We start from the raw sequence: 72,089 nt of genomic DNA, 5'->3' as shown, positions 1-72,089 counted from the left end.
CAATGCATGAATACTGTTTAACTGCCGGATTCGGCTTGTAGTGATCATTACACACGTATAGGCCCTTTGTAGTTTGTTAAGTTTGCCAAAATGAACAAAGATTGTTTTCGCAGGGTTGATTTTTAGATAAAGCTCAGAGATGAACATTTAAAATTCTTTGATGAAGCGTTGGAGGCCCACCTTTGTATTATCCAATAATAAAAAATCATCCGCGTAAGCCAGCCATGCAATACTCATATTGCTGAGTTTGGGAGGGACTAAGGGCCTCATTACACGGATGGCGGTAGGGGATTACCGGCATCGGTAAGGGCACCGATGCCGGTAATCCCCTGCCGCCCTACTACGAGGTCCCTCAGCAGGTCTCGTCCTTAACGTGTGGTCAGACCCGCTAAGGGACCCGCTGAGGGACTTCAGAGCAAGTAACGGTACCACTAATTGCGGTACCGTTATTTGCTCCTTCCCCATTCCCATTGAGCCCTATAGGGGCTCAAATGGGAATGGGGAAGGGCCGTGGTGAATGGGGAATTACCGCCCCCCCACACCTTGGAATAGTGCAGTAATTCCACCATTCACCATGGCGGACACGGTAAAATACCGGCGGCAACCATGGTGCTATGAGCACCATGGTTACCGCCATCCGTGTAATGAGGCCCTAAACCTTTATTAGCCAAAGCTCCTTCAGCTCCGCAAACGTAGAGATTAAATATTGTGGGGGCTAGCATACAGCCTTGGCGTAAACCATTAGTAATTAAAAGCTCTGATGATAGCCGGCTTCAGAGTTTAAACTAACCTTTAACCTCGTGTCAGAGTATAGGGCTATTACAATCTCCAGCAAATGCTTTGGCATACCAAGATCCCTCAACCGTCTCCATAAAGTATGTCTATCAACAAGATCAAAGGCCATACTAAGGTCCATTGATGCAATAAAGGTAGGCCTTGCTCCTTTTTCATTGATTTATCACGAAGGCATCGTAACATTAGACCCCCATAGTCAGTTCCAATATTCTTTCCAAAGCCAAAATTGTTTTAAGACCAAAATTTGATTAATATGAATCCATCTCTGAATATCAACCAACACCATGGATACAAAGATTATTGACTCTGGATCCGTTATTGCTATCAGCCTATAGCTTAAGGGGCTCAAACGAGAACCTTTTTTAAAAATAGGTAAGACAATAGAGACCCTCCATGAATGTGGGATAGTCTTGGCGAGCAAAACGTTATCAAAAAGCATATGCAATATTCTAGCCCAATACCCAGAATTTAGCTTCAAACTTTTATTTGACAGATTGTTAGGCCCCGGGGGTCCAGAATTTTTAGATCTCTTGATTAAGCCCAAAATGTTTTTGACAGAATGGTCCAGTGACCATTTCAATTTACCATCAAAAACTGTCTTGGCCGACAGTGCCCCACCTTTATATACGCTAGAAAAATGACCAAACCAAATCTCTTCTGTAATAGGATTTAAACTCAAATCTTTCTGTGACCGTTCCATTAATGAGGTTAAAAAAATTGGATGAATTGAAGCCCCTCAAAGATTTCAGCATACCTTCACCATCCAATTGAGATCTTCGTCCTCAATGGTTAATCAGCCGATTTTTATAATGTTGTTTGATTTTTTTTTTTTCCTATTCAGTATCATGAGTTCAGAAATCCCTAATTTATATAGATGCCGTATTTCTTTCTGTTTAAGGGCTTTTTGATCATGAACCTCAGTATCCATACAGTGTCTGTTTTACGTGTTGGACGGAGGCCTGTTTCGTGATTTACCTTCCACAACTTGTATATTTTGAGTTATATATTTTGTGAAATTGTTCACAGAATATCTACATAAACGCTGAGATAAAGATGACATATATTCCCTTACCATGATAGATGTAAACTTCACAGTTTTATTAAAGGTCCATTTGATTCTGTTACCTTTAAGGTTTATCACAACCCCTTTGTTATAACAAGTAGCATTTGCTTGAGGGACCACAACAGCAATTTCGAGAGTAAGCATACAATGGTCACTAAGGGAGGAATCTTTAACCTCAAACTTCAAAAGACGTTTACTCATTTCACCTGAAAGGAAAATATAGTCTATTATCTAAACATTGCCCCTAGCTTTCCAGGTATGTTGTTCATTATGAACTAGTTCCAAGCCCCAAAGGTCCCCAAAGTGAATCCATAAGATGCCTCTTAATTTGGAATTCCCACCCACTGTAGTCAAAGTATCCATATTGGAGTAGATCACATCCCCAACAACCCGATCAACAGAACAGTCAGCATTCAGGTCACCAGCTATAATAATTTACCCTCGTGGGTTTTCGTAGAGCCACACATCAGTGTTGACCCTAGGTTGTTTAACTCAATCTCCAGTTGGTGATCCGTATGTTCACTGGGGTTCCAATATACATTCACTATTAGTAGTGGAAAGCCTGCACCATCCTCCCCAACCCTAAAGGTTACGGCCAAAAAATAATGTAAAATACACCATTCCCCAGTTTTAACAAATAATCTAGAATCTTTAGATGCAAGAATCAAAACACCCTTAGGCCTTCCCTTAGGGCCACCAGATGCACACATTTCAGACAAATTGAAGCCTTCCCATCCCAGTTTATCACAGGCCCAGGACTCTTGGATTAAAACTAAATCAAAAGTTGCCAACTCCTCTGTGAGGTTCACATTGTTCAATAAGTGGTAACAACCATGAGAATTCCAGCTTACTAACTCCAAATCATTCGATGTGCTAAAGAGGTTTACCCAGCTGTTTTAGCATACCAATCGACTCTCTTAAAGAAAGGGCAAACAACCTCCAGTCTTGTTTTTCAGGGTTAAAACCTTCGTTAAGATTCATTGCTTCATTATTCACTTTGTTGACCCCCCATTCACCTTTCCTTAACCCACCTACAACTGGGAGGTCCGTTGATATCGATTGATTATGGGGGAAAATATCAAAACCTCTACACTGCAATGCTTCAGCTTCTTTCAACAACAAAGCCCTCACTAAAGGAAATGGTATTACCAAACGTACAAAGTCATATCTATGTTTATGAATAAAATCAACCAAGTATATATCAGCTGTAGTGATCAAACTCAGTTCAGGAATTGTTGCAAATAGAGACATTATGTATGGTCTATTTAATGATACATGCCCGCCTTCATTAAATAAAGATCTAAGTATTAGACCCGGTACGTCAGGGTACGTGGGCTTTCTCAAGTCGTAATCTTGGTTCGTAGCCGCAACATACGACTGTGCGCCCCCTGCATCGTTAACCTCCCCATGCAAGCCTGTAACATTATACATGGAATCCACTTTTTCTTTAGCAGAATGGCTTTCGTTGAGTGTGTTTTGAAGGTCATTGACAGCCACAACTGGCTCATGCACAGAAGATTTTTGACTTTCCGCCAAAACCTTTTGTACGATGCGAAGCAATACTTCTTCACTGTAATGAGACTCAGCTTTGTCCTGTACTTTGGGCTCATTTTTGGCTGTAGTTGAGGTATGAACTAAACCATTGGGATCATGGCTTAATTCAGGTTCAGGCACCGAGCTAAGGTTAATATAAGGAATGAAATTGACCATTTTCCAATCCTTATGCCCTAGACCTGTATTCACTGAATTACTCACCCCTCTCCTATTAAGACTTGTTGATTCAGAGATATTGGAGAGAGTTTGCTTCATTGTAGCTTCAAGTACAGGGACACTCAGAGAAGTTTTAATACCAGATGCCCCTCTATCGTTAGACAAGTCATTTGTATTCGGAGGATTAAGGATTGGTGCCGAATTTTTAAAGATCCCAAAAATGTCATTTTTTTCTTTTTCATGGCATCAATCAGAGCATCGTCCCCCTCCAAAGATTCGCTCTGAGATGCTTGATCAGTAGTGTGTGTTAAAGGTGAAAACATCTCAGACATAGTACTAGCCTTAGAGGGTCTTGAGGGGAGAATTTTCAGCGATGCTGTTTCAGTACAAGTTTCTTCTATTGTAAGTTTGAAATCCGAGTCCCTAAGGAATTTCCTAGATGATTTTCTTTTTAGTCGGATTTTCTTTTCTGTTTGCCATTTTTTTTCTTTGTTTTAAAGAAATTTTAATTTGACAATTTACAGCCAAGACCCCAGGCGTCGGAGTTCCCCCCTCAATCTCCTCATTGGTGGAAACCCCAATAATCCCTTGGTTTTGTAAGACCTCGGGTAAAACTGTGCCACCTTGTGAGTCAGAGATTACAAACACCTCCTCTGCTTCCTTCGTAGCATCAGAGCCGTTGGAGTCACCAGCAATGAACCCAACATCCTTATTGATGGACTGTATCTCCAATTAAGTCTTCTTAAACAAAGACTGAAAAACCTCACCCATTCTGGAGGGTAGTGCCTCGAAATCATTTGTTATTTCGTTAAGCGCAACAGTCTGCTTGCATAATTCAAGCAAAATCAGTGTGTTGAAAATGGTGTATAATGGTGTATGGTGTATAAGTAATTAGAAATGCACATGTTCTCTACGCCTCCTATTCCTATGAACACTTGCATTAAAGTGAGGTTTGAATTTGATGTATTTTTTACATACAAGAGGAATAAAGCAGTTTTACATTTCCTACATGTATGCAGTTTACATCTCTTGTACGTTTCATATACATATAAAAACTAACATCAAAGTCTTTAATGTGAAGTTTTATGCATATACTAGTGCACATGTACAAAGCATACATCTCTATACATTTCCTATACAAATAAAAACACACATCAAACTCTGTCATAATATGCACATGTACGAAATGTGCATGTGCATTTACATTTCATACATCTACACATACCTGTACAGCTCATGTAATAGAGGAGCATGTATTTTTTGCATGAATGAAATATAGATACATCTTAAAACTTGAATATCTCAAAATTGGACCGCTCGATTTTGGGACATTTTTTAGGACACCAGTTCCTCATGAGATCTAAGTGCATGTCAAAAATCTTGAACATTGAAGTTACTGATTTTGAGATATTTGGGGGCAACAAAACTGGTATTTTTCATACTGGAAAAGCCCATGTTAAATAGTGTTTAAAATGAAATTAATTTGACATCTTTTTAAAATATGAAGCAGTTCATGAAAAATTCTGAAAGTTCCTCTGAGGGGGTGGCACATTTTCTGAATTTTCCATGGAAGGCTTTAAATGCTATTGAGAAATGCTTTTGTTCTGAAACCCCCTAAATCATTTGCCTTAACTTTAACTATGCTATGCGCCAGTGTGATACATATATATTATAGGGTGAGGCTATCTCCCTATAGTTGAGGTGAAACCTATCAGCAATAGGAAATGTGGACATGCTTTGTCTTTTAACTTTTGAGCTCTGAGAGGGATCAGCATGAAAACTTCACAATCGTAATTTGAGGCCTGGGCCCCCAAGAGCTGACATTTTGTACAAATCTGTTACGGTTTAAAAGATATAAAGGGTAACAAAAAGGGTGTGGTTTTTCACTTTTCCATTAATTTTCCCATAGGGAAAATGGCACATTTTTGCTCAAGCACACATCCTAAACCGTTGGACGGATTTTCACCAAATAAGAAACAAAGCGCTCAAATGAAATCCTTTGTTGGTGGGCATAAATCTATCCAGTAGTTTTTATTTTAAATTTGGCATAGAGCGGTGTGCCTCTGTACCCAAAATATTTGTCATATCTCCCATGATGCATTGCTGGTGCTAAGGATTCTCATGTCTAAAAATCCTCCATTATGGTAATCTTGATTTGATTTCCGATTTGTTTTTGGAAACTTCTCTAAAATTGTGTAGGGGGTGTAAGCAGAGCAGGTGTGAGGCCAGGGTCCACGTGGGCAGGGTAAGAAAGTATGATTTGTTAAGGGTTTGGGTTTGTGTAGTTTTACTGAGATCTCGATTTCTTTTGAGTGCCAAATAAAACGAGTAAATACTTCAAAGCTATATTAAATATATAGATGCCGCAATCACTGTGATCGCTAGCTATGGGAAGAGAGTATTTTAACTTAATTTAGGAAGTAATCCTTGTTTTTAATATAAATAAATTACAGGGCTTGCTTCCTAAGTTTAATTAAAATGTGTGGATGATGGTATTAGGGACTATTAGTGTTAGCAGCACATAAAAAATGGATGCAGGGAAGTGCACATCACCGTAAAATTAATCATGCCAGATTCACTGTAAATCTATGCACTTCTAATTTTTGTTACAACATGGCATGCATTGCGAATTTTACTACAACATCAAAAGAAACAATAACAAAAAATGTTGTTGTGATGGAGCTCATTTAAGTTATGCAAGGAATAGTTTATTTGTATCTTACATAATCAAAGGCATTTGTAATAGTTTATGTTAATGTTTCAATGTAGGGGCGTACATGTGGTATGCGGCAGTTATTTACCATTTTTAATGTAGGAACTGTAAGCGTCTTCTGTTTATTACATACACATTTGAAGAGGTAGCATATGCAGAGCTTGCGTGTTTAACACGGTCAGTTCCTAGTGTGTCATCAAAGCTTACGTGGTTGGCAAAGTGGCATATGCGCAGCGTTTATTTGTAACACGCAGTTCTTGTTAACCCCTTAAGTAACAAAGAGGAGTATGCTCGTCCTTTTTGCATAGACTTGCATAATAGCCTGCCACTTAATTAAAACATTCGTGTTCCTTCTTTGCACCTTACATGTTATAAAGGTAGGTCCCACACTGTTGAAGCTGCCAGACACTTTTTATTCAGGATACATGTTCAAGCAATGGGTATACAAGCCCTCAGCTTCACTGCCCTCATTTCTCCACCACCCTCCCGCTCCAACTAAACACCCATAACATTCCTCTCCCCAAGGCAAACTTCTATTGCAGAATAGAACTAGGATCAACTATATGCATGTTCCAGGGTCTCTTGGTTGGAGTTGCTTTGAGGCCATAACACATACTGAATGCATAACATAAAACTCTACTACAGTGGCATATAATATTACACTTTCATTGTTAGGACATATGTTGTATTGTAAGAAATAAGTTTGTTACGGCACAAGCGTCATAAATGGATACATCTTAAAACGTTAATATCTTGTTATTGGCCAACTCGATTTCTTTTCAGTCCAGCAATTTATTAGAATAACAAAAATCTTAAAAAATCCAAACAACCAATTTCGAGGTATCTAGGGCCTATGGAAAACAGCCCTTTAAAAGTTGTTCAAAAAGTGATCAAAACAATTTTTCTTTACAAATACGATGTGGTCCATGGACAGTTCTGAAATTCCCCAAGCAGGGGTGGCTGCCTCCACATTTTACTGTGGAATTATTTCTGATTGTTCCATGCAAGGGTTCAAAGGTTATTAAGAAAAAATATGTTTCTTAACTCCACAGACATCGCCCTAGCGCAATAGCCTACTAAATATTTAAAGGCTACAAATAGCCAATCACAATGAAGAAAGGGAAGCAGAAGACGGTACTATTTTTACACTGGCCGAGAAGCACAGCGCCTCGGTGAACAGGAACTGGGGAACATTGAGCGGGAGCATATAGGGCCTGATTCATGCATTTTCCAATGGGATTGCAACATTATAAAACGCTTCTGGGAATCAGGCCCTATGGTGTTGTTTGAATGATGTGTTTAGATAAAAATTAACATAATCAAATGATATCAGGGTTCACAGAAATATTTTTCTCCAAAATACCATAAACATTGTCCAGGCTGTAAATGAGAAGATGTAGCTCAATCGTGTAGCAAAGGGAACTTTCACTTACAATGTTTTAATGAATCTTCGCCCCTTCTTCTGTCTGCAACAACCTAAGTGAACACCATTTGCATGCACTGTTCACAAAGTACATGTTTGTTATATGACTACAGTATCACACCGCTCAAAACACAGTGTAAAAGGACCACTCCCTCCCACCTACATTTACAAACCAATTGAAAAGGTCCAGTCCCTGGCCTGCAACTACCCAGACTGCACATACACTAGGCCTTGCGTCCTCTTGATGCTGCTACTACCAGCATGGCAAAACAAACTAACTCTAGCACCCAGAATGGTGAAACAAACGTACTAACTATTTACAACTCTGCAACTCTGCAGCCACTGAGACCCTGCAGACATTTTGTGGAGATTAGAAAGTCTAATATGGCGCAGGGTATTGAGCATTCCGAATGCTGTTGCCACTTGCCACATCGACTAGACGATATGAGATAGGCCTCAAGTCGCTTCAACTTGGGGCCCACTGGAAGTACTTACAGTTATATTATCGCATGTTAGTACCACCCACTGACCCATTTCACGAAGAACTGGAAAAAATTATTAGGCTGTGAGACAGTTACTATTGTTTGTGAATTTTGTGATAACTTGCTGTCCGAGTTACCGCCGAGTCAAAGTGATTTTAAGAACTTTCCTGGTAAAGTAAAAAATCCACTATATCGTTTTGATTGGTGCCGCACTGGCGACAGCTTTCACAATTACGACTAGCTCAAGCATCTTAAACATGAGCATAAGGGTTTGGGGGTCTTCTTATTTAATAAGGTTCCCCAATATTTGGGCCCGTAATATATTTATGCGCTTCCGGTGGAATATTCACTATACGAAGAGATACAGGACCGATGGAATATTGTCAATACAGTCGTGTTGCCAGTTTTGTAATTTGTTAGGTTGTGTGGGGTCTCTGAAGCGTTCATTATAAGGCCGCCGAAACTCTCAGAACTCAGGATGTGGTATTTTGGCAGTGAAGTGGGAGAATGGAAAAACAGGCTCCCGTCCTTCCCCTCGCGCGCCTGGCCTAAAGGATCACGGCCCAGGCACCCGCCACGAGAAGTTTGCCCATCTACCAGACGACCAAATACCCTGGTACAGGAACATACGGATGTGTCCATCTGCCTGCCCAGCAGCCCGCCCTGCCCATGCCGACACCTGCGGCACGGATCAACTAGACTAAAACCTACACGTCATTAGAGATGCCATGACGACCTAGCCAACGGTCAGCACACCTGTGCCAATATACACACTGGACACTCCCGCACCAATCTACACGAAGAATATACTCAGTGCTATGACGTAGGCGACAGACATGCTCACGGACGTGCATCTTTATTATTTTCCACATAGGCTCTCAAAATGCAGAAACGCAAGACGCATCATGAACTCATCTAAAGAGCTTGCTTACGCTCCTCCTAAACCCAGGTGCCATAATGAGAAATATAACGAAGACACGATACTGGTCATAAGACAATATGATACTATAACCTAAAGCGCCTGTGCACCAAACGGTTCTAGCTATACACCAGGCCTAAGTAGGCCGCAAGCAAGAGCTCCCATGGACGTTAAAAGAACAAGAGTCAGGTTGCTGATCCTGCAGAATGAGCCTGGCGAGAGCAGACAGCCAAGGTCGTAATGTTGCAAACCCACATTCCAAAAGCAGACCATCAAGGGCACGATGTTGCAACCTCGCACGCCGCGCACCAACGTTAAAATCACACCTGCAAATTAAACCAGGCACACAGTGGAAAAACAATATTAATTGTGCAGAATTCTGCCTCAAACACGGTCCCACCTCACGTGACCAAGCCGAACCTGACAGGATGCCAAGCCCAGGAGAAAGAAGGCGTCTGGATCCCTCGTTACAAGACACAGGCAGATACACTTAAAAGGCTCAATGGACATCTGCGACAGAGGGAGTAGTCGGCCTTCCAGCTCATGAATAAGTCCTCACATTGTCTGCACGTACTCATAGTGAAACATTGTTGCAAATGACAGGTACACCGAGAGCTGGGAACAGCGATGGTCCCAGGCTGGGAAGCTCGCGGGCGCACCAATCAGAACATGGGGCTCTTATCACTGACGCCATTAACATTAACCAATCATCAGGAGTCTTCATGTAACAATTCTCATGTATCTAATTGTAGGGACAACCCAGATATATCACCTGACTAACCCTTGTCCACTAATATTGTTCTCTATACGTATGCTATACTAACCCTACCACTCGAGCAACCAATTAAGAGTGGCGATAGGTTTTTTGCTAACTTTCTAAGGTGACGCAAGTAGCGCGTCATACTAAGGTAAAAAGGGCCTGCGAGCCCCACGATTGTGTGTGTGTCAGGACGGACGCATACGATCCTTGACCCATCCCTGCCGTTTTTGTCTAATAAACAGCAGAGTCACCTTGCTTCTTGCGTGTGTCTCATACTCTATCTCTTCTGGGATATACGGGAGGAGTTGGGGCCTCCCTGCCCGGAGGTCAGCGGACGGCCCGGCCGACCCCGGCAGAATTTCCCCCCGACAAGTTGGAGGCACTGCTGAGATCTGTTTAAGATCCGCCTTTTTATTTTTTACTTTTTCCAGGCACTCCAGTTGCGAGGAGGCCCGGCGGCGCGGCCCCCTCTGCCGTCGCCCCCTTCTGAGGACTATGGGACCATCGCGGAGCTGCGAGAAGACCGGACAGCGCAATCTGGATATTGGCCCTCGGGAGCCGGTTGAGAAGTATCCCGCCCGCAGTTGGCGAGTGTCCAGACGTGGTCCAGACGAGGGGAGGTGACGAGCCGCTTGGAGGGGTGCACGCAGTCGAGCGGCCCCGCATCAAGAGAACTTGGTGAGCATGCCACGCACAACAAGCAATGTGAAATTGTGAGGGAGGGGGGAGGAATTAAATACGGGACGGGGAGGTGTTGCACAGGTGCGCGGCGAAGGTTTGACAATTTATTGTTGGAAATTGAATGAATGGTAGCCGAACAAGTGCGAGAGCAGTCGGCTACGTTACGCGAGAGAGGGGGGCGGAGCACGAAAACATCACGTGCGGCCGCTCGTAGACTCTGATTGGCCTAGGTCGCGACTACGTGTAAGGGTGTGTGTGTGGTTTCCTACGATTTGGCATTTATTGATCAATGAGTAGATGAGGATCCCTATTGTTCGAGCAAGACACTCGATAGGTAGATGACGTTTCCCTGTAGGCGGTAGCTAGTTAGCTGCCCAATACGGAAGATAATTGGCTGGTTAGGCCCTCCTGTCGAGGGGCGTATCACACGCGAGGCGACGCAGCGTGCGCAGTCCGATTATATTATTGATTTGATTACCTTGTTCCAGGAGTGACAGGAAGACAGCTGTGGGGTTAACCGGGGTAGATTGCAAGTGTATTTTGGACTTAAAGAATATATGAAGAACTTACCAGTGGCTCGAAGAGATCGGTGACGTCACCAGTAGGGCTTTCATAGGATATCGCGAGCACAAGGCATCTTCGTTTTGAGAGTGGTGGGGAAGAGAAGTGTGGTAAGGGAATGGAAACAGAGATAAGCAGTAAATGAGTTGATCGGGGAAAGGCGAAACAGGGAACGTGGCTGCGCACGGAGAACGCCGGCCACGGCAAGTGTAGAAGGGGGAGGAGAACGTGAAAATAGGACGACTGTATAAGAACGTCATAAGGGGTACGCAGCCGCAGGGGGCTACGTGCGCCTCGGCCGCAGGGGGCCGTAAGGGGTGTTGTATAAAGGAAGAAAGACAGAAGAAAATATACAAATGTAACATACTATATTTTTTATAATTTTCCTTAGCGGACTATCGTAAGTCCCCAAACTTACGGGGCCAGGTAACGATATAAGGCTGTATATTGTAAACTACTAGTGAGATAAACTGCTACCAGATAGGGGAAGGGTAGCAAATGGAGCGCTACTATGTCATACGGGACAGGATCGGGAGGGTGGGGGAACACCCTCACTACCCCACTACAACACATATGCACAACACTGCCACCCCATAAGGAGAAACTGATTAAGTATAGCATAGAATGGACCCAGGGGACGGATAACAAAATGCTAACACCGTGGCCGCCTAACGGTAGCTTCGATCCATATGCCCTACATTCACTATTAAACCATCTGCACAATACATATAAAGGGAAGAAGTTGGCAAACCACGTGGAGGTGTTTAACTTATGGAGGATGTTCCAGGGGTCCCGACCAGGACCAAATGGAATGTTCACTATGGGGGAAATACCGGAAGAAAAAGAGATTAAGGAGGAAGGAGAAGATGGGAAAAAGGGGAGTGAGGACCCAAAGAACACGGGGAACAGAGGAGAAGGAGGAGAAAAGAATAAAACAACAGATGAAATAAAAAAGAAACCGAGCAACGATATACCCCTAGCAAAGGGAGTGAAAACAGAGGAAAGGGGGTTGTACCCTTTAAGAGAATTACGAGAAATAGAAAGAGGACAGTTAAGGGCGGCTGAGGGATACTCGAACCCGGCATACAGCCCTCCACCATATGTAGCTCATAGGAAGGTGCCAGCAGGGGAGGGGAGGACTGGAGAAGACCAGACTGTGGAAATAGGAAATGATGAGTGGGTAGCTGCACAGATATTATTAAAACTACGAGGTTCATTAACAGGAGAAGAGAAGGAGGTAGTAAAGAAAACAGACGAGGATCATACCAGGGAGAGTGAAATGAGGGGGGAAGAGCTGTTAAGACAACAGGAAGAGATTTTGGAGGAACGACTAGCAAAATTAAGGGATGAGCAGAATGAATTGATCAAGCAGCTTGAGAGGGAGGAGAGAGAGAGAGCGAGGAAAAGGAAAGAAGGTAAGAACGAATTGGAAAAAATAAGGGAACGAACTGAGGAGCAAAGGAGAGAAGCTGAAAGGGTAAAAGCAGCAGCGGAAAGGGTATCAAGAGTAGTGCTGCGAGAAAAGAAAAGGGAAGAAGAAGAAAAAGAAAAAGAAATGGCAATGTGGAAGAGGAGGTTACTATCAGAAACAACTAAGAAATACAAAGAAGAAAGGGTGAAATGGGAAAGGAAGAAAGAGGATGAAAGAATATTGGAACAGATGAGAAGTGAAGTGATGGAGGAATTAAAAAGGAAAAGGGAGGAAAATAGTAGGGAGATGGAGGAGAGAAATGAAGGAGAAAGAGAAGATAGGAGAAGGGAGAGTGGAGCATGGGGGGATGTATATAGAAACACAGAAGTAGCAACAACATCAGCACAAAGGGGAGCGGTTGATAAAGGAGAAACAGGAGAACTGGACCTAATAGACTTACAAACAGTAACGAGTGGGGGTTGCCGTTTATGACTGACTTTTGTAGTGAGGAAGAAGAAGGAGTGGAAAAGGAAGGAAGAAACAGTGAAAGGGAAAGCTTAGATAAACTATACATTACCCGGACCAACACAAACTCTCCATGGATCAGTAGGAGAAAGGATGAGCTGGGGAGAAGTGAGGAGGGAGAGCAAGGAATAGCGGAGAGACAGGCACATGAGGCCGCACCATCCCCATCCCCATCACGCCCTCCCCCATCGCACCCTACATGCTCAACCACCTCACGCTCGTTGCGCAAAATAAAACTTGCGCCCTTCACAGACGAACTGACACCCTATGCATGTCGGTTTAGAGACCTCCCTAGTCGCAGGCAGGAAATACGAATACACATGCCCACATTAAATAAAGGAAATGATGGTAGAAGGGGAAAAGATGGAGAAGAAAGAGTTACGAGCAGGGGAAATATGGACAAAGTTGAAGATGTAGAAGAAAGGGAAGAGGAGGAAGGGTGTGAGGACTCGATATTATGGAACACAAAGGGTGAAACGAGACATAACTTAATGCCACTTTTGGAGAGAGGAGGGGTTAGACCACAGTATGTCCCTTGGAAGCATACCGATAAAGAAAATATAAAATGCAGGCTCCCATCATTAAGTGGAGGTGCGGGTAAGTGGATATATGAAATGGAAAAACACACCGCAGGACAGAAACTGGCAGTAGGAGATGTAAAGGGCCTTTTAATATCAATATTAGGGGATAGAGCGGATGACATTTGGAAGAGAGCGGGATTCCATGGGGTAACAATAACAAACACATCACATGATGGGGCACCATTCGCAAACTGCAGATATGCACTATGGCAGGCACTGAGGGTACAGTACCCAGACACATCAGACATAGGAGCAATTACCTCCCGCAAGATGCGTGAGAACGAAGATCCTGTTGATTATATCCAGGAAATCCAAGCGAAATGGCACATGGAAACTAGAGAACAATGGGATAAAACACCAGCAATATTTTACCATATACTGGTACAAGGGCTCCCAGAAGGAGTTCAGAAACAACTAAAGAAAGTAGTGGGAATGGAAGCAAAACCATGGCCAGAAATACAACTGTCTATAGTGCATCATTGCAGGACATGGCAAGGAAAAATGAAACAAAAGGAAGAGGGCAGGAAAACGGAAGAGGCTAAACTAGTACAGAAAAAGCTTACTAAATACACAATGGAAGGGGCACTAATAACTACGCCTACAACAATGACCCAAAGCCCCACACAAGTAGTGGCTGCACAAGATTCCTCCCAAATACCACCTTCACAGACTATAACACAACAGGCGCCGCCAATCCAACCATACACGACAAACATGGGAGGAGGACATACAATGGCAGGAGCTGGGTATTATAATTATAACAGGGGGAGAGGAGGAATTATGAGAGGGAGAGGATACGGATATAACACCCAACAGCAGGTGGGAGGACTTAGAAATTCCTACCCCACAGGGCAACCAGTATACCAGGACAACACAGGGAGCTTTCCATGGCAGAGTAGGGAACCACTGGTGTGTTGGAGTTGTGGACTATTAGGGCACATGTCACGCACGTGTAGAGTTATACCAGGAACACCAGCATGGAGTGAACAGGGACAACCACGGCCCCCACAGGAACAGCAGGGCCTACAACAACAGCAGACGTTGCAACAGGGAAATGAACAACAACAATTAACAGAACAACAGACACAAACATATTCACTGCCGCAACAACAGGTAGCGATGACACAACAACCCCAAGCACAACAAACACAACTGGGCAGGGTGACGGTTTTGGGACACAACCCTTACACCGGAAATGGCCAGTCGTTGTACCCCCAATAGGACAGCCCACAGACGGCCTTGGTGTGTCCCATCCTGTCAGTAACACCTAATAGTGCGGAGGAGCCACGCATAGAGGTAACGATAGGTGACAAAAAATTATCATTCCTTGTTGACACCGGGGCGACCCGGTCTTGCATAAGGGAAGGTAAATTTAAGATGTCAGGCGAAGCCATGAACACCCAAGGATTCTCTGGGGCTAGAGGGTTGGTTCCCTTTACGGATAACATTCCCTTATCTATTGGAGATTATGATCTGTCAGTTCCGCTTCTATATTATAGTGCCTCACCAGTAAATATACTGGGGAGAGACATAATGAACAGGTTGAATATGACGATCTCCTTTACTGAGTACGGCATAATTTGCTCTACTCCAGGGATTAACATGCTCACGGCACGACAGATTATGCAAGCATACTGCGGACAGACAGCGATTAGGGCGGAGCCAGTAGATGGCGAACTATTCCAGTATGGAACAGATATCGCAATTGCATGGATGCCAGGGATAGAAGGAAAAATATGGAGGAGGCCAGCAGCCTATCTGTTCAGACCAGAAACACCTGTTGATGAACCAGAAGGAAAGGTGGTTCTAATGGACATTGAGAGCATTATTGCAACAGCTGATTACATTGCTGTACATGCCCAAGACAGAGAAGAAAGAGCATGGAGGGCCGTGATAGCATTAGCAGAAGGATGTAGGCTCACCCAGGTGTCAGATGAGGAGCTGTTCTCAGATGAAAAGGAGGAAGGTGAAATGGTGTTTATGATGAGTGTGGAAATATGGCTAAGAGTGGCCTACAAACAAGTAGCACAGAAAATTGCAATGGCACTTGAGGCACCCGCATGCACCCCAGTTCCCTTCTTTAAGGAGGATATGTCAAAGGTACCCATATCATTGTGGACTACTGGCCCCTATGACGTGGGGTGCATAAAAAGTATAGGGGGAGTAAGAATAAAATTGAAAAAAGGTGCAATACTCCCCAGAGTAAAACAGTACCCACTATCAAAAGAGGCAGATGAGGGCATATATGAAACCATAACGGCTCTTATAAATAATGGCATATTGGTCCCCTCAGAATCACCATTTAACACGGCTGTGTACCCAGTGCGCAAGGCTAAAGGGGGGTCTTGGCGCTTCATACAGGATCTCAGGCCCTTGAACAACATAGTAGAAGCGGAATATCCCGTAGCAGCAAACCCGGCCACAATATTGTGTGGCATTCCAGCAGAAGCATCACGATTTACAGTAATCGACCTTAAGAATGCTTTTTTCTCAATACCATTACACCCAGACTCACAAGATCTGACGAGCTTCACTTACAGAAACACAAAGTGGAAGCACACCAGATTGCCACAAGGGTATTGCGAATCACCCTCAATTTTCAATAGAGTAATACAGATGGATTTGGGTAACATTGAAGTGGAAAGCACAGTGTTGCAGTATGTGGATGACATAATAATTTGCAGTACAAACGAAAGAACATGCAGAGAGGACTCCTTAAAGATGTTGACAATATTGGCTGATAAAGGTTACAAGGTAGACATGGAAAAGATACAGTACTGTCGACATGGAAAAGATACAGTACTGTCAAGAACAGGTACTTTACATTGGTCAACTTATATCCCAACATGGAAGAAAGATTGCACCACAAAGAGCACAAGCTATTTCAAACACTCCAATGCCACAAACTGTGAGGGAACTGCAGCAGTTCCTGGGGCTGTGCAACTACTGTAGAGCATGGGTATTTGATTACAGTTCATACATAGGACCCCTGCTTGAGGCGTTAAGGGAAGATAATAAGGGGGAGAAAAAGCTGGGGTGGACGATGGAAATGAAAGAAGCTTTTGATGAATTGAAAGATGCGATATCAACTGCTCCGGTACTGGCATCCCCAGACTATGAGCGACAATTTTTTATATTCTCACATTGCGACTCAGCAGTAATGAAAGCAGTGTTGGCTCAAAAAACAAGCATGGGCTACAAACCAGTAGCATTTTACAGCGGCCACTTAGATCCTGTGATGTTAGGTCACTTCCCTTGCGAACAAGGTCTCGCCGCAGCTGCTTTTGCGGTGGAAAAAGCATCAGCAATCACCATGGGGTGCCCAACTACACTGTTTGTGGAACATGCACTATTTGCGATATTGAATAAACCTAAATCCACCCTAACCACGCAAAGAGCGTCAGGTTATGAGATCATTTTATCCAGAGCTGAACTATCAATTGTTAGATGTAGCACGGTCAACCCTGCAAGGTTCCTAGCAGAAGTAATTGAGGAGGGAGATTATGCCCATGACTGTACGCAAATAACTGAAATGTACTCATGTACTAGAAAGGTTGAAGAAAACGCACTAGAGGGAGGTGAGCTCTTGTTTATTGATGGGTCATCAACTATCGATCAAAGGGATGGTATAAGGAGAACTGGGGCAGCAGTGGTAAAAATGACGGAGGTACCGGTGTGTGTGGCAATGAAATGTGTACAATTACCACAGCATTACTCCGCTCAAGCAGCGGAATCAGTTGCACTGATCTTGGCGTTGAAGGAAAGCTTTGACAAACGGGTGACCATATACTCCGACAGCGCATATGTTACATCCACTGTCCACTCAGGGCTGTCGAAATGGAGAAGAAGAGGATTTAGGAGAGCTGATGGCACTCCAGTGCAACATGCCCTCTTATTGGCTGAGCTAATTGAAGTAATAAATGACCCCCAAGAATTAGCTTTAGTGAAATGCACCGCACACACCAATAGTGAGGACCACGTCTCGAAGGGGAATGCAGCAGCAGACGCACATGCGAATTATGCTGCTTACTTTGGTGAGATATGGAACCCCCCAGAGTCACAGAGAGGGAGAGGGAGGAAATGGCTAAGGAGATGTTTATAAGAGAAGGGTACACCCATCTCCCAGCCACACAGATTATGGAGCTACAAGCGGCTGCACCAATGGCCGAAAAGGAAATATGGGTAAAAAGAGGATGCACAATGTCACTGACCGACGCACTATGGCGCCAGGGTGGCACTGGAAAGGTTGTGATACCATTGGCACTTTTGAACACCGCCCTGAACCAACTACATCATCCAGCCCACACAGGAAAGGAAGTAATTGCAGCACGAATTAGGGAAGACCGGTTCTGCCCCGAGTTAAATTCTCATGTGTCAAATTTTATCAGTAATTGTCTCACATGTCAACAGTTTACGGCCGGCCATACTCTAAAGGTGATAAGAGGTACTATACCCCGGCCAGACGGACCTTTCCGGCATCTCCATATTGACTATGTTGATATGATCAACATATGTCAAGGAAATAGGTATATGATTGTAGTAGTATGCCCATTCTCTAGGTGGATTGAGGCAGGGCCCTGTTCACACCCAGATGCATTTAGAGCAGCTAAATTCCTAGTGAGGGAGGTCTTCCCCAGGTGGGGAGTATGCGAGGTGTTAAGGTCAGACAATGGCCCACATTTCGCAAACGAAATGTTCCAGCACATCACATCCTTGCTGAACATCAAGCATAAATTTGCATGTGCATACCACCCACAGGCCAACGGTATATGTGAACGCCTGAATGGCTTATTAAAGGAGGCAATTGCAAAGATACAGCAAACAACAAAGAAGAGTTGGTTATATTGCCTTCCATTAGCCCTATTTGAGCTAAGGAATAGACCAGGGTCCGACCACCACCTCACCCCTCACGAGGTGGTTACCGGACGTCAAATGCGCCTTCCCCTAACGCCAACGTCAAGAGCATTTACCGACCACGAAAGTACAGCGAGTGTTCTTGGTGATGAAATGTACCAATATGTGTCTTCTTTGATTACTAGTGTAGTGTTTGTGTCTCAACAGCTCGAGCGCACACAGGGCGGGTCTAACAGCAATCAACATGAAGACGCGGATGAAGAACTGGAAAAGGAAAGACTGCATAAAATTGCTAAAGGTGGCCACGTACTACTTCGCAATTTCAACAGGAAATGGAATAGTCCACGATTCACTGGCCCCCATCTGGTAGAGGAGGTATCAACGAGAGCAGTAAAGCTACAGGACAAGCGTGCCTGGAACCACCTACACGATGTAAAGATCTTCAAACTCCAGACCCGCCCCAGTGCCACCGACAGGTCTATTGGGAGAACAGCAACAACATCACCAACGGAGGAAGAAAGTTCTACCACAGCCAACGGCCCAAGTGTTCCCATACCCTGTCACACCCCAGACTCCCCAGAGACAATAACTGAAGAAGAAAGGGGTGATCCCCATACTGCCCACCCCATGGTCACACGCTCAAAGAGTAAAGACACTTCCACCAGTTGAGCCCAAACCCCCTGCCCACCACCCACTGACCCCTGCCCCCACTACAGTAGTAACTGAACTGAAGGACATTGTCTTGCACAAGTACACATGTAAACACGTGAATGCTCTCTTTTCTTTTCTCTCGCACATGCAGGAACTGCGTATTATTGTACTGCTAAGAAAATAGATAACTAACAAATTCACTGCCCAGGAGTAGATGGTACCCTCAGACGATAACTACCCAGAAGAATTGTCACACCAATTTGTATATGAAATAGAAAGGCCAACGTACCTGAAAAGGAGAAGGGTACGTGTCTACTACACAGCATTCCTCTTGGCCATAGAATACTCAATGCCCCACCTCCACCCATACTTGCCTGCCCTAAGAGATAGATCGCTTAGATTAGCGTGGGAACAGCTCTTCGCCTGGGCACTGAATGACTATTTGATAGGGAGAGCTTAAAAAACAACAACTAACATTTAATAACCAGCATATTGAGAATTTTCAGGCGGGCAACTCTAACGTCGCAAGAATACGCTGCCGGACTGCAGCAAGGTAAGAGCAAAATGCCGGTGAAATTAGCATATGTAATAAAAATAATAGGGATTTTGATGATCACCAGGTTCTTGGCTGCCTCTGTATGGCAGTACAGCTGTGCTATCAATATTATTGCTGTACCCAAACCTAATACACCCCCATCCCCAGCTGCAACAGGTGTTACGTCAGGTGATACTAGTAAAATTGCGCACAAGCAAAATAGAGTTCAACGCAGCACATACTCAGATAATAAAGGTATTGACAATTATATACAAGATTCAGCACACGTCTCAAACAACATATGGTACCAACACATGACCCGCATTGGTAAGCAGTCAACAGAAGACAGCTGCTACGTTTGCTCATTAATACCATACGCCATGAGCGCTTCTCGAACATTTGTTGCCACAGAAATAGATGAAAAGACAGCACAATGCATAATATACTTGGCACTGTTCCAAACGAAAGGAAGATTTCAAGGGACAGTGGTGCATATGGTGTGGAAAACACGAGATTCATACCCATACGAAAACAACTTCCTCAAGACTTATTTGAGTTACCACAAGAGCAGTTTACATGCTGAAGCATTCAGATACATAACAAGTGGTCCTGCAAAAGGGGAAACAAAGAAAGTAACACTACAGTATTTACCATGTGATTGGTATGCCACTGAAGTCCCTGGTAAACCAGGATGCTGGGAGAGGCCACTGGTGACGATAACAGGGAAGGTGTACTTGGACAACAAATGGGAGATAGGAGTGATTGGCAGCAACATGGTAACAAAAGAAACTATTTCAACTATCGATGCACACAACCACAGATGTTGGATGACTTGGATAAAGTACATGCCCATGCTCACGTGGATAGAGACAGATGAAGACCCAATAACAATACTGCCGCTGACTGCGCCTAAGGTATGCTACCAACATAAAGGAGAGGTGGACGTAGGATACAACACCAATTGTGCCAGCGTGATGGAGTTACCTGAGGGGGGAGCAGGAACAGCAGTAATAATGGACCATTACTGGGCCTGTGGAGAAAAGGCATACCACACACTGCCCCCTCTGTGGAATGGTGTATGCACGATGGTGCACGTCAATGTACCATCACTAGTGGTACCCCAGAAGCATGTGAATGTGGCGAACTTTCCCAAAATGGATGAAGGGGACAAGAGAAAGAAGAGATCTGCACCACCTCAGGAGGAGCCAGGGAACAGGACCAGCGGCAATAATACTGTCCTAAATAGAAGGAAAAGACAAGGAGAACCTCTGACAGGAAATTACCTATGGGGAAGGTCGGAAACGGCACTCACTTCAATCCCGCCAGAACACAGACTATTCAGCAGAGCAGCAATGTTCTTCTCCTCAATAATACATCCGGGACTGCAGGCTTACGCAAACGCAAAATGGCTCCAGATAACTAGATGGGAACTAATGATGACCATCAATTCTACAGTAAATGGATTCAACGCAATAAAAGAGGAGCTGCGAGCTATAAGAATGGTAGTACTCCAGAACAGATATGTATTGGACCTCCTCACAGCCATGGAAGGAGGAGTCTGCGCAAAAATGGGACAATCATGCTGCACGTTCATTCCTGCTAACGATGCTGACAACGGTACACTGACAGAAGCAGTTTCACAATTGGCCCAGATGCACTCCAAAATGATGGATGAAAGTAAAGGTGTGAAAAAGGATGAGAGCTGGTTTTCGCTATTATGGTCATGGATGCCATCGTGGCTGTCAGATGGACTGAAAATTATAGTTGGTTGTACTATTTTGGCTGGAGCTACACTGATCATAATAAGATTTTGGAAGGCCCGGAAGGCACGCACCACTGACGAGTTGCTTGAAATGGTCGGTATGCACCCCTTGATGCCAGCAGATGACGGTCAACACACAGGCAAAATCATACAAGAGAGAGAGAAATTGCGCAACCAGATCATCACCAACCACCTGGACCCACCATCGGTGAAGATCGAGAACCCAAGAAACGCCAGGAGTTACATAGGGAAATGGGTATACTGTACTCCTGGAGGAACCTGTGAATATATGTATTGGTCATTTGAAGATCATGTTAACCACTATGGACATTTAGGAGGAATAACTAAAATATGGAGAGTAAGAGGAGATAACGAAAAGGATATGTTTGTGGTCGACAAGTCGACCAGAGGGGGGACTGAAGTGGGAGAATGGAAAAACAGGCTCCCGTCCTTCCCCTCGCGCGCCTGGCCTAAAGGATCACGGCCCTGGCACCCGCCACGAGAAGAGTTTGCCCATCTACCAGACGACCAAATACCCTGGTACAGGAACATACGGATGTGTCCATCTGCCTGCCCAGCAGCCCGCCCTGCCCATGCCGACACCTGCGGCACGGATCAACTAGACTAAAACCTACACGTCATTAGAGATGCCATGACGACCTAGCCAACGGTCAGCACACCTGTGCCAATATACACACTGGACACTCCCGCACCAATCTACACGAAGAATATACTCAGTGCTATGACGTAGGCGACAGACATACTCACGGACGTGCATCTTTATTATTTTCCACATAGGCTCTCAAAATGCAGAAACGCAAGACGCATCATGAACTCATCTAAAGAGCTTGCTTACGCTCCTCCTAAACCCAGGTGCCATAATGAGAAATATAACGAAGACACGATACTGGTCATAAGACAATATGATACTATAACCTAAAGCGCCTGTGCACCAAACGGTTCTACCTATACACCAGGCCTAAGTAGGCCGCAAGCAAGAGCTCCCATGGACGTTAAAAGAACAAGAGTCAGGTTGCTGATCCTGCAGAATGAGCCTGGCGAGAGCAGACAGCCAAGGTCGTAATGTTGCAAACCCACATTCCAAAAGCAGACCATCAAGGGCACGATGTCGAAACCTTGCACGCCGCGCACCAACGTTAAAATCACACCTGCAAATTAAACCAGGCACACAGTGGAAAAACAATATTAATTGTGCAGAATTCTGCCTCAAACACGGTCCCACCTCACGTGACCAAGCCGAACCTGACAGGATGCCAAGCCCAGGAGAAAGAAGGCGTCTGGATCCCTCGTTACAAGACACAGGCAGATACACTTAAAAGGCTCAATGGACATCTGCGACAGAGGGAGTAGTCGGCCTTCCAGCTCATGAATAAGTCCTCACATTGTCTGCACGTACTCATAGTGAAACATTGTTGCAAATGACAGGTACACCGAGAGCTGGGAACAGCGATGGTCCCAGGCTGGGAAGCTCGCGGGCGCACCAATCAGAACATGGGGCTCTTATCACTGACGCCATTAACATTAACCAATCATCAGAAGTCTTCATGTAACAATTCTCATGTATCTAATTGTAGGGACAACCCAGATATATCACCTGACTAACCCTTGTCCACTAATATTGTTCTCTATACGTATGCTATACTAACCCTACCACTCGAGCAACCAATTAAGAGTGGCGATAGGTTTTTTGCTAACTTTCTAAGGTGACGCAAGTAGAGCATCATACTAAGGTAAAAAGGGCCTGCGAGCCCCACGATTGTGTGTGTGTCAGGACGGACGCGTACGATCCTTGACCCATCCCTGCCGTTTTTGTCTAATAAACAGCAGAGTCACCTTGCTTCTTGCGTGTGTCTCATACTCTATCTCTTCTGGGATATACGGGAGGAGTTGGGGCCTCCCTGCCCGGAGGTCTGCGGACGGCCCGGCCGACCCCGGCAGAATTTCCCCCCGACAGCAGACTGCCGAATGATCAGAGCTCTGTTGAGAAGGAGAAGTGTTGATATATGTGTTTAAGTTGTCAATATCTACTGCGCTAGCCATGGCTGGGTTTATTAACCGTTTAAAATTGGATGAACAGCTGGATTCTCTATTACATGCGTTTAAAGATCCCTTTGCTTGTCTATGAATGTATTTAAATGATGATCTTTTTTTAAGGAGATGTAATATATTAATCTATTAATGTAAAGGTTTGTTAAATTGGGATTTAATTTAATGTTGATTTTAAAGAAGACGTAAAGCATGAATTCAAAAGTAATTTTTAGTTTATATTTAATGGAGTTGTAATGTTTTATGGAATTGTATTGCCTTATCATTCGGGTGTCTTCTTGTTGTTAAAGGATAGTTCTGGGACTTTTTTTTTATTGTCCCTACGGTTCGGCCATGTGTTTTTAAGCATAAATCGGTAGATCGTAGAAAACTTTCCTATGGACCATACCCGACTTTACGTCCATTAACGCACTCGAAATCAGCCGCCATTTTCTGATAATCCTCTCACTTGCCGCATCACCCTGGCTCACCTGCTTTTGCGGCACTAAATCAAATCTCCCGCCCCTGAAACAGACTTTATCAAAACATTCATATTCCCCGGCTCTATCCGTGACGTGACTGAGCTGCGTAGGCAAACGCGCCCAGGCGTCTTCTACGCGACTCCACACAGAACCCGGAAATCAACACAGATGAGCTCACACAACACAGCGCGCCACAATCGGGAATATGAAACTGTACTTTTAAATTAAACTTCAAGATTGTAAATTTGGTAAAGTACATTTATTTGACATCAAATGTTTTGAGAATATTCAGCGATTTTCATTTTTATTTGCTCACGTTCCAAAAAGTTCGTTTTGAGGCACGCGATGTTCCTTTGCTGTACACAGGGTCTTAGATCATCTCACAATACAGCGCCACAATTCGGAATATGAAACTGTGGTTTAAAAGCAAACGGCAAGATTGTACATTTGGCAAAGTACATTTATTCGACATCAAATGTTTAGAGAATATTCTGGGATTTGCATTTTTCTTTGCTCTCGATCCAAAATAGTTCGTCTTGAGGCAAGCGATGTTCGTGTGCAGTACACAGGGTGTTGGTTTACGATAAAATAAGCTCTTCGGTCGCACTGATAATCGCATGGCTGTTCCAACAACGAGGCAAAAGGCCACCACAACGGTCTGTATGTTGCATCTAGCCGTTAGTACCGCATAAGGGCATACTTGTACTTGGCGATCGTCCCATAAAATGGTCAGGGTGGTAACGTTGTTCACGCGGAGAAGCAACTGGCGGTTAAAAAATCCATCCGCCGGTGTCTGGTACTCGTGACACATGCAGTAATGCATGATGTACCTGTTTGAAAAACATAAAAAATGAAATTAGTCTCACCATCAGATCTTTATTAAAATTCTTCATTTTATATTTTAGGTCGGGAAATTATTTCATAGCTAGGACAGTGCAACTGGGTATTATACATCAAGGGGTGGCTGTAGGATACTGAGACAATCCCCCAGTGCAGGGGTTGACAGGGAGGCAGTGCAGGTGGAGAGTGGAAGGGCCCAGGACCGAGGTCGCAGACAGTGGACCAGTTGTAGCAGGGGAGAGGGAGAGAGAAAGCAGAAGCAAAGAGGAATGTTTTGAGGTGCTTCCGTATAAGGAGATGGTTTTCCTCAAGATAGTGGCGGTACAAAACAATATGCCACATAGAACGAACAAGTACAACTTAACCCGTCTTTAAAGCTACTGTATAGTAATTAAATTGCGGTATAAACTCATCTAAAGAGTTACTTACATTATATTTGCATTTTCCATTGTGTCTGTGCGTAGGGCAGCCCCGAAATACCACTCCTTCTATGCCGACGTTATTTCTTCTAATGAACGAACATAAAATGGCTTCATTATCGTTTCTTACATTATTGCCCCACACCCCCAAAAAGAAGTCTTTCGGATGGTCCCGGCCTGTCAAGGTCAAATAACAATACAACCTTATACTGAGTCGTGGGCCATTCCGGCACCCGAGCAAAAAATCAAAGCAGCTGACCTTCACTTTGAACGAGCGCACATTCCTATTTAGCTACATTCAGTGTAAGGCCATCTCACAGGACTTGAAATTTACACTCCATTTTTGCATTTTGTCTGCGTGCTTTGCAGCCCCAGAGAACCATAAATACGGAGACATTCTATATTTTTTGAAAAATGATTTATAATACTGTTTGGTTTAATTTAATGCGCAGATGAACAAGGTTGGATAGACACATTGCATGTACACTGAGCAATCACTTTAATTTACACATTACATAGATACACATATTCAATGGGCCTGCGACATGAGGAGACTCGAGAGAACAGACAATCAAATTACAATCATTTAAACCGTGATGTGTATTTCTCAATGAGCTCTTCTTTAGGTGGACATGGAACAGAGGCAATGTTGGGTGGCAATGCAGTTGTCCCCTGCACAGGTTCGTTCACAACTCCATTTATGTGCCTATCTAGGACGTCAACAATAAGTCTCTCAATAAACTCATATTGCATATCCTCAAACACTGGTTTGATCACCCATTGTTTACTTCTTTTAGTGAAGGCCTTATTGTAGCGAAGCGTCCCTAAAGTTCCGGTCGTCCTACTTTGTTGACGTCCAACATTATGGTTATGTGCCAAGACCGCTAGAAGAGTCCGATTTATCATGCCCTCCATGCCAAAATGCAATTGTTTTGGCCTGTACTTTAGGCACATATTGTGGAACACCTCCAAATCTCCTGTGTGGCAGAATTCCGTGAGTCCCCTCAAATCTCTTGTTATAGTTTTATCAAATACAATCTTTTCAATGGCTTTGTGAGTGGGTGATGAAGGAATCAACCACTTCTTCTTCCGTGCCTCCTCTGTGGACAAATGGCCATGTTCACAATTGTGGAAATGTTGGTTTGTGTTCCAACGGTGAACGTTTGTGCAGTGTAGCATTACTGACCGCCATTTTTCCAGTAGAATTTCCAACGACCCTCCACATGTTTTTGAGCTCCACCAAAGATGGTTGCTGATTGACTTGGACCACTGTGAAATACCTTGCGTTTCTTTTTTTTTTACCTCCAGCAGACATTTTTTTATTGATTGTTTTTGCAAGATGCCAAACGTCAAATTGGTGATTTATATTTTTGTACTCTTCTCTCATTGTCTTGCCAATTGAAACGTGTCTGTCCGTGGCTATCAGGTCGATCACCATTCCCCGCGATTGTAGTTCGTGCAATGATGCTACAAAGCCAACTTTCTCCATGGCCGCTGAGGATGTACTTTGTGACACCTGCACGACCACGGAACTCACAATTTTCTTACTTTCCATGTCCTGAAAGTGGTAGGTGCAGTACTTGGCTGAAAATCCTGGGCTGTCGCACTGTCCATCACCGGCTAGCCTGAACCGTTTGCCCGCGAATGTACTATCAATAGACATTTTTTCCATTCTCCAAGCTTCGCTAATGGCTGGAAATAGATAATCGGTTTGGTATTTGTAGAACTGAGTTTTCGCAATGAAATGGATTCCCACAAACTGAAAGAAAGACTCTAACTTTTTAAAACTTGAACCACTAAAAAGTGCAGCCGCTGCACAAAGTAGATTGCCTGCTGGCAGTTGCCCCAGCATGGGTTGTGCAGACCATGAGAAAGGATGATATTTTGTACAGGTGGCATGTATTTTAAGGTTAGTGCCTCGAATTGCACGAGTCACATTAATCAATGGCTCCCCACATACTTCCCCACCAACCGAATGCCCACATTTCATCCGAATAATAATATCAATCAAACAACTATCGAATACAATTAATTTGGCCTCTTTCCTTATACTGTCACTCTGCATCCCAGCTGGTTCGGCCTGTAACGTTGAGGACATGTCACTCACATGAAAGGTAGAATCTCTGATATCGTCTTCCGCTATGTTCAGTGATATTGATGGTGTTTCATTGTCGTCCACTTCATTCTCTTCCATTGCAACATCTGTTCCTTCTCTGGCGATGGGTGAATAAAACAATTTCTTCAACTTTCTCGCGGTCTTAGTTTTTGCGGGTGTGGATTCTGTGAATTGATCTCCGACTGCATCCGAACTACCAGGAGGACATTCACTATCGATGGCTGGATGTGGTATAGCTCCGTTGTCAATCACTTCATATTCTTCCCATTGGCACGATGCATCTCCAGTCTCAAGTCCCTGCCAAAAGGTTTGACAAGCAACATCTCTCGTTCGCTTCACTGTCTGTGTAGATCTAGTTCGTACACCCACTCGCAACTAGAGGACAGATTGGAAAAGGGATGTTCAGTTTAAACACAACTTACAGTATTGAACTATTAACAGTGAAAAACAACATAATATAGTGACCAGGACACTAACCTTGTTTTGCTTTCTTTTCTTTGAAACTTTCTTGCCTCGAACTTCAACATCAGGACGCTGTTGCTCCGACTCGTGTGTGCATGTCTCCACTTCCTCTTGCGCTGCAACGACTATATTTTCATGATAAGCACATCCATCACGCACTGACGCTCCATCGACTCCCTGAAACATAGAACTTTCATTAGTATGTATAATAATATCGAACACACAAAATGTACTTGGGGACCAATACCCACGTACATCTCAATAGCAAAACACGAATGAACGCTTTGTGTAGAACATTCAAACGACAATTATTCACGCATTGTTGATCTAGTTAGATGGAACTGTCAAGATCCATACCTCGGGCTCCTCATAGACTTCCATTGATGATATTATTGAAGATGATGCTTCAGTGACTCCCTGAAACACAGAAATTGCATTAGTATGGTTTTCTATTTTGATAAAAAGAACAGAAACTTTGTGCAGGCGTCAACGGCTCATCTAAATAGACCTGCACAAATGATCAGTTGTCTAAAATAAATAATGGATATGTAAATATGATTCGATTTGCTCGATCGTTGGAAGTGTCACCACCCAGAGATCTGCATCAACTACTAGGGGTGATGTTCTTGTAGAAGAAGATCCGTCATCTCCCTGAAACATAGTACTTGCGTTAATAAAGAAGGAAGTATAGCGGATGTAATCACGTCCTATGATTTCGCTTGATCGAACTGTCAGTATCCATACCTCGAAATGCATAAGAACATCAAGGGACGATGTAACTGCGGTGCACACTTCTGCAAGCTGTTGCGCCGACCCGTAACTGCATGCTCCCCCTTCTTCTTGGACTAATGCTCCATCGACTCCCTGAAACGTAGGACTTTCATTAGTAATGAACACAATATTGAAAAAAGAAGACACATAGGAGGGCGACAACAGAAGGACATATCAATGGCTAAAAACGAAAGAAACATTGTGTGTAACAATCACGCTACAAGAATGCAAGATCTGATGATCTCCATCGATGGAACTGTCCGGAAACGTACCTCGAGCATCTGAGTGACATCAACGGTTGTCGTCAATACGTTGGACTCCTCAGCATCTCCCTGAAAGACAGTACTTGCATTATTTTGGATAACAATAATTATAACTGAAAACAAAGACTAGAGGACGAGTACAAGGGTGTACCATTAGGTAAAATAATTACACGATAAATTAAAACTATTGATTTACATGCCTAAAAAAAGTCAGTGGCAGAATAGCCAAGTAAGATTACCCGATAGGCGCTTGAAGTGGCTGATGACTGCAATAACGACACGGATGGAGAATCTTCCGCCTTCATATTGAGTGGATACATAAATGGGGAAATTATTGTTAGCTAATGCTACACACTACCGCAAGGCCGAGAGATAAATACGTAAACTTGACTCACCAGTGGAGGGATGTGGACGAATAGAGTGGGAATAGCGTTTGAGAGCAATTTTCGCCTCGCTCGCGGTGTGTTCTTCTTTATTAGCAATGATGTGGAGTACATGTCTGAGCTAAAGTGCCTGCTGCAGATGCGGTATCGATCACCCCTCTTGTCCGTAAAGACTTCTAGGACTCTACTTTTAAGTTCAGACGGTGGATATCCGCAATATCGGACCCATTCTCTTATCTGATCTATTGTCTTAGGGAAAACATGCATTATAGTACCTTCAGATTTATTATGGGTCTTCGAAGGGCAACCGCCAATGGAACAGGCAGGCACTGTGGAAAGTTCTGAAAAGTAAAGATCAACAATTCTCTATGAATACCAATGTAAACTCAGAACATGTGACTAGTTCCTTGCGTGTACTGTCTTGAACAAAAAGAAATTGGACGCAAAATGATTATGGTACATGGCCTTACCTTGACGAACAAACAGTTAGATGCAGGGATCAGAGTACTTTCTTGTCGTACAACAGGGAGCAGTTCACCGGTTGCAAACTGAGGAGTTTCCTCGGAGTGGTCACGGAAGTTCACAGAGACGAAGAGCAGATAACCAGCACCTTCACGGGTTGACTAGCAAAGCGCAAAGAAGTGCTCATTAGAAATATGAAGTGGGTTATAAAGAATTCGAAACAGGGGTGTGTTTGTGAATGAATGACGTCTATATGTCGTGGCATTATGCGGATTGCAGGGGGCCGTCCAGCGTGAAGGGGGATGCTTGGCAGGAGACACGGGGTCTGGAGGTAGACATGGGAACAACAACCCATGCTCTATAGACCACTTTGAAGTGTACATGGTCTTTGGCACCTCTTGGCCTTTATCGCTCCCTGACAGCTCCACTTGGCAGCACAAGTACCCCGGTGCAAACTGCCTTTGATAGGGCGGGGGGTGGATTGGGGCGCTGGTCGTGCAGACAAGACACAGGAAGACTCGTGAATGGAGACACACTTATGTGGATTGCAGGGGGCAGTCCAGCGTGAGGGGGGATGCTTGGCAGGAGACACAGGGTCTGGAGGTAGACATGGGAACAACAACCCATGCTCTATAGACCACTTTGAAGTGTACATGGTCTTTGGCACCTCTTGGCCTTTATCGCTCCCTGACAGCTCCAATTGGCAGCACAAGTACCCCGGTGCAAACTGCCTTTGATAGGGCGGGGGGTGGATTGGGGCGCTGGTCGTGCAGACAAGACACAGGAAGACTTGTGAATGGAGACACACTTATGTGGATTGCAGGGGGCCGTCCAGCGTGAGGGGGGATGCTTGGCAGGAGACACGGGGTCTGGAGGTAGACATGGGAACAACCACCCATGCTCTATAGACCACTTTGAAGTGTACATGGTCTTTGGCACCTCTTGGCCTTTATCGCTCCCTGACAGCTCCACTTGGCAGCACAAGTACCCCGGTGCGAACTGCCTTTGATAGCGCGGGGGGTGGATTGGGGCGCTGATCGTGCAGACAAGACACAGGAAGACTCGTGAATGGAGACACACTTATGTGGATTGCAGGGGGCCGTCCAGCGTGAGGGGGGATGCTTGGCAGGAGACACGGGGTCTGGAGGTAGACATGGGAACAACCACCCATGCTCTATAGACCACTTTGAAGTGTACATGGTCTTTGGCACCTCTTGGCCTTTATCGCTCCCTGACAGCTCCACTTGGCAGCACAAGTACCCCGGTGCGAACTGCCTTTGATAGCGCGGGGGGTGGATTGGGGCGCTGATCGTGCAGACAAGACACAGGAAGACTCGTGAATGGAGACACACTTATGTGGATTGCAGGGGGCCGTCCAGCGTGAGGGGGGATGCTTGGCAGGAGACACGGGGTCTGGAGGTAGACATGGGAACAACAACCCATGCTCTATAGACCACTTTGAAGTGTACATGGTCTTTGGCACCTCTTGGCCTTTATCGCTCCCTGACAGCTCCACTTGGCAGCACAAGTACCCCGGTGCAAACTGCCTTTGATAGGGCGGGGGGTGGATTGGGGCGCTGGTCGTGCAGACAAGACACAGGAAGACTTGTGAATGGAGACACACTTATGTGGATTGCAGGGGGCCGTCCAGCGTGAGGGGGGATGCTTGGCAGGAGACACGGGGTCTGGAGGTAGACATGGGAACAACAACCCATGCTCTATAGACCACTTTGAAGTGTACATGGTCTTTGGCACCTCTTGGCCTTTATCGCTCCCTGACAGCTCCTGTTGCCAGCACAAGTACCCCGGTGCGAACTGCCTTTGATAGGGCGGGGGGGTGGATTGGGGCGGTGGTCGTGCAGACAAGACTCGTTTGCCGCAGGGCCTCACCAAGGAGAGGCCATCTAACTGCATGTAAGAGGCAGGCTGCAGGATCTAGTACATGGAAGGCACCTCACCCTCCCAGGAGAATATATGGGTGCAAAGGTTATGTGGATTGAAGGTGGGCGGCCAGCGTGAGGGAGGATGCTGGCCGGAGACATGTGGTGTGACAAGACAAGGCACAGGAAGACTATTCAATGGAGACACACTAGATTCATTTAAAAAATGAAAACAACCATTGTTAAAATATATGTTGGGTTTTATTTTAGATCTTAATTTCAATTGAACATAAATAATAAACATTACACATTGTAAAGTTCCGGTTGCAGCACATCCAGGGAAAATCCGCGGTATTGTCCACTGTCGCTTGGGAAATGTTGTCTAATGGCAAGTACCGCACAGGCAGGTATTACTCTCCGAACGCAGTGTCCGAGCCTCCCGTGAAGCCACCAAGTGAAGCAACGATAGGCCACCAGCCTGTACCACCTGTGAAAATGAAAGATGCAAACTGTATTAAAATGACAAAACTTTCTTATCATTCTGCTTTGAAAAAAATTCTATCTAGAAAATGCACAATATGGACCCAATTTACATGCATTCGAATGATATGTAGATGTAATTTTATATGTGGGAGACGACCATGACATAGTAGTGGCATCACTGACATCACAACCAGAGTATACTTACTCGTTACTCGGATTACGCGGACGAACAGTGCCGCGAAGTTCGTGCATAAGCACCATCATCATCCTCAACACGGTCCATGAGAGGCAGGCTTCCCTGAACTCTGGCAGCTCGGTGATGCATTGCGGACTTGGCTCGCCTTCCGAAATGTAGGCCAAGCACCCGGAATTTTCACGGCAGCAGCAGTTCTCCTCCTCAGTTGGCATTAGCTCGCACCGATTGCACGTGCACCAGGTGGAGATGCCGTCCATGCGACATGGTCCAGGCTCTTCATCCGTTGACTGGTCCTCCCAACTGCCGTCCGAATCCCCATCGTTTTCGCGTGCTTGCCTTTCCAGTAGTTCTTCCTCGGTGTACTCGGGCTCGTACATATACGGCATTATTGTAGCCATTGTGTGGTAAAGAAAGTAAAATAATTTACAGAGATGGTACAGGTGTTCACAAGGCCTAGAAGTGCCGAAGGTAGCTGACCAGAGCACAGAAACGAGTCACAGAATTCTCAAAGTAACACACAGAGAATAATGGAATCGAAAATCTGCTGCTGTGTGTTGTGAAACGGTGTGTTTATACTTATTGAGGAAAGAGGCGTCCTGCCATTTCCATGGCGACACGTCATTAGCTGAGGCGCAGCGATTGTTGACACGAAACGTGCTTTGGCGTTGGGAAATGGGCGGTACGCGTCTGCTGATGTCAGGCTCAGGGGCGGGGGATTTGATTTAGTGCCGCAAAAGCAGGTGAGCCAGGGCGATGCGGCAAGTGAGAGGATTATCAGAAAATGGCGGCTGATTTCGAGTGCGTTAATGGACGAAAAGTCGGGTATGGTCCATAGGAAAGTTTTCTACGATCCACCGATTTATGCTTAAAAACACATGGCCGAACCGTAGGGACAATAAAAAAAAAGTCCCGGAACTATCCTTTAAGATTGAATTTGATATTTAACCAATAAACAAATACAAATTTAAAAAAGCAACCTCTGCATTGTCAATGCCAGGGTGAAGTGGTCACGGGGTCTGGCTGCAGAGTTTATTCTCTTTTCTTTTACACAAAATTGTCCACATACAAAAACTCGATTATACTGGCAGGTGTCCTGGTGTCCTGGTTCGCAAATGCTGCAAAACTTGACCACTCACAAATCTTTCTGACATTCCTTTATGTGTAAAACTATTGTAATGTTCTCGTTCACAAAATATTTTGAGCACACGGTCGACAGCACTGCCCACGGTCCAAGGCATTGTCCGCAGACATCACGGAACAACAACTGCCTTTTTTGGCTCTTTTGAAGACATGCTCCACCCCTTTTTGACAACCTCTCACACTCTCTGAAGTTATTTTATATATAACAATAGTATCAACTGCCCGTTTTCAAAATATTTTTGACGTGTTGTTTGCAGTGGTATTACATTGTCCAAAACAAAGATGGTCTCCAATTTTCCGTTCCTCAAATTTCCTAATTGACAATTTTTCTGCTTTCCATGATGGAAAGCATCCACAGAAATCGAATCAGGAAGTAAGTCCACGTACTGAACCAAGACATCACTGTTTTTTAACCTACTTGTTGAGCATTGTTAAACACACTGCTGGACGGTTAAACACTGCATTTTTGAAAGCATGCGTCCGGGACAATACAGCCACTTTTTCAAAGCATTTGGTCAAAATATAGTGATAAGAAACCATTGATTTTTATTTTATTTTATTATTTAAAGCACAGACCTAGCTTGAGAGCAGCAGAGTGCTGTACAGAGTGTGGACAGCCAACATTTGGGCTGGCATCTTTTAACAGTAGTACTGTACAGTACTGTGAGTTGAGGTCTGTGCGTCAGTATGTGCATCCGTTGGGATTAGTTGTTGGTCAGGGGTTGTTGAAAAAGCCATGTTTGAGAGATTTGCAAAACTGTAGAATTGTGGGGGCATTCCGAGTCAATAACGGGATCAGGTTCCAGAAGGTGGGTGCATGACAAGAGGATTGTTTGTGGGTCCTCTCTTTATGGACGAATTGTGATTCAAGCCAGTTAGCCGATTTGATGTATGAGGAGTGTGTTCTACCAGATATGTGGAGTTTAGCCGCCAGGTACAGTGGTGTGCTACTTGTGACTGCTTTGTAGATGGTACCTGCAGTCTTGAACGTTATCCTGGTCTGGATAGGAAGCCAATGTAGTTTGTGCAGGACGGAGGTGTAAGACACATTTCTGCAGGCCCATAATAAGACCTGTTGCAGTGTGGTGGACTGCTATTACGGGAGCCAAGTGAGCAGCTGTGATCCCCGTGCATAGGGCATTTCCCCCATTGAAGTGTTGACCAGAAGGGCCTGTGCTACGGCCTGGAAGTCCTGAGGCAGAAAGATGAATTTGAATTTGCAAAGGGTGGCCATTTCGAGCCAGCCCGTTTGGACCTTCTTGGCTATGCATTTCTGGAAGGCTCCATGTAAAGGTTAAAAAGGACCGGTGAGAGGTTGGAGTCTTGGGAAACTTCAGGTGAGACTGGGAGTCAGTTACTATGCAACAGGTTCATATAGACAGCCTCATGTCTGCACTGAGAGGAAGGAGGTAAACCTGTTCAGGACAGTGCAGAGAATCCTATCCGGTCGGCAAGGAGGGAGAGAAGGATGCAGTGCTCGTATGTGTCAAATGCAGCCGAGACGTGGAAGAGGATGAGGAGGCACAAGTTAGCCTTATCCATTATTTGCAGTGCATCATCCACCACCTGTATGGTGGCTGTTACAATACTAACCTTGGGGCGGAACCCTGACTTCTAGTCATTTAGGAGGTGAAGTTGTGTAGCCACTACTTTTTCCAAGATTTTGCCAATAAATGGCTGGTTCGCAATGGGCCGGTAGTTGGCCAGGACTAGTCTAGCGTTATTTTTTCAAAGGAGTCATATGTGACCAGTCAGTCTGGGAAAGACTCTTCAGTGAGGGAGGCATTAACGATGCTGAGAAGCAGGATGAGCGCCGAGCCCATGAATTGTTTAATGATGTAGGCATGGACGATATTGTCAGAGTGGGAAGTAGGTTTGAGGGAGGCCTTTTTTTAGGAAGTCCAGGGGAGAGAGAGGAGAGTGTGCATTCTGGAGTACAGGGGTCACTAATGTTGTGGACGGTTGATTTAGAAACCCATGTCTAACATTTGGGCTAGACAATGGAGTAGGCAAAAGGGCAGACCCAGTGGAGGTATACTGGGGCTCCCCACATTACCCCAACTGAGTCCCTACACTAAGGCAGGGGGCAGTCACAGGGCTATATGTATCCTTTCCTGTCCTACACACACAGATGATTTCTTGGTGGGTGGTCACCAGAGCCTAATCAACCTCACCAACACTACAGGTGATAATCTCACCTTCTCCATACCTCCACTGCTCCTACTGAGAGGCAGGTACTCCAAGAGGATAATCACAGGGACATTCGAACCTCCCCCTGCTGATAAGCAGGATGCCCAAGGGGATAGTCACAGGAATGCACACCCTTCTATCAACCCTACCGCTAGGCATTGTCCCCAACGGGGCAGTCACCAAGACATTCTCCCCCACACTCCCCCTACTGATGTGCATGACCACAAAGGTGGTAGTCACTGAGGAATTCATAACCCCACTGCTTATGATAAAAGGCAGGACCACAAAGGGAGTAATCAATGAGGCCATCACACTCCCATTACCGACCCTACCCTTACCAATGGCTAAAACAGGAAGATGGGGTTGCCCCTTAGAGAAACACCTTCCTATAAAGTGGAAACACTTAGAGAGCCATTCAAGCTCCCTGGCCGGACCCAAAACTCCAGCGTAGGAAAGGAAGCCTCTTCATTTCAGAATATAGGGCCTTATTCCAAGTTTGGTGGAGTGGCAAAAAAGTGGGGGTAACAGAATTATCACCACTTTTACCACTCCGCCAAATCCCAAGTTTGGACTTGAAGTGGAGGTGAAAAATGATCGAAAGTGACAGAATTACCACTGATGATAATTCTGCCGTAAAACCCTTATGGACTCCACAAAATGTGGACTTACACTGCCTACCACCACATGTAATCCTGCGGAAAATCAAAAGTACCAAGTAGTACCAAGTAGCAGTAAAGGTAATTCCATGTGGCAATAGTTCTATGGACTTACCGCCGAACTACTGCCAACCTCATAATGAGGGCCATAATGTTATAACAACTCACAATCATGGGCAAACCTGTAAATAAATTGTTCTCTTTGCCATGGGTGCCAGTGGAATCATGTTATATTGCAACTCATACCCACGCAGCCTGCAGAAGTCCCTGCAGTTACAAAGTTGTCAGTCGACCAATGAGAAAGTGATTTGTGCAGAGCCGGCGAACAGAGAAACAAACACACCCCATTCCCATTGTTGCAGTGACTACAGGTTTACAATCCCTCAGAGATGAAGGAAGATACAAATGTAGTGAACAGCTTCCCATGCTTACCAAGAGATTTTCTGACTACAGATTGACATGCTAGGAAATCAGAGGGACCCAGACTCACGCAAGCAATGACAACAGTGCTTCCAGGGGCAGGGAGGGAGGCACCATACCTGCCCATGTCCCTTCTGGAATCCAAGATGGTGGCATGCCTTCATGTAACCTCAAAACAGCCCCATTCCAAGTCACATGACCACCACCCAAGGGCCAAACACAAACCAGCACAGCCCTCATTGCAAAAGTGTGCTCAATATCAGCTGACATCAGCTCAGGGGAAGAAAGACCCTACTATCTAAGGCTGCCATCTCAGTCTGGTAGTGTGGGGAGTGGTAGTGTGAGAAGTTTGAGTAGGAAGTGGAGGAAGTACTGGTAGGAGAGCAGGAGAGAGAGTCTGTAGTAGGTTGGAGACAGATGACATAGGAAAGGGGAGAATTGGAGGGACAGTGTGGAGGAGGTTGGGGAGAGAGAGATGTGTCATCAGAAGGATTAAAGATGCTGCGGAGTGGAGGAAGTTGGAGAAATAAAATGATCATCAGGGCACAGGAGTGGTTGGAGAGTGTAACAGTGGCGGTGGCATCAGGCAGAGGATAAGAGTTTTGGAAAGGTTGGAAGGAGTAAATCAAGGAGCTTGGAGGGAGAAGTTTACATCAAGGAGGGGAGTCACTCTCAGGAGGAGGTGGGCTGTGTGAAGGGTGGAGGGTGGGAACCCTCAAGGAAACCACAGACCGGGAAAATGTCAGAGCTAAAAGGTCTTAATCTCCGTGGCAGAGAAAGAGGAGTTTGAGAGGGAGATACATATACGAAACCTGAGGAGGTAGGAGGAAAATAACTACTCCTAGCTGAAAAGATTAAGAAGGTTACAGCAGAACAGATCAGTACAGGACAGAATATAGAACTGGTGGGAGGAGGGTCGAGATGGTGCAATCTCATCGGGAGTCAGGTATAGTATTATGGGTGGCACCAGCAGGGAGCGGACCAGCAATTAGGGCCTTCCCCGAGCCCACCTGTGTTAGTTCTGCAAGCTTTCCTCAAGCCTAAGACCTGATGGCCATGGAGGCGGAGACTGGCGTACTCAACCGACTATCGAAGATAAAGACTAGGGACTTCAACCAGGCATCCAGATGAGCCTGATCAATCAGGCATCCAGGTGAGTCTGATCAATCAGGCATCCAGATGAGCCTGATCAATCAGGCATCCTGATGAGCCTGATCAATCAGGCATCCTTATGAGCCTGATCAATCAGGCATCCAGATGAGCCTGATCAATCAGGCATCCACATTGTAAGGGTGCCTTTATTGCATTTACACGTCCTCTGAAAAGACAATCCCAGAAAACGCACACCTCCCTCACCCCCTTGCCTGGGCTTAGAAAGGGGGCCCCGTTGCATAAAGACAATGTGGGTTATTTTTGGTTTTCCTTAGTGACACCTGTCTCACTTTCAATCATTTCCTTAAAGTTGCTTTGCCTGCATTATGTTATTCCGTGTACAACAATTACATTTTATAAGTTCGATACCGACATTTGGCTTGTGTTTTGTTACCCACAGACAAACTCGCACACAAACAAACACGTGTGTTGTTTCATCGTGTTTGATGTAGGACTTTTCTATCGCCCATTGCAGGTGACTGCACTCTTTTTCTGTGTAACCCTGTGTGTTTCCCATAAGCACGATTCCTGTAGAGGCCCCCTGCCTCCTGCCTCCATTTATAAGAAAAGAAGCCTAATTCTGTCCCAACAGAGACTGTATGGCAATGTTATATAACTTAACACACAGTTTATCAGGGATTTTGTATTCCATCATAGGCTATGTACAGTTGTAGCTGTAGGGTATTTAAAACTTACTGGATAATATTGGATTTTGAATTTGGATGATGATTGTTCGATCAAAGGATAGTATGAATATTTAAAATCGAAGTTATGATCCCTGTCTTCCCTTTTAATCGCAGGGACGCTGCATTGTGGATGGTATCATTACTCATGGCAGCACGGAAAAGCACTTTATTTCAAAAGTAACCTATTTGCTGCGTGCACTGCTAACTTAATACAATTGCTTTCTGACGATGAGTGAAGATCGCCACCTTGTGGTTTAGCCTGCTTCAGCATCACTTGCAACGGGAAAGAGAAAGAGATATGAGTCAACAATGTGCAATGCAAAGAGGCAGGTTTCACAACCTATACATTATTACTGTAGGGAAAGAAACGACATGAAATGACCTGAAGCAGTAGAGCGAACATAGAGACCGTTACAATATGCCACACGTGTTTCAGCATGCATTGTAGTTCTTAATATTCTACTGGTCACGCAGTGCTCCGTCTCACCTTTGCTTCCCGCCCCTTCATTGTGCAGGTTTCGTGTCCTCGGCGCTGCTGAAGGAAACAGCTGCGGGCTGATGAAACTGGACCAGATTGAATCCGAGAGCTGCGTCAATGATCTTAACTGGATCTGCGAGAAGGTGGCAGAGGGGGCTTAAGCAGCTCCCACGTCCCGTTTGGGCACCAAAAATGTAACTAATTTGATGACCATTCCTCCTGAGCAGAGTATTCAGAAATGCCTCTCAAGAGACGGGTGCTCAGAATGGTGGCAACATTTTATGAGGAAGGCTGTCTTGTGACTTTGGACATGGCCTGAATAGATACATTACAGGGGACTGGCATGGTGGGTTTTGAGCAGGATGGATTGCCTTACCCTTTCTGTCCTCAGTATCTTCCTGCAACCTTCAAGTTTCGAAGCAAATAATTTGACACAACAAATCATGGAATTTGATGGGATTTAAAACAGCATAGGCCTGTCCAATGTGCCGCTTCCCTGCATGACCCTTATACACACATCCTATATTGTGATCCTCTGTACCCTTTCTTACTTTGACATTTAAATAACCTGTTTCAATTCAATGCCTTTTAAAACCATTTACTAGTTTTGTCTGCCAGAGGCTTTGTACTCACTATACTTGTTGAGAATAAAACTGCTAAGGTTAATCCTAAACTCCCTCCCTAGTTTCATATTGCCACTTGTAGTTCAAGCAGTGTTTTTCTGCTGAAAATGAATTGCCTATTGTACTGTAATAGTAAATCTGTGTTTCAAACGTTAAAGGAGACCTTCGTAAAAGACGAATGCATGCATCACAAATATATAAGTAACAAAACACATAAAAAGCATAAGCCAGATATAAAAAACGAAGAACAGCAGGTATAGAAGCACTTTGCCCAACAATAATGATGTTCTTTCAATGTAGCAATACGTAGCAGGGGAAACCAGTGTGTTCAGCAGTCAATATACATATGTTTGCATCAGCAATTGCTCTAGAATTGACACCACTTAATATTGGAACTAGGTATTTTTTCCTCAGTAGGGCACAAAAGAATAGAGAATGTGTACGATCTGCCATCATGATGCTGTTGCAGGTTGAAGTCCTCTTGCATTAATCTTTGCTTGTCCATTTGCTCAAAGCTGATGGTATCGGACAGCAATAGCCCTCAAGTTGAAAAGCACACAGCGCTTAAATATATCCTGAAACCAGCTCACATAGTTATCTTTAGTGTAATGTAAGTCACATTTTAAATAATGTTACTCTGAGCTCTTGCCCCTCTTGTTAGCATACCACTGTTTGGTTTTCAATGCAAGAAATCTGGAGTACAGCAGTTTACTACTGGGTTGCTTTTCATGAGGGAAAAAGGAAATTGGACAAACCTAGCAAATAGAACTCCTTTTTAGTTTTGGCTATTAGGTGCTGCTGAAAGCGCTACCTTTAAAGCCAAAACTATTGTCATTAAAATCAGAGCTTTAACTTCAGAGTTTGAAATGGTGGCTTTGAATGTAGGGTTTGAATGTTTTTCAATGCAGATGACATAGGATGGATTTATGTAGTTTGGCTTTGTGTCCCACCCATTTAACGCCCATTGTTAAGTGCAATCTATAGGATTTTCCTCCCATTCACACCAATTTTCCCTCCAACCACAACTCTTGTTGCACTCTTTGGCTGAATTTCTATTGTGTGGTGAATTTGTTAGCCATTTTTACTTCCAAAATGGCGGCCACCATCTGTTAATGTTATTTAAACATTATTTGACTTGATTGATGCTTTAAAATATATTTAGTGCAGCTTTCCAGTTATTTTACACATGTTAAAGTATTTTTTATTAAAAATAAACAAGGTACTGCAATAGTTTATTTTTGGTTTAAAATGTCTCGGAAAATGTACATCTAGTGACTTGTGGGGGATTGGTCCAATGTATTTGAGGTAAGGAGCGCCTGAATGGCTCTGCAGTTAGTAATGTGATTGGATGTGCAAGTGTGTGTTTGTTTTTGAGACGGGCTTTGTGTAAAGGGCTGCTGTCTGTGGCTGCATGACTGGACTGGACCTGCTGTTTTTGGTACTCTGTCAGCGTATCAACGTGAAGTGTGTTGATTCTCTTTGAACACGGTACAGACTGTGGGAGGTCGCCTATGCCATTGAGATTGAGAGGTTGAGAGAGTTGCAACACAACGTTAATTACCCATTCTTTTTTCACCAGGTGACTTTTTCACGAACATTTCCTAAGTGCTGGAAGCACCTCCTCTTTCACCCACAATTCTATGTACAGACCATGCACGCGCTTTTGCGCGCATGCTTTTGTGAGAAGGTTTTGTGTAAAGGGCTGCTGTCTGTGGCTGTTTTGGGCTGGTTGTGGCAAGTATTTTTGTTTTATTTTGTAGCCTTGTTTGAATTTGCAATCCTGCCAATATTTATTTCATATCTACTTTGGCTTCCTAATTGCAGCTTTGGCGTAATCTATTTTATTGAATTATGTGTCCATCTCTCTTGTGACTTAAACAAACAATTTGCTAGCTGTGCCTTGTGTTCGCTGGGGAGCCTAGTAATACGTTTGTATTTGAATTTAGCTAATGAGCTATACATTAAAGTCTGGTATGCCGGGGAATGATGCTAGAATTGTCTCCGCCGCGCCGTCCACTCCAACCTGTAAAACAGTGGTTGTGGAAACGGCAGTTAAGAAAATGACAACTAGATCGCATTGCCATACCAAATCAATGGGTGCGGACATTCGGTTGTATTGTAACCCGGCTGCTCCTGTCATGAAGCAATCAAGTGTCCGAGTACATCAGTGGAGCAATCAGGGGACTCATTACATACCGTCTATTTCCCTAGGGTCAGAAGTGGCTATATCTGATTCAACAATTGTTGCAGCTCTCAGTCAATGTAATTTAATTCCCACGTCTAATCCCATATCTGCTGGTAAAATTGCTGAAATGAATGAATTAAACAACTCACTATTGCAGTTACGGAACTCAAATCCTGCATGTGTTGACATTGTAGATTCTAAGCTAAGAACATGCACAGTGGCTGCTCAGCACTCCTTAAGGGACGCATACCAAGTGTTGAGGGTGATGGGTCAGGTTGATGATGATGCTTTGGACTTTATGGACCCGAGTCATAATTCACATGGTGCTCCTAATGAGTTATTGTTCATACAATCAAACTCGGGAGATGTAATGCAGATGATGGAAGTATCGCCGATTAAGGCTCGCATTGAATTATCCCCTTCCGCAGTTACGATTGATGGTATTTCTTTGAATGATCACCAGACAGATGAGTTTAGGACTCAGTCACGTTATTCTTTTAGTATCTCCAGCAGCGTCTCATCGCTCCTCTTTCATACTACCAACACCACGAAACATCAACGCTGCCCGGAGTATTCAGCGTCACTCACACAAGATAACAAGTGAAGAACCAAATCATAAAAAAGAGCACTCGGATTTGGAATATGTAATCCTGAATAACATCAATGCAGTAAACCATACATTAACAGCTACGAACACTGCTCTTTTCACTTTAGCTAGGCTATACGAGACTATGGACCAAAAAATAAACCATCAGACGGTTGTTCTAAATTTATTAGCTGAAACAAAATCCATGTGAAAGATTTTAACCAAAAGAATAATCCACCTGACATGTATAAAATGTTCAGACACTGTGAACTAACCAACGTGGTAATGCAAACATGTAATGAACAGTGGTTGTCTAATGTTGGAACTAAAACCACTGATGTAAAATTAACACCAATGGCAGAGCAAGCCAATATGTCAACAAATCCTATAGACTACCACAGGTATAGGCTTTTCCTCTCAAATCATATTAGTGATCAAGAAATACTGTCAAATATCAATGTAGTGGCGAATATTGAAAAACCGTGTCCACCAATTGCGATTCCTACAAATGAGCATGCCAAGTCATTATCACTCACATCTTTTGATATTTTCTCAAATAAAAGTACATTGAATGAGAAAACTACAAACTTGAGTAAAAAGAAAACAGACTTGCATATTTCAATTAACCGCACAAATAGTATGGTTGCGTTGCATAGAAGAGCCAAATTACGAGCCAAAACGAGGCGCTTTATTAAAGTGCTGCCAACGCCAAGGAAAAAAGGATCAGAAAATTCATTGCATCAGAATTCTAAATCTAAAGATCCCTCTTTTGAACAGACAAACGATTCTCCTATTATAACACTTAATACATTAAAGTATAAACCTCTCGATGACTTGGTTGCTGCGTGATTTGATTTTGTTTTCATTTATAAGGCGCACCAAACAAACTTAATTGGCGCAGATGACATCAACAAAGACAGATGATATAGTTCAAAACAATGCCCCCAGAATACATAGGGCCATCTACTTAAACAGAAAGATTTTCAGTGCCCGGCGAAATTGCAAAAGAGAGCTAATTTTCCTAAGTTGTAGCGGTAGAGAAATCCACAACCTAGGGCCAAAGACGTAGAATCTTCTGTCACCTCGAGATGTGTAAGCTGTGTGAGGAATGATCAGAAGATGACTGTCACTAGAGCGTAGTTGTCTCATCGGGTGATTTGGCTGAATTAGCTCTGTTAAGTACAGAGGAGCAATACCATTTATGCATTTAAAGATAATGCAAGCTGTCTTAAATTTGATGCGGTCGGCAATTGAGAGCCAATGCAACTCCCGACGATATAGGGACACATGGGAAAATTTATTTAGCTTAAATATCAGTCTGACAGCCGCATTTTGTGCTCTCTGGAGCCGCTGCAGCGGTTTGGAGGGAATGCCTAACAATTCACTATTACAATAGTCAAGGTGGGCACTAGTTACTGGTCCTACCACAAATGCATGATCCTCTTTAGGTATATAAGGGAGTGCTTGACGTAGCATTTTAAAGACAAAATGGACTGCTTTGGTCTTAGCTCCTACCTGTGCTTTGCTCCCAAGATGATCTTGCCACATGCAACCCAGATTTTTGATTTTTGATACACATTTTAGGCTTTTGCCCAGCAGTGTCGGGATAGGCAACTTCTTGGCAGCTGTCAGCAGGTGTTTGGGTCCGAATAATATAAGTTTGGTTTTAGCAACATTAAGCTGTAGGTAGTTCTTCTACATCCAACAGCTCACTTCTGCCAGGTATTGCCCTAATATGCTAAATGCTTCCTGAAAATGTACAATTCGTACAAATATCTGGGTGTCGTCAGCATGAGTGGAAATCCAACCCAAAGCGTCTTAAGATTTCCAGGAGAGGTCGTATATGTAGATTAAACAGCAGTGAGGACAAGGAGGATCCCTGCGGACCCCACAATTCAAACAAATGAGGTCCGATAGGAACACCCCCAGTTGCACTCGCTGTTGACAGTTGGTCAAAAAAGACCTAAACCACTTTAGTGCTGAATCAGAGACGTTTCCTACCTCCTGTAGTCGTTCCAAATGAATTTCATGATTTACTGTATCAAAGGCCGTGGACAGATCCAACATTCCAACATTACTAGGAGTGTGAGCTCCCCTTGGTCCGCGGCCTTTAGTAGTTCATCCTGTACTACTAGGAGGGCAGTCTCAGTTCCATATTTTGGTCGAAATCCAGACTGGAACTTGTCCAATAGTAATTCATGTTTAACAAAGTCCTGGAGCTGGTTGTAACCACCTTTTCGAGAATATTTGCTGGCCATGGCAGTCCTGCAATGGGACGATAATTTGGTAGAATCTCAACATCTAATGATGGCTTTTTCAATAAAGGTAAGACAATAGAGAGCTTCAAGCTCTCCGAGACAGTCCCACTCAATAGTGACTTGTTAATAAAGGTGGTAATAAAAGGAGTGAGCTCATGTGCCAATATTTTGGCTGCATAGGCTGGCAGAGGAGAGAGAGAGTCGATTTTGGGTTTAAGAGTCTTAATGAGTTGATAGGTATCTTCTTCGGTAACTGGGTGAAAGTCAAAACAGATAATGAGGTCTAACTCAATTGCTGAAGGGTTTCTTACATGTAACCGGTGGGTTTATAGAAGCTGCCAGTTCAATGTCAGCCCTTATTCGTTCGATCTTATCTACAAAGAAAGAATTGAACATGTTTGCTCGTGCCTCCGAAAAGTCCGGCACTGCATTTTTGCAGTTTGGATTGCAAAACCTAGATAGAAATAGAGAACAATTCTCTAGGTTGATTGCTAGCCGACTGCAATTTTTTCCCCAGGAAGTCTTTCTTGGCTGAAAATATAGCCAACTTATTTTCCAACAGGGCATTTTTAGCTTGAGTTTTATTCTTTAAAGTAGACTTTTTAAGCCAGGTATGGTTAGTCCTACTAACCAGCCTGCGTAAATCTTGTAAGTTAGTTGAAAACCAAGGTTGCGAAGCATTCTTGGCTTTTGGTTTTGGCAGGGCTATTTTATTGCAGATAATGCTCAAAGCTGAGGATCCCATTGTGAAGAATTCCCCACATGGAGCTAGGGGGTAAATAGAAGCAAGGGACCCAGCAATTTCCATGCCAGTACTTTTATCTAGGTCTCTGGCTTTCCGAGAATAAGAAGCCTGTCTGGTTTTGGTGTTAAATTTGGTCTGGTTAGATGTACTCAATACAAAATATTTACAAAATGATCCGACCAGTGAACTGGCATAACATCCTTCATGATTGTGCATCCACCTCATGTTATGACTACATCTAGGCAGTGAGGGGCTGACTCCCAGTGGATGAAGATCATGTGTATTAAGTAGATCCCAGAGTTCTTTAGACTCTTGTTTTGTTTGATCATCCAACCATATGTTCCAATCACCCACTAAAAGCAGCTCTTTGTATTTAATCCCTTCACCACTAAGAAAAACATCTAAATTGTCTAGAAATTGTTTACATGGACCAGGGGGTCTATACGCTAGTACCAGATAGATAGTGGCTTTTGATTACATTTTGAACGTTATTTGTCCCACTTGAGATTCGTCACCCCAATCTAGAGTGTCCATGCAACTAGATGACACAAGAAACAGTGAGCAGTCAGGTATGTCGACCGCTCATAGAGATCCAACAGCTCTGAATGAATCAGCAAGTCAGAGTTTGCTAGGATGTACAGAAGCAATTAACAATGACATTAGTGAGGGAATAAGGAAGTCTGTGGCTGCATACATATCGAAGGGTCAGACTGAATTACAAGATCCTAAGAGTTTTGATGCAAATAGAATGCCTGTTTCCTTTTATAAACCAACTTTACTAGGCCCAAAGGGGATTTCAGATTCAAACCAAGTTCCTCATATGCAGAACACAATTGTTGAAAGAGGCACCATCCAGGAAAATTCTAAATCTGCTCTTTGGAACACAGTGAATCACAATAAAATACAGCCCAATAAACAGCAGTATTACAAGGACTGTCATCAGTTAATAGTCAAATGTCGAGACCATCCATATCCCAAGTTTATTTATTTATTTATGTCAATTCTTAGTAACGCGCCAAAATCGCCAGGAGGCCTCACGGCGCACATAAAACCAACAAGACAGTGACAGAGAGAGTATACTAAATATATGTAGTGATTCCCCCAAACTAGCTAGCATAAGGTCAAGCGATATAGATGCAGTTGAATTCTTAGATGAACATGATTTCTCTAATGAACGCCTATATATTCGTTCTGGAACAGTGGCCAACATTATTTGGGAAGAAAGATCATTCTTGTACGAACTGGGTTTTCAGGAACTGCAAGAACAGCAGGCTGTGAACAATTTTGAGAATCAAATTTTGTAAAAAAAGATCCCTGAAAATCTACGGACTGCAAAAACCTATAATCCCTAACACAATCCTAGGGCAGAGTATTCAGGCTGCACGGAATCTTCCATTTGAACGTCAGGCATAACAATACATAACAAAGGAATCTGTTTGCCTAATCTCCTGGAACACACGTGGGTTCAAACACTTTACCAACACAAATTAATTAGGTTTAGTTGAATATGACGTAGTTGTGTTGCAGGAGACTTCGTTAACAGTTGCGCCCATTTGGGATGGTTACAATATGGTGCTTACTCCTGCCATGATGCAGCTCAAAGGCCGCCCTATGGCGGGCTAACTTGTTTCCACCAAAGTCTCTGAAGGCTTTAAAATTCAGATGTGTACCTCTCCAACTCCTTTCATCCAAATAGTCATAATTGAAGTAGACATCTATGTACTGGTTGTGCTGAATATTTACTGGGGTAGGGCACATTTACATCCTGATACCTTCTTTGAGCATGTTTCGTCTATTCTTGAAACATTAATGTCGGGTAAGACCATAGGTTTTGTGATAATTGCTGGAGATTAAAATCTTCATCTTCTTCCGCTAGGGAGTATGTTGTATAAAGAAGATGAAATGACATGGTCCCAATTAAGGCAAGATCGTCAGTTTACATTGCTCAACAGAGCTTCCAGTGGTGACATCCCTGCTAACTACACGTGGCACAGAGAGTCCTCCAAGGCAATATTAGGCATATATATATATATATATATATATATATATATATATATATATATATATATATCAATCAGAACCTATTGGACATAATAGACTCTTTGACAATCAAACACTCAAACTTAAGTGATCATAATCATTTGTGTGCAAAATGGATGTGGAATCTGTACAACATTGAGAGGGGCAAAAGGATAAGTATAGAGGTTGTGTGATAGCAAACAATGCCAGAAATCGCATTAGATGGACTGAATCCACACTTTATGAACTTAATTATATTCTGATAGTGCAAAAAGGAATTTGCTACATAAAAGCAATGTTAAGATTTATGCCCACACAAACAAACTTTCAAAAATATAGCTTTAAACACACACATGTATTTGATCGTGTAGTACACGATAGGAAAGCAGATCTAAAGCGATCGATTCGAAATCTTGTACACCTTCCACTTTTGGAAAAATTGGTAAAATAAAACACCTGAAATTGATATACAAGAATTGGAACCGAGGGAGAAAAATATTACAATAACAACATGACAGCGAATATATGCTGTCCCATATGGCATCCAAATCAACTGCCGACATATGGGTATTGCTGAATGAGGTAACATTCAAGAAACAAGTAGCTATTCAAATTAACCCAATATCGGAGAATGTTTGGTTTAAATATTTCAGTGGAATTTATATCTCCCCACTCTCACAATGCATTTTGAATATATCAATACCTGATTGGAACCATTGTATTCCCTCTTGACCAAAATGATATTCTGTACCATATATCTAGATCAAGTACATCTAGGGCCGCTGGGCATGACGGCTTAGATAATAGTGTAGTCAAAGGAAATCCGCTAATATGGGCCTCAATTCTAAATAAAATATTCAATGTAATAATGTTGAGAGGTATTCTACCAGAATCTTGGAAGAAAGCTGTAATAGTTCCGTTATTTATGAAGGGAGATAGGATGGATCCAGGATCCTACAGGCCAATAGCCATTTTAGATTGTCCTGGCAAAATGTTTACCTGTATATTATTACTATCGTTTAATCAATGTACAACAAGGGCTAATCTGCAGGATCCGTATCTGTCACACTCATACTCTTGGCTTACCTGTTTACTTTTTGAAGTGTTCCTTCTGGTGTTCGAATGACGCTCCTTCTTCCTGATTGTTTGAGCCTTGCACAGAAAGGGACGGGTCTCTTCCATCGCCAGTATGAAGGTGGGTCGATGCAGTTCGGGCTCCGGCCGCGAAGGCGGAGATGGCTTGAGAGCGTTCAGTGTTCCAGGGGGCTACCCCGGAAGAATCAGGTAAGTCCAGGAAGGGAAGCAGACTAATCCAGGAATGATCAAGGAAATTACACAGAACTGCGAGGCGGAGAATGTGAGGAGCGGATCAGAACAGAATACCAGGGAGGAATGAATGGCTAACCGCTGGCAAGCCAAAGGGATTGAAAAGGCGGATAAGGACAGAATTCAGAGCTGTAGCTTGCCAGTACAATCAGGCACGGAACGGCTAGCGTTGAGCCGCGCCGAGCCATGGGGTGTGTCTGTTTTCAAGGAAGCAGCAGGCATAGCTGGGAGACTAGACCATGAGTTTCCCAGCAGCGTTGGCCATGTTAGAAGTACACTGGATGCAATACTACAGTGTTTGAGAGACCGTGTTATCCAGAAGGGGTGGAATCGTTGATTCATGACAGCATGCCCCCTTCTAAGCTTCGATCCCCCAGGTTTGCCTGGGTCAGTTAGATGGAACCTACGCTTCAGATGGGGGGTGTTCATGTTGGACACAGGTTCCCATGTTTGTTCACTGGGTGGATAACCTTTCCATTCCACCAAGTATTCAAGACAACCTCTCCGATATCTTAAGACACATATCCTGGAGATTCAATCTGATCATTGACGAGAACAGGGGCAGGTCGAGGAGCTGTCCTGGTTGACTGGAGGTAGGGTTTGAGTAAGGAGGTATGGAAAACAGGATGGATTCTCTTCCAGGATTCTGGTAATTGGAGTCGAAAGGCCACAGGATTGATGATTTCCTTCACTGTGAATGGGCCGTAGAAGTGAGGGGCTAGTTTGTTTGGCCTTAGATGTCTGGGTAAAAGTCGAAAGAAAGCCAGACTCTGTCACTGATGGCATAGATAGGGCCAGGTCTCCTTTTGGCATCTGCATGTTTCTTAACGTCCATCCTGGCCTCCTCTAGATGTCCCTTTACATCCTTATGTATAGTGACTAATCGAGCTATCCAGGAATCAACTGAAGGAATCAGGGTGGAATGAGGCAGGAGTGTAGGCAGAACAGAAGGATGGAATCCTTGATTGCAAAAGAAGGGACTTGTCTTGATTGCAGAGTGCTCAGAATTGTTGTAAGCAAATTTGGCTACTGGAATCAACACTGACCAGTCATCGTGGACTTTAGATGCAAAACATCGTAAACACTGCTCAAGGGTTTGGTTCACCCGTTCGGTAATGCCATTTGGTCTGGGGATGGTATCCCGAAGATAATGCACATTGAATACCCAATAGCTGGCATAGGTGGTACCAGAACCAGGAAACATATTGGGGTCCACGATCTGAGATGATTTTGGATGGAAGACCATGTAGTCGGAAGATGTGGTTCAGGAATATTCCTGCCATTTCTTGAGCCGAAGGTAACTTGATCAGGGGAGTGAAAGGGGCCACATGAGAAAACAGGTCGATGGTAACCATAATAGTGGTAAAACCCTTGGAAGGAGGGAGATCCACGATAAAATCAGTGGCTATCACCTCCCAGGCTCGGTCCGGCAGAGTAGGTTGATGGAGCAATCTGGCTGGTTTCCTATTATCTGATTTGTTTTGACTACAGACTGCACATGCTTGTATATATGATCTTACATCATTGATCATCCTAGGCCAACAAAAGTTTCTCTGAATGATCTGAAGAGTAGCCTTAATACCTCAATGCCCAGAATGGAATGTGTCATGACAGAGATTGGTTATCTTGGTTCTTAAGATCTGTGTAGGGACAGCCACTATTTTGTCCTTAAAAAGAAAACCATCCTTGGCAAACATGGACCATTGATTGGTTTTGGAGTATTTGTTCCAGAGGTCCGAGGTCAGGGTCTCAGCCCGCATGTTGTGCAATAATGAGTTGGCCTGGGCTATGAATACCGTGTCTGGAAACATCTTGGGAATGGTGCGAGCTTCTTCCGGTAAATAATCAGGACATCTGGATAATGCATCAGCAACTATATTGGAAGTCCCAGGTACGTGCTGAATGTGCAACTGGTATTGGGCGAAGAAAAAGGCCCAACGAGTTTGACGACTATTCCTACATTCCATTGATTGTAGGACCTGTAGGTTCCGATGGTCATTTTGTACCAGTACTGGGAACTTAGCACCCAAGAGGAGATGACGCCATTCTGTGAAGGCTTGTCGATTGGCGAGTAGTTCTTTCTCCAGGACCGAATAGTGTGTTTCACTGGGATTCAACATCCGGGACAAGTAAGCAATGGGGTGTTCTTGATTATCCTTGGATTCCTGCTTTATTACTGCCCCAATCGCATACTCTGTGGCATCAGTTTCCACCAGGAAGGGTTTGGTTGTGGCAGGCTGAGCCAGGATGGGTCCTTGAGTGAACTTAGGTTTTAGCTCTTGGAAGGCGGATTCCTGATCAGCAGACCAGTGAAAGGGAGTGTCTTTCTTTAGCAAGAAAACAATAGGTTGTACAATGGAGGAAAATGGAGGAATTAATTTTCTATAAGAAATTAGCAAGTCCCAGTAATGATTGGACTTGTTTAACTGAGTTAGGAGCAGGCCAGGAAAGAAAAGATTCAACCTTGGCTGGATCCATGGCTACTCCTTGAGGATTTAGTACAAATTACAGATAACGCACTGTAGAGACATGAAAGATGCACTTCTCGGGTTTGGCCAGCAGCTTATTCTCCCGTAAACATTGTAGGACCAAGGTAACATGTTCCTGATGCAAGACCGGGTCATTTGAATAAATCAATATGTCATCCAAGTAGACGATAACAAAAAGGAATAACATGTCTGAGAAGACTCGATCCATAAAGCGCTGGAATACCGCTGGGGCATTAGCGAAACCAAATGGCATGACTAGATATTCATAGTGTCCAAAAGGTGTTCTGAAGGCCATCTTCTACTTATTGGCCTCTTTTATGCAGATCAGATGGTAGGCACCCCGCAAGTCTAACTTGGTGAAGAGCACAGCACCACGTACGCCTTCTAATATGTCAGAAATGAGTGGTAACGGATAACGGTCCTTAAGTGCACATTGATTAAGACCCCGGTGGTCCAGACATGGTCGGAGCTCCTTGGTATCCCTTTTGGGCATATAAAATAGAGAGGCCCGAGCCCCGAGCAGGAGACTTGGAAGGATGAATGGTTCCGTTGGTTAGATTGGTATCCAAGTATTCTCGTAAGGCTATTTTCTCAGGTTCTGAAAGAATGAACATCCTTCCAAAGGGAATGACAGCACCTTCTTCTGTGTCGATAGCACGGTCCTCAGGTCGATGGGGAGGTAGGGACTTGACAATGGCTGTTGAAAACTCATCTGAGAATTGTTGGTAATCTTCAGGTACCCGAGTGATGTTGGAAACAGTGATGAGTTGTTGTTCCGGGATCTTGTTTTGCGTTTGTAAACCTTTCCGGGATAGACAATGCGAAAGGGAAAATTCTGATCCTAAAAACAAGGATCTAGCAGCCAAATTGATGTACGGGTTATGTCTTCTGAAGCCAGGGCATGCCCAGAACGATTGGGTAATGAGCTGCTTTTATTATATCAAATCGTAGCAGTTCCTGGTGATTGTGTATAGAAAGCAAACGTTCTGTGGTTTGTTGAGTTATGGGTCCTGATGATAACGGCTTCCCATCTATTCCTTTGACTGCCTGGATGACACCACTGGATTCTCTCGGGATCTCATGTTTCAAGGCCCACTCGTGGTCCAGGAAGATGCCCATGGCACCACAATCCACCAGGGCCAGGACGGAAGGGTTTTCTTGGCTGGCGGTCGACAGGAATACCTGTAGTATCACCATGGAGTTCTTCGGATTAGAACCCAAGGAAAGAGAAGAGTCGGAGCAAGGACCAGTCTCCCGAAGCTGGGCTCCGCTCAAGATCTGGAGCTGGCATTTCCCAAACACTGTGGAGGGGCTATAGGGCAGTTTCTTACCAGGTGTTTGTCAGAGGCACAATACATACAGAGTCCAGTGTTGATCCTATGAGTCCTTTCCTGAGAAGAGATAGGCCCCCGTAAGGAGCCTAACTGCATTGGTTCAGGTTCCGAGGAGTTAGAGGTTGCAGGCTCTTTGGGGCTAGGGTATTCCAAAGAGGTTTTTTCTTCTCTGCCTTTCTTTCTTGAATACAAAAATCAATTTGTAAGGACAAGTCTAAAAGGGCCTGGAAGGAACCTGGACGGGCCACTCTTGCTAATTCATCTTTGATATCTTCATTTAACCCACGACGAAACAAGGTAAAGCATGCCTCGGGGGTCCAATCAGCTTCTTTAGCCAATTGTTTAAAACGAGTTACATATGACAACATATCTTGACTTCCTTGTTGAAATTCCCAAAGTTTCTCTTGGGCACTGTGCACTTGTCAAAGGACGGTCAAACATGGCCTTAAAGCCGTCAATGAATCCGTCGTAATGGTTGGTCAAGAAGAGGATCTCCTGCAGTCACCAAGGGTGTTGCCCAGGCTAAAGCATTTCCGGAAAGATGGGAGATTACAAAGCCCACCTTAGCCCTGGGTGTAGAAAAATAGTAGAGTTTAAATGTGAAGTGCACCAGGCATGAATCAAGGAAAGAGCGCAATGCTTTAGAGGTCCCATCGTATTTGTCCACAATGCCTCCTACTGAAGCACTCTCCTGAAATGCCAAATCCCTGGACAAAACGAGCTGTTTTAGTGCTGCGTTTTCAGCCTTGAGGTTCTGGACCTCTGTCGATAACTCTTGCATTCCTCTCATGAGGTCCTGTATAGCAGTCTCCATGTTGGTTTCAATGTTAGTTTGTTCGCGGCTCAAACTGTCACACTCGTACTCTTGGCTCACCTGTTTACTTTTTGAAGTGTTCCTTCTGGTGTTCGAAGGACTCTCATTCTTCCTAATTGTTCGAGCCTTGTACAGAAAGGGATGTGTCTCTTCCGTCGCCAGTATGCAGGTGGGTCGATGCAGTTCGGGCTCCGGTCACGGAAGGAGGAGATGGCTTGAGAGCGTTCAGTGTTCCAGGGGGATACCCCGGAAGAATCAGGTAATTCCAGGAAGGGGAGCAGACTAATCCAGGAATGATCAAGGAACTTGCACAGAACCGTGAGGCAGAGAACACGAGGAGCGGATCAGAACAGAATACCAGGAAGGAATGAACGGCTAACCGCTGGGAAGCCGAAGGGATTGAAAAGGCGGATAAGGACAGAATTCAGAGCTGTAACTTGCCGGTACAATCAGACACGGAACGACTAGCGTTGAGACGCGCCGAGACGCGGGGGCGTGTCTGTTTTCAAGGAAGCAGCAGTCTGGGAGACTAGACTGTAAGTTTGCCAGCGGCGTCGGCCATGTTGGAAGTACACTGGATGCAATACTACGGTGTTTGAGAGACCATGTTATCCAGAAGCGGCGGAATTGGTGATTCATGACAGTATCAAACCGGATTCATTCAAGGTCTTGGTACAGGTATTAACTTACTCATCTTAAACTCCATCATTTCGGACAATCAACAGAAAAAACAACCATTATTTGTAGTCTTAGTAGACTTCAAAACAGCTTTTGATTTGGTTCCAAGGGAATTATTGTTCAATAAGCTAATGAATCTAGGTTGTCCATGGAACATTTTAAAATGGCTAATGGATTTCCATACAGATACATCGATACAGATAAGATTAAGTCAAGTTGGTACACTGTCTCGACCTATATGCACCTCGAGAGGGCTGAAGCAGGGTTGCATCCTTGCTTCAGCCCTCTTCAATTTTTTCATATCTGATGTGGGTGCTGAGTTTGAGAATTGTAACTGTGATTCACCGAAAATGGGAAGTAATGTTATAAAATGGTTTTTGTATGCGGATGACCTCGTTTTAATATCAAAAACTTTGGGAGGTCTTCGCAACATGCTAACTCTTTTGGAAAAATATGCTCAAAAAAACATGATTGTGATAAACACCAATAAAACGCAGATAGTTCAATTTGGGAATGCTTAACAAACAGTAGCAAAAAACTGTTGGAAGTTGTATAATACGAAGCTAGAGGTAGTTTCACACTATGTTTACTGGGGCGTGAACATAATCAATCATCATGCAGATCTACCGTATGACATGAGCCTGAAAAGGAAACTTATAACAGCAGTATCTCAAGCTAGTTTCATTAATAACAAATACTGCAAATTCTCGATCATTCCGATAGTAACCTACTATAAACAAAAAAAACTTCCTTTGTCAGGTCCATTATTGATGGTTAGGCATGAACTAGTTTTAATTTAATTATATGAGCATTATCAATGGAAGATATGCTCACTATATCGAAAATGCCTAGAAGTGAATAATACTAATGGCTTATTAAAAATATTAGCGGATTATGTTAAATCCTCATCAAAAACCTTTATCAGCAATTGGAAAGCTAGAGTGCAAGAATATCTGCTTGGTGCTGACATTTCAATTGAATTGCTTCTTAAGAATCCCACTAGAGCAAATTTAAGCTATGGGAAACAGATTGGATTGCAACCCGGACAAAATGTCTAACTCACCATGATTTTGTGAAAAACCCATTTATGTTAAAACGCTATGGGTCCATCGCTCCATATCTTATAAAGTCACCAAATCGTAGTCACCGGGAAGGTCTCTTGAATGTTAGACTGAATTTGTGGTGAACAAGATAAATTCTGGTACAATGATATCTGCTAAGGGAACAAAATACTATATGTAGATACTGTCAACAAGCCGTCGAAACTTTACAACATTTGGTGGCAGAACGTTCGAATCTTATAGTTCCCAGAACCATGTACTTTAGGAAACACTTTGAAAGATATAGAGTTATGGATGAGGGAATGTTGTGGTAGTATCTCTTTCGTATTCAGACAAAAAATATTGGCTATGCGATTGTAATATTTTTAGAAACGCTAGATTTGGAAACTAATAATGTGATAACTTGAGATGAGTTAGGTAGACCAACTACTATAGAATTGTATAGAAAGTTGAGCTTCGAGGCCACGATTGTAAAAATCCATACATTATGTATTTTATCCCTTATTAATCAATTTTCTTTTTTTCCTTTCTTTCTCTCTCCGTTTTATACAAATAATTGAGAATTTTATGTTAAATCAATTAATTTTGAATGTAGTAAGTTGTAATTTGTAAACTGTAATGTAATGATTTGATTCCTACTTTTATTCTCTTGTTTTAAGTTTGAAGAAATGTATACTTATATCTGTTACTTGTTTTATGTAAAAACTGAAAGGTTGAATGTTTCAGCCGTATCAATAAAAAAGAAACAAAAAAAAGTGTGTTTGTTCTAGTAAGCCATTTTGTTTCTGGTAAGCCATTTTCTTTGTGCATATTTTATTTTGCTTAATGTTTTGAAATGTGCTTTAATTTAATGCCGGCAGCGGTTTGGTTCGCCTAATGTTATTAAGTCACCGCCGGCACTCAATTTAAAAAAAAAACTGTATGTTAATTTGCATCGGCGGCTTTAAGATGCCGTCGAAATTGAATTTGTTTTACTAACGTTAGAAATATGTGCCGGCAGCGGATTAATGTTGTTAACCCGCAGCCGGCACCTAATTGCTAAATTTAGTCCAACTCATTTAATGTCGGCGGCGGCTTGGCTTTCCCGAGGCCGCTGATGACTTTGACTTTGTTTTACTAACGTTGAAAATATGTGCCGGCAGCGGATTAATGTTGCTAACCCGCCGCCGGCACATGTTTGCAATGTTAGTGAAACGAAGTGAATGTCGGCAGTGGCTTAGCTTGCCATGTCATGGGTACAGCCACCTGAACTGCTCCCTCGTGAAGCATGCTTCGCTAACTTTCATGCTATTCCCTTAGTCCTTATTCTGTACTTCTGAACAGCCTACTTAGTCACGTAGGTCTGTGTTTACTACTGTCCTTGTATCCGTAAAGGTGCACCATCAACCTCGTGTTTTTAAAACTAGAGTTGGCAATGTATCTTCCAGATGCCTTTGGGCCAGGCGCGCAATATAAATAAACAAAAAATACAAATGCCATGATACATATTATTTCTGGCATTCTGTAATCTGTATCTGCAAGGGCTTTCATGCCAGTTCCCTCAGGTGAGGAATTGATCTAGTTCATCTGTGCATCCTGCAGGTCGTAGGTTCGATGCCTGATAAAGCTAAAAGCACATTTCATCTTTTCAAGGTCAGCTGAACGGGTACTGTTGAGAAGAGTTGAAAATCCTGTTATTTACAGCGCTTTGATGTTAGTTAACCTGTTAATGTGTAGCACCATGCAAATGATGGCACCCCTTATTACGTCTATGGTACGGTATGTATTTCCCCTCTATGCAGTTGAGCTTTTCTTTGCCGCTTGAGTTCAATTAGCAACCCCATACCCTATGCATGTTCTCCACTCCTGGCATCATATGGTGCTTATCGTTTGTGGGTCATCAGCACATGCATTTCTTTGGTGTTTCTCAATACGCGAATTCTGTTTTTTGAAAGAGCTTGTTTTTTGCAGTTGGTTTCCCGTGAGACTATGGTGGGCATTGTGAGGAGTCCCAAGGGTAAATCTTTTATGTTTCAGTTCATTATAATGAGAGATAAATATTAAACCCAAGCCAGCTTCCCGATGCATGGCTGATCCCTGGCGTGGCATGGCCGTGCAAATGAATGGCAATTTGGAGCCACACTTGGCATGTGATTGAATCATTATCAATACAAAATATTCATATGACCACAGTAATAATCTGTTGAGTTTCAGGCACTACATTAATACCAATGTACCAACATCCCATCAGACCCTCCATGGTCCAACATGTTGAACTTGCAAGTGTTTTATTAATTAGGCCCATCCCTGGCGTTGTTGGGCTTCATGTGGTCTTCGTATTCTTTTTTCCAGGCCAAATCTCTGAGTACAGGGAAGTGGTCCCACAACTTGAGTCCTCCAGCTAATGGTAGGTGGGTGGGCACCCTGTGGAAACAGAGAAATTGATATGAGGCCGGGAAGCCCAAAAGGAAACACACCAACACAGGTTACAAAGGACATACAAAGCGCTTTATTTCAAAGTTACAAAGTTACCAAAGTCAATTGACATACGGATAGCTATTCGGCCCTCTGACTAACACGCGAACCTTCAACGTAAGGTTCGCACTGAAAGTGGGAGAGACCGATCATCGGGATGCTTGGGTTTTTATACGTTTTGTCCTGCATTGGCCAGCCCTCTCGCAAGTTAACCATTCTTGGAACCGTGGCTAGGGTTCGTAGCCAGGTCGAACACACAATTTACATAATTTGATCAGTTCCGCTGATACAGTTACATATTTACACACAGGTTAAAGAGAGGACAAGGTCTTAGTTCGTGACCCTAACAAGTGGCCTGCGGACATATTATTTATTCACGTGTGCGGAGGTCACCATGGCCGGAGTCTTACTCAAAATGTCATTCGGCCTCCATTTTGTGATTCAGGGTGACTTCCACACTGCAAGAGTACCTAAAATGGCGGCTAGATCCAAGATGGCGGCTTACACAATACATTAAGGTCAAGACCTTGCCGCGGAACCTATGTACATGGTATTCTTTAGACAGCTTGGCGTAGGCCAACATACATTTAAACAATGCGATTGGGGTCACAATATTATATCGATTTCCACAGACCCTCCTTTTTGGCCTATGCCAAGTGCTAATACATCATTTCCTAATACTTTCGAAAATAACTGTAGGCATTATCATCCATAGGTTCCGCATCATTGTCCGAAATGTCAATAGCCATAAAGTTGTTCATAAGAACTTCTTGCAACATGAACTCTTTAGATGCTGTCTTCGGGGTGTATATCTTATGCCCTATTGCGCTCGTTGCCTGATCACAACATCCCCCCATCATTCCACATATACTCGGGAGGCATTGAAAACAACAGCAAAGAAATAACAGAATCCCTAAAATACCTAAAATGACAGAAAACACCTTCCACCCCCAAGATCGTAAAGAATCCCAAAACCAAGTACTAAGGTTCCAGTCTCCTACAGGGATATGGACTTCAGAACTGAGAGTGTGTAAATTCTGAATTGCTTTAAAAATTGTTGACGAAGAATCTGGTACGAAAACACAACAAGCGGACCCCACTAATTTACATACTCCACCTCGTTCGGCTAAAATGACATCTAATGCCATTCGATTTTGAAGTGCTACCAATCTTATCGCCTTTTGCTCTAAGGTCATATTGTAAAGTATGTCCGTGGTCCGGTTGATCGTTTTCTCCAACACCCTCGCTAATCCCCTAATGTTTTCTGAATTTGCTATTTGTCCCCAAAAGGGCACTACTGATTTGGCTATATCCCCGAACACTTGTCCAGGGGTGTCTCCAGTACTATCCCGTCGCGGGCGAGCCTTAGATACCTCTAAGGTACTGGCTATAAATACTCCTGGTAACAATATCCCTAAATAACAAGTCCCCTGCCAATCCTTGGGCAACCAGGGAAAAGCTAAACTGCCACAAACAAAATAAACGGGTCCCCCTACATACAGAGGCCTATTTTCCCCTGTCAAGTTTACAGTATTTACACAAGGCGCGAAGTCTCCCATTGGCCTGGTGCCATTTCTTTGTACACAGAAAGGAACTGAATCAGGACTATTATTCACAGAATAAGAAGGAGGCATGGCATCCTTTTTGCCTATCGGAGCCATCTTAAAAGAAACTAGATTTTGAAAAGGAAAAGAAAGTTTATCAGACGGCCTAATAGAAGCGACGTTAGGTTTACTTCTATTTGCGAAAAGCGAGCATCCCAGGGGAGTCAATTCACGTTTTTCAAATTCATTCAAATTAGTCCCATCGAAGTTCCCTGAGATGCTATCATTCCATCGGCCAAAGAAGAGTGCTCTAAGAGAGGCATAGCAAGAAGTTGTTAAAGGTAAGGGATGTATATACCATCCCAGTCCCTTGTTCCCATGTTGTGGTAAGTGAGTGCAAATCCAACAATTACTCTTATTAAAAATAGCATGCGTAGCATTCATCACTATCATCAAAGTGTTATTATGATATTTCTGTCTATGCCGAGAGTCCCTAGGGGACAGAGTGAGAAGGTGTACAGAGGGAGTCAAAACAGTTGGTACGATTTTGGTCGGTAACAGAGGCTTCAAAGGATAAATGTCTTCAAAATACCAAAGTCCCACGGCAGCAGTTGCAAAAATAACAATAATCAGAACGAGAACACAACAGTACGTTTTCGGGGCCCAGGCACATTGTTCATTGTTCGATTTGCTCACCTCCTTATCTAATAGTTCAATACGGGGAGCAGCGGTGAAGGCGGCAGGCATCATGGTCATCCCGATCGACGGCCCCAATGTTCGTTTGCTGGCGGCACTTCGGCCGCGCGATTTCTTAGTCCTTCCAACCCTAGCCAACAGAACCCTCCTTTTCTTTGTTCGAAAAAAGAAAGACAACAGTACTTCAATCACTCTTTTCCTTCCAAATGCACGACACTCGTGCGGTAATTCTATTTCCGTGGTCGAAGGTTGTACCTGATGGTACCCAAGTTTGTTGAATCCAAAAGCAAAGTATCGTCGCTCCCTGAGGGGAGCGTCGTGTCGGTGGCGACGGAAGTCGCAGAGCTAGAAACAAGATTTTCCGGAAGTGATTGATCAAGAGAGTGCGGAGACAAAATGGACGGCTCCCCGAGCTCCTCAGGCTCAGAGAACTTCTCCGACGCACTCACAACGTTGCCTGCTACTCCGAGATCAGAGATTGTAGCACCAGCGAGGGGTTCTGTTTCTTCTGTAGCGTGTGGCGTCGGGTGAGGGATCTTCTTAACATGCGTTGCATGTATCCAGTTCTTCTTTCCTGCCACCCGCACTGCCGTCCTGGTGACCAATAATACCTGGTAGGGTCCGCGCCAGCGAGGCGCAAGACAGGAAGACCTCTCGTAGGCATTCACCAGGATCCAGCTACCGGGCAGTATATCGTGTCCTGGGCCCGTAAACCGTACAGGTAAGGCAGCATTCACCTGGTGGTAAATGAAATACAGATTTTTAGTCAATTGATTACAGTAATCTATGAGCAATACATTATCCACATCCCTCAGGGCTTTAGGTTTAGGGAGACCCCAGATATTAGCAGGCCTTCCCATTACCACCTCGAACGGAGAGAGCCCAGTTCTAGTCTGGGGTGTGGTGCGCATAGCTAACAACACAATAGGTAAAGCGTCGGGCCATTTTAGTTTAGTGTCGGCACATGTTTTTGCAAGTTTGTTTTTCAAAATACCGTTGTGTCTCTCTACCAACCCCGCACTTTGAGGGTGCCTAGCTGAATGAAAACGTTTCTCAATCCCTAGGGCAACACATATTTGCAACATTACGGCTGCGATGAAATGGGGGCCGTTGTCCGACCAAATTATCCTCGGGAGCCCAAATCGAGGGAAGTACTCTTTCACCAGGATCTTTGCGGTTGTCATGGCGGTAGCATCTTTGACAGGGAAAGCCTCGACCCATTTGCTAAAAGCACAAATGATGACAAGAACATATTTCAAGTTATTACATCGCTCCATTTCAATAAAATCAAGGTGAATGGTTTCAAAGGGGACAGAGGGGGGCCCGAAACTTCCCCTTGGAGTCACTGTCCCTTTACCCACATTGTGCTGCAGGCAAATCATGCAATTCTGAACATGTCTCTTTGCAGTTTCCAAAATTTTATCATTCACCCAAACCTGCTGTAATATCTTCGTAATTTGCTGGGCACACACATGCGTTGGACCGTGTGCCATTGTAACCATTGCTAACACATAAGAATCAGGAAGCAACCATTTCCCGTCGGATGCGTCCACCCAACACCCTTCATCATCCAATTTTCCCATGCCTTCAGCCCACTTCCTAGACTCTTCAACTGAGGCATCGGTCAGCATATCTCGCACAGACCCAATGCCTTCATCTATTATACAAACATCTCTCACTTCCCTCGAGGTGTACATGTCTGTGCTAAGGTCTGTGGCTGTTTGTCTAGCTATCAAATCTGCAAAAGCATTTCCTCTGTCCACATTGTCTATGACCTTGCGATGTGCTGCACATTTCATGATCGCTAATTGTTCAGGGAGTGAGAGCGCTGAAAGTAGTTGTACTATTAAGGGACCATGCTGAATCTTGGTCCCATGTGAGGTCAGAAACCCTCTTTCCGACCACAGTTTTCCGAAGTTGTGAGCCACCCCAAAGGCGTACTGACTATCCGTATAAATATTGACTCTATGCCCTTGGGAGAGCTCACAAGCGCGGGTCAACGCTATAATCTCCGCGGCCTGCGCGGAGTTATGCGGAATCCTTTTAGTTTCAACAATCTTGTTCAAAGTAGTAACTGCATAAGCAGCTGTAGATGTGCCATTCGGAAGTTTGAAGCAGGAGCCATCACAAAACAGCTCCCCTTCCGCATTCTCCAAAGGAGTATCTGAGAGGTCTATCCTGCCCTTTGTTTCTTGTTCGGTGGCATACAGGCAGTCATGTGATCCTTCATCACCGCAAACAATATTTTGCGGGAGAGGTAAGAGTTCAGCCGGATTGAGAACACAACACCTTTTAATTTGGATATGAGGAGCAAATAGGACTAATTCGTACCTTGTCAACCGGGCAGAGGTAAGGTGTTGCGTTTGAGTTTTATTCAATAGAATATCAACAGAGTGAGGTACCATCAAGATTAAATCGTGGCCTAGGACCATCCCCTCACTCTGTTTTACAGACGCAGCGGCAGAGGCAACAGCGCGCAGACATCGCGGCAAAGCGCATGCAACAGGATCGAGGGCGGAGGAATAATAGCCGCACGGCCTATTCTTCCCTCCATGTTCCTGTGTTAACACAGACAAAGCACATCCATCACATTCATGCACAAACAACACAAAGGCCTTATCGTAATTTGGTGTACCCAGAACCGGTGCTGAACATAGCGCGGTTTTGAGAAGCTCAAATGATCGTTGATGTTCCGATTCCCATGGCAGTGGCAGAGAAATGCCCTTCTTCGTCAAAGCCAACATCGGTTTTACCACTAGTGCAAAATTCGGGATCCACAGTCTACAGTAGGACGCCATCCCTATCAGGGCTCTGACTTCCTTCTGTGTTTTTGGGACAGACATGCCAGAAATGTGTTTTATTCGTTCAGGTGTCAATCTTCTCCCCTCCTTTGACAGGAGGTAGCCTAAATAGGCAACCTCCTTGCAACAATATTGAAATTTTTTAAGCGAAGCTTTGTGACCATTTTCAGCTAGATGAACAAGCAACAATATAGTGCCTTCTTTACAAGCTTTCTCAGAGTCTGCAGCCAGGAGCAAATCGTCTACATATTGAAGCAGCGTGCAAGTAGGTGGCAATTCAAGGGTGTCGAGCTGCTCCTTTAAGGCTCTACTATAGATACTAGGACTTTCAGTATACCCTTGAGGTGCCCTTGTGAATGTAAACGAGCGTCCCCCCAAGGTGAACGCGAACAAATACCTGCTCTCCTCATGTATCGGAATACTAAAGAAGGCGTTTTTCAAATCTACGACACTAAAGTGTGTAGCCGTAGCAGGGATCATTGTTACGATCGTAGTTACATCAGGCACTATTGGAAATTGTGGGGCTACCACTCGGTTAATAGCACGAAGATCTATTATAAACCGGTACGGAATTGCATTGTCGCCTTTCTTATATACTGGCAAGATCGGGCTATTACATAAGCTACCTGTTATCTCTTCGATCACTCCACGATGTACAAAATCAGAGACAATGCATTTCAGAGCACGCTCACCTTCAATTGAAATTTTATATTGCGGAATGCGCGGTAGCTTAACCCCATGTTTCAAGACTATCTTAACAGGCTCGATGTGCAATATCCCGACATCATTGTCGTCTATTGCCCACAAACATTCCGGGACAATGTCAAACTCGGGAGGTAGAGGTCGGGTCAAGTACTGGGAGTTAAAGGGTTGCTGTGGTGAAACTGTTAATCTTATTCCGTCAGGGGACCAATGAATCACTGCATTCAGTTTCTTTAACAAATTCAACCCTAGCAAATTTTCTCCGCAGTTTGAAGTAAGAAGAAAAGGGCACTGGTCTGTGAAAGGACCCAAAGAAACAGATACCGGCGCAGAAACCGGACAAACAGTTGGTATACCAGAGAACCCTATAGAAACGTTTGTTTGCCCTGACAGTGGGATGTTTGGAACCCTAGAATGGTCAATGGAGCACTTTTGTGCTCCAGTGTCGATCAAGAACTGATGTTTCCTATTCCCCACCAATAATTCAACGTAGGGGCCCTTCTGAATAACGGGAATAGGTAAAGGTTCCAAACGCTGCTTCGGGCAATCCTAGTAAGGCAGAACTTCGTCAAAGGGAAGTTCTTCAGAAAGATAGGCAGCAGAAGGGTGATCAAATATATTTCTCGAGTCCATACTCGGAGTCTGATTTTCCCGTGAAAAAGGTTGTTGGGGATCTTGTAGAAGCTGACCCCTATCAGGGCCCCCTGCTCCGGGGCGGCCCCTTGGTCACCTACCCATACCTCAAAATGTGCCTCCTGACCTCTGACGAAGGGCAGGGCACTGTGCTCACCAGTGACCTTCCTGGCGGCAATAAGCACACTGATTAATATTTATAGAATTTGGAGGAGTATTTCCTCTTGGAATGTACTGACCTCTAGTCTGTGTCGTACCTCCTCTGGGGTTTCTGACAATTTGCTGCAACAATAACTTAGTCTTTAAGTCACCCCTTCTTTTTTCGATTTTCTCTTTTTCATTATTAACCCGATTCTCATAATACTGAGCCATATGCAAAACCTCTGACTGAGATTTTGCCTGCCAAGCGCTCTCTGAGGACATAATTTGTGACTGGATGTCGGGCAACAATCCACGTACAAATTTGTCCACAAATAGCCTCTTCCCCCACTCTGTGCCTAAATCCTGTCCACTGAAGTCAGAGAATACCTGTTCAAATCTATTAAAGAATTCAGTAGTACCTTCAGTTTTCCCTTGGACGCAGGCCGTAAGCTTGTCCCAAATAATACTTTTTTCTGGGATTATAGTTTTTAGTTTAACAACTATTCTATCGGGTAAGGTAAGTATTACCTGGGGTGGTTTCTCACCAGCTGGTCGTTCCCCATCTATTCTAATCAGATTTACCCATGTATCCCCTAGCCCCAGCACATCATCTACTGTCCGTACCTGTTTCCATACATCAACTGGCAAAAGCACTGGAAACAATAAGTCCATGTCACTTAAGGTGAACACAGAAGACTGTAAGACGGATTCTATTTCTTTATAAAACCCTGTCGGGTTTTTCCTTATATCAGGGACTGATTGTCTAATCGTGTTCACTTCCTGTCGAGAGAACGGGACGTGAACAAACTGCGATACGTAATGTGCAGGGATATCCATCGCGGGAGTACCAGCTGCCGCGTCGGCTGGGATTTCTACTTTTGGGACAAGGGTCGGAGGGACCTCTCTCATAGGCAACTGAGATATAGGGACCTCCGACCGCTTACTGAGCAATAGGGCCAAATCGAGCGCTAAAGCAGCTGTAGAAGTGTCGGGCGAAAAAGCTCTTTTACAAATACCCAATAACTCTATGGGGCAACCAACCTTCTTCCTTATACATTCCTCCTGTAAGTGCTGTACCATCACTTGGATTACCTTTCTTTGCATCTCTACCGTGTATTGACTATATGTGTCATACACCTCATCTGGCGGTATCGATGAATCCGAGATCCATCGAATCGCGTCTTTGGTACAAATTCGTACTTCTTCAGGTGCTGATCTTCGGCGCAAAAGGAACCGTTTCTGTACATATATCCTATCGTCCTCATCATCCTCGTTTTGTAACCTTTCAAAATCCCTCCTAAACTCAAACAACCTATCCACATGTCCATATACTTTCTGCTCTGTATCCCTCGAAAGTGCCAAAGCATTCAGATCTCTCACCCCTTGTGGGAGATCCTAAGTCTGCAATCTACCCCACATTACACCTAAATGAATCCCCAGTCCTTCAATAAAAACATTTTTCTCGGGAAAATCGTGCAAATTAGCTAATGTTGAAAATACATCAGTTTGATCACCTTTTTCCATGCAATGCTTAGCCCAAGCAAATAGTTCCTGTTTCCTGCCCGCAGGAACAGTACTACGAGTCACAATTGTTGACCCTGCACCGGGATCTGTTTTAACGAACACAGGACTCCCCGGAATCGAAAGTGTAGGTGGACTTAACAAGGGTGCAGGGGAGAGAGGCAGTGTAATAGACAGAGGAGCGACAACCAAAGAACTAGGAGCAGTAGGCTGCACAGGGGGAGTAGGAATAGCAACGGGAACAATAGCAGGAACGGGCAAGGTGCCCACAACAGGAGCATACGGAGGTGGCGCTGAAGAATCAGGCCTCCGTTCGTTCAATATTTTCTCAATAAACTCCTCGGAAACATGGAAATCTTTAGAGGGGTACATTTTCTGGACCCGAGCGAGAAAGCTCTATCCATTTTCTGGGCTTCTTCTAATCGTTTTTCCTTGTCATACAACAATGCCTTTTCGGCATTTGTTTTATGACGACGTGCATGTTTATCCCTACTTTTAAGCTGCTGCAATGCTTCCCTTTTCCAATTTTGTAACACATCAAAGGCTGCTGGCCTAGCCTTTTTCTTAAGCAAGATCGATTCTAAGTATTCTATACGGGGGATCTCAAAACTACCATTGATTGGCCACTGAAATTCAGAGGCATTTCTGGTCTGTCTGTGCCAAATGTCATTAAATACAATACTACCAATGCCATACTTACAGTACATAGTACACGCCGGCGACACCTCCTGTGGTGCCGGACGGCTAAATTCCAAAGATTGTCGATCGCTGCGAAACAGAGCCCTAAAGCAGCTAGACAATTTCCCAGGCATTTCTCAAAGAATTGGTGTTACCTGGTCCAATAATTGTGTCTGCAGATACAATACGCCAAATTAAATTGTCAGCGTTAAATTAAGAGCCGGGTCACGACTGCACCTGACCAAACCTAAGGAGGACTGTACGGTTTACAAAGGACTTCAACTAACAAATTTTTACCTGCGTTCGGTGGTTTCGGCAAATCTGCCCGCCTCGGAATTGGACCCTCGTCAAGATGCCGTGTCAGACCGCACGACTATCGCCCAAGGATCGGATTGTGCAGCGCTGCCGAAGTATCGCGTCTCGATCGGTCGGGCCCGCAGAATCACACCGTCCGATCCCAATTCGATAGTCTGCGTCAACCTTCGATGATCCGGCATCAATCTTGAGGGTCCCTATTCGGGCGCCAACTGTGGAAACAGAGAAATTGATATGAGGCCGGGAAGCCCAAAAGGAAACACACCAACACAGGTTACAAAGGACATACAAAGCGCTTTATTTCAAAGTTACAAAGTTACCAAAGTCAATTGACATACGGATAGCTATTCGGCCCTCTGACTAACACGCGAACCTTCAACGTAAGGTTCGCACTGAAAGTGGGAGAGACCGATCATCGGGATGCTTGGGTTTTTATACGTTTTGTCCTGCATTGGCCAGCCCTCTCGCAAGTTAACCATTCTTGGAACCGTGGCTAGGGTTCGTTGCCAGGTCGAACACACAATTTACATAATTTGATCAGTTCCGCTGATACAGTTACATATTTACATACAGGTTAAAGAGAGGACAAGGTCTTAGTTCGTGACCCTAACAAGTGGCCTGCGGACATATTATTTATTCACGTGTGCGGAGGTCACCATGGCCGGAGTCTTACTCAAAATGTCATTCGGCCTCCATTTTGTGATTCAGGGTGACCTCCACACTGCAAGAGTACCTAAAATGGCGGCTAGATCCAAGATGGCGGCTTACACAATACATTAAGGTCAAGACCTTGCTGCGGAACCTATGTACATGGTATTCTTTAGACAGCTTGGCGTAGGCCAACATACATTTAAACAATGCGATTGGGGTCACAATATTATATCGATTTCCACAACCCATACTCCAGCCCCTCCTATTCATACTGGCATTGGATGTGTTATGGTCTCCAGCTCTCTGGTCTGGATCACTTTGCCATTGTTGCCTGGCGGTACATGGTCCGTGCAGCTTTCCTGCATATTTCTATGGCAGCACCAGTCATCTCTCATCTGTTTCTGGTCTAGTCGTTTTGGTACTTGTGCGTGCTGTGCACAAACCCACGTGGTTTTTCTTCTACTTTTTTGTTTAAAAAAATGTTTTTATATTTTGTAATAGTGTTGCAAACCAGTATCTAATCTAACTGTTTAGAATTAGTATCCAGCTTCTCCGGGATGCTATATCGGTTTGCTTCAGTCATTAGATCTTTCCTCCACTTAAAGTTAATCTTCTCCTATATGCTTGGTGTCAATACAGAGTCTATGGTGCTTACCCTAGCATGGATCTGTGTTCTGATATCGAAGCAGGAGGAAACGTTGAGAAAAAAAAGCAGCAGGAAATGCTCTCCACTGTTTGTCTAGTCCACATTTCCACGAATACGAAATGCTAACAAAGTAACTTGAAAGGTTAATCGTTCCAAGCAAAGAGTAATATACTGTATACTTTAACAAAAGGGCACTGTGTTTTCCGGTTGACACGCCCACCGTCACCATCCCCACACTCCCCCGGATTTCCCCACTCCCACAGAGTTAGTAAACACCTGGCTGCCGAGATCCGCTTTCAACATAAGGTCAAATCTTTGTGCCCTGGCTGGCAGGGCAGTCTCATCCATTCGTTCTACCAAATTTAATTTGGAATGACCAAAAATTGCAGTAGCAAGTGCTATATAGAAAACTGGGTAATTAATATTACTCTAGTAAACTGGCACAGCAGTACCTAATTGCAAGATTTACGTGTCAGCCCAAAACTGAACTAATCCACCTGATTTTTCGTTGCCTAGGCCCAAGGCTGAGGTTTTCCTCCTGTGGTTTTGGTTAAACCGAGACCGCAGCTTTACCCACGCAGGACTTGCTGCTCTCTGACGTAATTTTCTGCAGCTGGAAGCACGGCATTCGAATGACATGATTTAAATGCTAGGTTCACCAAACTATACATGCGTTTCAATCAATCTTAAAACCACTTGTGGATTGGCGCTTTAATAGCACCGATTTGACTCTTTAGCTGTTTGTGTGCATAGTTATGTAATTCAAGAGCTTGTGTTGCATTCTTTGCAAGAGCGGCTGCTCGTTTTACACCTTTTTGCCAGCGCCGTCCAGGCATTTGCTGCCAAGCCATTTAACATTTGCTCATAAGTTTGCAATGAAATTGGAACACTGATTCCACCTAGATGGCGCTGTCTGAATCTTTGCAAAACTGAAGGTTGATGACGGAAAGGTTTCGAATCTATTATCCTTTTGCCATTCCATTTATTACAGAAGGGGAAAGACCATATGCAAATCAGGATTAGTCCAACTCCAAAAGGGGAGGTCCAACCTGACTCTTTAGGTCACGTGCCTCCTGCACGAGAGCAATCATTTTTCGGCCTCATTGAGCATCATCCGTGTGGTGTAGCTTGGGTCTCTGGGCTCAGCAGGCTCTGGATCCACATCTGGGCATACCTGATGGCTGGAAGGTTTTAACCGCAATCACTGCATAGCCATTGGGCACCCAACGGACCATTGTATAGGCTAGCAGTTCCCATTGGTGGCCGTGCCAGACTGACTTGCATAGTGCTGTAAGGTCACTCTGGTGATTGGCACGGTTTAACAAACGTCAGATGTGGCTGGTCACATTCTGCAGTGGCTTAGATGGGCTAAAAACGGTCATGTGGAAGGTTGCCCAGAGCACTGCCAGTCGTTAAGATTAATGAATTCTTTGCTGTTAAGATAGATTTTCAAAACCAGACCTGTAAAAGGTTTCTGGGAGGCATCCTAGTTAAACGGTGTAATTAACACTTAAATCTATCCAAACTCAATCGAGGTGGTGTAGCAAAGCAGTATGGCTTAGACTTCAGGAGATATGGGAGTGATGTAGTGGTCCATTGGGAGGCACACACACACCTTTCAAATAACGGAAATTAGACAGAATATACAAATATACTCCTATTAGGCCTAAAACACTCTCTAAGCACATACACTGACAGATAAGTAGTATTAAAGCACAACTATATACAGTTCTCTCTAGAGATCACCTGCACTTTACTTGGAAAACAGTTCAGCAATGAAATATTAGCTCGTAGGCATCAAAGTGAACGAAAAGCAGCTCAAAAGCAATAGAAAACAAGCCTTGCCAATACCAACAGTTTGGGCTTTTGTGTAGGCATAGGAAAGGCCTTTGCCAGACACGGCCATATTGGTATTAACTGGCCATTCATGGTATTGGGTGCAAAATGGTGCAAGTACCCGGGCATCTAATGGCTGTGCCTGGCATATGCCTAATACTAATATACAAGCCAAAACTGTTGGCTTCGCCAACCAATGCTTATTATAGATAGTGCAGCCATGCACCATTGGAACAGACACCGGAAGCCATGGTATCCTATATAATATATTTGCTAAAATATGTGCTTGTGATTTCCCACAGACTAACCCAGAGTTGCAGTGGTTTCGGGCAAATTAAGTCAATGATATAATCTACATCAGTGTCAAGGTGCATCAAATATGGTGGTGTACACTGCACCACCCCAAAGATGCAACACAAGAATTTACTTTCACTAACTTGGAACGCGGTCACAGACGTGTGTCTCTAAACCTCTGGGCCATAGATACTTGTTGGAATTGCCTTTGTGCGATAGATGGGTAAAATCAAATCAAAGGAAGTTCACCCAAAATGCTTCCATATTTAACAGTAGCACCGTTAACCTGTGCCTTTTTACGGACTGAGCTGCTAATGTGATCAGCTTAGGCCATGTTATTACTAAAGGTAGCCCATAATAGCTTACAGTAGGCTGCCAGAATAATGGGTAGTTTAGCTCTATGACTGCCTACAGACGTTAAGTAGGATTTACTGATGTTCAAAACTAGATCGCAAGCAGCCATAAATTCAATCTAGCCATAGACACATTTCTGAAAGGCTGACAGGATACAAGCAAGTAGGGCAGCATTGTCAGCATAAGCCAGTATGTAAATGTTCTGCTAGTAACCCCTGGTATGTCCATAGTTAATTTGTTCAACTCGTTAGATAATGCAAAGGTTGAACAATAGTGGAGCCAGCATACGTCCAGTCTGACCCCACAGTAGACTGAATGATTTGGTTAGCGCCGACGAGGTTGGGCGCCTAATTTCCATGCTCCCTCTCTGGTGGCGTAATGTATATTTATAACTGAAATTGCATATAATAATATGCTTACTAACTTATCATAGCAAGTAACTGCTTCTTCTCTGGTGGTCTGTGGTGTTGTTTTTCCAGCTCTGACACCAACTTGGAGGCTCCACGCAGCTGCTCTATGAACCAGGCCCCAGGCAGCATTATCCCGTGACGGAGCTAGCCGGTGCTTCCTGTCAGGTGCTCAGGTCGGACGCGACGCGAGCAGCGCTTATCTCCGAGCAGCACGTTCTACAACAACACAGGCTCTCTATTTAAACAAAGAACAAAGGCTTGTGGTGGGTGTTTTAAGGTTATATTCAAGCTAATATCGTTTTATAAGTGTGGCTACCATAATTTGCGCAATAAAACTGCTATTTTAAAAGTATAAGTACAAGAAAACATTATATTAAGGGCTTCTAAACTGGTGGAATTTAAATAACTGTTATCTCACATAGCATTGCACACCTGGTATGTTATCAAACAGTCTCCTGAGGCACTCATATTTGAATAGATTTTTCTAAAGTACCTCAACCTGTTAGTACAAGCTTTGTACAATTCTATATCATGTACACCAAGTGATCAATTATGGCATCAAAGAAACCTGAAATTAAGGATGTTGCATCATCTCCATCAAACTGTAACGCTCACCTCATTCCCGTAGAGGCGCCGGTCTTGACTGGGCGTATACCGTATCTTCAAAGGTGATGTGTAACACACGGCTGGCTCTTTGGGCTGGACCTCTGTGCACTGTATGTCTGACTCGAAGGGTAAGATGTCTGCAGATAGAAAATATGGGATTAAGGAACTGGGTTATTGAATGTCTCTCTCTTCTTCCCTTTCTCTTCTCCTATAGAACCCCAAAGGTTAACGCTCTCACCTTAGGTAAGTGAACGCTGTGCTCTCCATCTGCCTCGGGGAAGGGTGCTGTAACCAGTTTCTTCACTGGATAAGGGGAGCAGGCCTCTTGACTTCAGAGGACTGCTGTCCGTCGTTTACTGCACGAACGGTAAGTTTCGAGTAATTCTAATGTCTTTAAAGTCTTTAGTAATGATGTTTCTTGTTTTGCAGGGTTCCGGCGATGGCGGATGACGGGCTGAAGTGAGTTGAAGATGGAGCCTGTGTGATGAATAGAAGCGCCTGGAAGCACGTAAGTGAGCGCTTGTTGCCTGCTTCACGATGCGCTCTAACTGTCTTTTTATTTTGCAGGTACAAGTTCGGAGCGGCTGCAGGGTGCCGGACTACCCACTGGGTTAGATGTGGAAAGGAGTAATGGCACGTGAGTATTAAAGTTCCCCAATGTCTTTAAACGCACCTTGTTTTGTCTTTCAGATGCGGGATGCAGCGCCGAAGGCCTCCGGAGCGTGCGAAGAGTTGGTA

This window comes from Ambystoma mexicanum, chromosome 3p (genome assembly GCF_040938575.1).
Source record: "Ambystoma mexicanum isolate Mex_15411 chromosome 3p, UKY_AmexF1_1, whole genome shotgun sequence".
Taxonomy (NCBI): Eukaryota; Metazoa; Chordata; class Amphibia; order Caudata; family Ambystomatidae; genus Ambystoma; species Ambystoma mexicanum.
The sequence above is the reverse complement of the archived record's forward strand: the minus strand, read 5'-3'. Positions refer to the sequence as shown.